Consider the following 72089-nt stretch of genomic DNA (forward strand, 5'->3'; position numbering starts at 1 on the left):
GGGTTTATGCTCTAAGTCTTGTGTTTTCACCTTAAGTTATTTTTTTATTATCAACCCGTTTTAATGTTATTTGATTAGACTTCAAAACATGAGAGCTTTTGGGCGTATAGACGATTTTTTCTTTAACATCCTCTTCTTGTATTTCTTTATATTTTTTTATGACATTTTAGCTTGCATGGAGCATGGGTCACTATAAATACTCAATTCCACCATTGTATATTCACTTTTGAGATTAATGAGAATTAAATTCTGAAACCCATACGCAAGTCCTCCTTGAAAGTCAAGGCTAGAGAATCCTAGGATCTTCCTCTAGCCACCTTCCAAGCACACTTCCTTCCTCTCATTTTTTCAATTTTTTCATTGTGCTTCCATGAGATTCTCTTTCCTCCATGATGCATTCTTCCATCCAATCAGCCAATGCTTTTGGCTTTGTCAACACTTTAGTCTACTTCCCTCGCCACACCTTCATTCACTTCTCTCACGAAGTTGAGTCACTTCAAACCAAACTTCTTTCTCATTCTCAGCCTCGAGAACTCAACGTCATTTCTCGCATCCTCTCGAGCATCATCTCTCGAGACTTCATCAGCGAACCACACCATCAGATTCATCTTCTCCTCACTATTTCATACTTTTTCACCAAACAGCATCAAGCACCTAAGGTTTCTATCATCAATTAGGTTTTCTGTCATCAACTAGATTTTCCACCGGTTCATTTGTCAATCTTCATCCTCTACTGGGTTTCTTCCTCCTTTCCACTTTTCCTTCTTTTTCACCGATTAAATCCTTCTTTCCATACATTTCCACCGATTAATCCTCCTCTCCACCATTTATTTAGAACTTCCAATTAACAAAACCTAAATCCTAGGGTTCTCGTGAGCTTTGTTCTCAATTTTTGGTTCGTTTGATTTCAGTTTCACACTTTCTTTTGTGCCTAGGGTTTTCCTTTGTTATCCTTCAATTCAGCTCTCGATCTAGAGCTATCTAATCATTTTGCTGCGTGTTACTCTTGAGGAAGCTTCAAGAAAGTCTCAGATTAAGTTTGTTTCACTACCATCTGTCTCGTTTGGTCTTTTCCTCAAAGTGTCTGTCCATCATGTGTTCTTTGTTTTGAATGTGAATATAATTAGAGCTGTCAAAACGAATAATCCGACTCAACCCAGTCCAGCCCACCACGGGTTGGTCACTTAGTGAGCCAACCCAACCTGGCTTACTTATTAGCGAGCTGAAAAAATTTGAACCCATCCCGATCCACCACGGATTGGTGGGTTAAACGGGTTGGCTCATTGACTCACTTAATTATAAGTTTTTTTAAAATAAAAAATATATATAATTTTTTTAATTCAAATCTAAATAAATTTTGCTCTAAAATAATGTTAAACTCCAAACACAATTCAAAATAAAAAATATATATCATACAATTCAAACGTCATCCAAAAACAAGCACAAGAGGCGAACAAATACGTTTTTAATATTGATAACTTTTGTATCATTTGTCCATCTATAATATTAGAGTCTTGAATAGATAAATCCGTAATATTTTTCTCTCTTGAAACATCTTTTTTTTATCCCATCTACAATATAATAAAAAAATGCTAACTAATAATATTGTAACACAAAATAATAAATAATTAAATTAAATTAGGTTGTTGGTGAGTCAATCCAGCTTACCACGGATTCAACCCAGGTGAGCCAGGTTGTAAGTGAGCCGGGTTGAAAACTGACCCGCATAAAAAAATTACATTTTTTTCAAAACCAACCCGGCTCAAACCCGTGGTGGGCCAGGTTGGCTCGCGGGTTACAACTCATTTTGACAGCACTGAATATAATGTTGGGTTGTGAAAAAAGGGATTTCTCATAACAAGGATAGGGTATATTTCGAGAATTGTAATTGGGTACCAATATTTGTTATGATTATGTAATAGTTGTATGCTTTGTGGTTGTAAAAGGGAGAGTTCTAGTCTATTTCTATTTGGAGATTTTATATATATATATATATATATATATATATATATATATATATATATATATATATGGGTTTGCTAACGTGCGTACGCCTGTTTTTCAGTTGGTACATTTTAGCAATGTGTACCAGGTTTTAGTAGAAAAAAATACCCTTATATATCATGGATTCTAAGTTTTAAGGTTAAGGATATTTTAATAATTTTTATTCTCAAAACTAAAAAAAAAAAAAGAAACCCCCAAACCCTTACTCACCTCTCTCATTTCTCTCAACACTTTCTCTATCATCTCTTTGACTCCAGCCTTTTCTCTGTCATCCCTACTGTAGCCCCAATTGAAAAAATCAGAAACATTGTCATCCCAACTGTAATCCCAATTGAACAAAATCAGAAACCCTTGTCGTTAAACAATTTGCCTTTGTAAAGAGTTGAGTCATTGACATATTCACCTTCAGGCAAAGGTTCATTCAAGATCTTCAATTTCACCATCTTCACTAACCTCTCTAATTTCATCATCTGCATATGTTGAATCATCATCTCTAAAAAAAATCCTCCAAGCCAATTACCAATTCCTTCGGATGTCATTATGCTTGTGAAAATTAGATAAAATTATATACGACAAAAATTATAAAATGAAAACTCATTATAAAATCATTTTTTTGTAAGAAATTGTTTGACAACGAGTGTTTCTGATTTTTCCAGGCCAATTACCAATTCCTTTAATGTCATTATGCTTGTGAAAATTAGATAAAACAAAATTATAAAATGAAAACGCATTATAAAATCATTTTTTGTAAGATTGTTTAATCGCCAGTGTTTCTGATTTTTTTTCAGTTGGGGTTAGCATAGGATGAAAGAGAAAATGTTGGAGTGACAAAGATGAAAGAGAAAAGGTTGAGAGGAATAAGGGGGGTGAGCAAGGGTTTGGGGTTTCTTTTTTTTTTTTTTTAGTTTTGAGAATGAAAATTATTAAAATACCCTTAACCTTAAAACTTAGAATCCATGATATATAAGGGTATTTTTGTTTACTAAAACCTGATACACATTGCTAGAATGTACCAACTGAAAAACAGGTGTACGCGTGTTAGCAAACCCATATATATATATATATATATATATATATATATATATATATATATATATATATATATATATATATATATATATATATATATATATATATATATATATATATATATATATATATATATAAATTGATAAATTACGAATTAAAAGTCGTTTTTGAGAATTTAGAACTTGTTTCTTGAATGAATTATTAGACTGTGAACTGGTGGTAATGTTATGTTTAAAATGGAACTCAGATGTGAATGTTGATATGATACTGTGAATGAATGGATTTCCTGGTTTGGGGAAATATATAGGGAATACCCTGTTTCGCTGTTAAATTTTGAGAAAAAGAATATTGGAATTGTAGTGTCATAGATATAAAATGGGTGGATGACTTGTTTGTGATTTATTCAAGTTTTGTAAGTATAGAAAGTAACTAAGGGTGTTATAGTGTTCTGGGATGATTCGGCTAAAGGGCAAAGAATGATATGTGATGGTGAACTAGTTTGGAAAAACTTGGTTTTTGAGATGGAATATTTTTTAAATTCTTTTTTGAACAACTATGAGTAGTGAATGAATTATGGGTGTGCTTGATGACTGAAGAACCATGACTTTCTTGTGATTAAATAATTTGATATAATATGGATTGGTGGAGTACGAGTAGTTTAGATGAACACTAGTATAAAGATGGCATTTAAGGTCACACGTTTAACATCTAATGAAAGAAAATCAAATGTAAAAAATGATCGGTAGATGTTTTGTAAATAAAACATCATTATAGGCGTCGACTATAGGGGTTCTCGACGTCAAATATGGTCTACACGTATGCTCCCTCAGGGTCAAACGTCAAATGGTCTGCATATAGAGTTTAGACATCGGCTACAAGTCCCCCGACGTCTAAATCAAATTAGACGTCGACTCCCCCACGGACGTAAAAAAGGTGCAAAAATACCTCTTTAAGGGCGCCAATATTAAATCTTTTTACGACTCGGGCGTTAGCTGGTGATAACGTTGTCGTTGATGCAATCAAATTAATACTACTAAACTATAGAAACTTCAATATTTCTAAGATAGTAGCCAGCAAAATAGAAATGGTAAATTTAACCCCAAGTCGTCTCCCAATGAACACAAAATTGATTCTTAACAAATTAGTTCATACAAAAACTATACAAAAGGGTTAGTAAAATAATAAAGAAGATAAAGATAAAGAAAATATTAAAGAACTAACTAAAGATAGAAAGAAAGAAGTTTATAAAGAGATTTAAAAAGATAAAAAAATTGATAAAGAAAATAGGTTGATTTCACTACTTTATCAAAATAAGATTCATCATTGGTTATCTAAAGATTATTGTTCAATTAATTATTATCTTAGATTTTAAAATTAATCAATGTAAATTCACAATTAATTTGTTGGCGTTCTCACTCTTAACCAAAGTACATTCTCAATTAAAAGCAAGAACTTTGTAGATTAATCATAGTAAATTTAACCAAAGTACATTCTCAATTAAATATTACTATGTCTAATCATGTTTATTCGTTTACCTCTTATATCAAGTAAAAAGCTAATTAACCAAAGTACATTCTTGATTAATTCTTGTTAAAGTTTTTACCACTAATCACAATACATTCTCAATTATTGGCAAAAACCTATTCAATCATATGAAAGTTTCTAACCTTAATTCTCATTTAAAATTAAAAATTCTTTGACTCATATGATTGATATGTTATGTAGATTTGACATCATGCTAAATTGCTATAATGTAAAAATCATTACTTTTACTTGATTACGAAGTAAAAGACATAGATAAAAATAAATTACAAGAATCAAAAGAACAAACAAATTTATTCATCTTGTTGAAACAATCAGTACCAATTTTTTGCGCAGCGAAGTTAAAACGTATTTGATTGTTAAAAGTGGAAAAACGTGTTCGGTCAATAAAATGGTTCCTTTAGTTTTCTCATAAAACTTTTATCGAACAATTGATGTGCTAAAAGTTTAAAGAGTGTAGGGAGTAGAAAATCAACACATAATTTTTATCCTGGTTTGAATCAAAAGATTCTACGTCCAGTCGTTAATCACTATAAATAGCGATTAACCTTTTTCACTAAAAATATTGTTGTACATATTACAAGATAATGAAATGAGCAAAGAACAGAAAACATCTTCCTTCGAAAAACGAATGGAAGAACCTTCCTTTGACAAACGAACCAGAAGAAACAACTCTGTCAACTTGAAGAAAACCACTCCGACCTTTGACACACAAACCGCGAGCTTCTCCTATTCACAAGACTTGACAATAGTAAACACTATTACTTGAGAACTTCCTCAGACAAACTGTATTCTCAAAAGGCATAGATAAAAAACCTCTAAAGCGTTTGACAAAAGTATATATAGCCTACTGGTCTGAAACTAAAGAGACATATTACAACTGCCAGTGATATATCGATTATTATAAGTGATAATCAATTATCTGCGAGACTTGGAACAGTTAGGATATTAACTCTTCAAACAATCGGCTTCAATTCTTCACCTCCTTCTACCGTTCGGCTTGAGCCCTCACTACCTTCCATCGTTCGGCTTCCTTCTTCTTCTTTCTCACAGCTTTCCATCGTTCGGCTTGAGTGCTTATTGCCTTCTGTCGTTCGGCTTCCTTCTTCTTCTTTCTCACAACTTTCCACCATTTGGTGCCCTTCTTCTTCTCTCTTACCGCGGTCCACCGTTCGATTTTTAACTGTGTTAGGCTAGTGTTCGGCCTTCATCTGTTAGTGACCGTTCAGTCCCGGTCATGCCTCCACTCAGTTTCCAAGACTAAATCCTTCCTTCCACCGCTTCACCGTCCAACCACTCGATCTCGTTCTTGCCTCGCTTGGTCTTGGTCATGCCTTCCATCGCTCGGTTCTTCTTTTATTGCTTCCAGTTATCTTCTATTATTCTTCTTTCCTCTATATACATATAGGCACTGGCTTATATCCATTGTCGGAGTATCTTTGTGATATAGGAATGCTTTTAAACTTAATACAACAAGGGTCTTCATATTCTTCACTTTGTAACATCATCAAAATCATTATCTTCAAGACACCAATTCTCCTCATTGGTAACACATCTAACCTTAGAATCCAATTAAGAAATTACAGCACAATCAACCCCAGAGGCTTAGCACTCCATGGAATATAGAAATAACATGAAAATAGAAGAAGAGAGGGTGGATGAAATTTGAATCCCTCAAGCGGTTCCTAAGCTCCCTAATGTGTTTCCCTAAGTCTCTTTATATAGAAATTGTATTGAGCTTTCTTTCATGCTTTTTTGTTATTGTTATCTTCTTTATGATAATGTAATCTCCTTCAATTATCTTCTAAATAATCCAATATCTTCAAAATATATTTGACTGTTGTGTAGATTTAAAATATTTGAGAAGATTAAAAAAGATTTGGTAAATATTATCTTTTGATATTTATTGATATAGTTAAATAAGGTAATTATTTAACAATATCAAATAAAATATCTTAAGATATATTTTTCTCAAATTATTTTAAACATAAACATCTATCAATTATTAAAGCCCTTTTAGTAAAAACAATAGAGAAAACCGCAAGATCCAATTTGTGTTGCATCTTCCCTCTTCTTGGCTTAGCCAATTTTCTTCACTTTTTGCATGATATGCTTGGATTAACTCCTTGTGATCTTGATTATTTTCTATTCTTGAATTTATCTTTAAGGTGTTATGAAAATTTAACCAATTTATTTCCACACCTCAATAAGCTCAACTTAGTTACAGTTGCACTAACACACCTCAAAATATCCAAAAAACATTTATGCAACTAAAAAACTATTTTTAACATGCTTTTGTATTACATGGTAAATAAACCCATTTATAGCGAATCCTAGTTAAAATATTCTATTAAATTACAAAAAATCAATTAAGAATCAAATATTAAAGGCTAAATGAGGACATAAATATGCATTCATTAGTTAGGAAGGTGGGTTGACGTCTTAAAGCAATTTGACATCGGCAAGGAGAGGAGCCAACGTCAAATCCCCTGTTTTTCCCCTACTTCATCTTTTTCGTTCGTGCCAGAGCGGCTACAACGGAATAGTTGGCGTGGGATAACAAACCAAGAGGGAGGGTGAATTGGTTTTTAATATGAACGTGAGCCTTTTAAAATTTCTACTCAATTTAACTTACTAAGCAAATAATAATGATAAATAAAAAGATTAAGGTTGAGAGAAATTTGCACAGATGATTTTATCCTGGTTCGAATCTTACCAATCCTACATCCAGTCGCTTATCTCAAATCAAGATAAATAGTTCATTACTCACAAAAAAATTACAAATTACAATCACAAAGAAAAAAATCATAAAAGTTTAGAAACCACCTCTCTTGATACCACAAGAGATGGACCTGCACCTCCTTTGAGTCTTCACAAAGGATGAAACACTTCCTCCAAATACTTCACGAAGGATGACTTTCTCTTCTGAACACTTCCTCAGACACACCAAGGATGAACCAGTTATTCCTCTATCGCCGCAGTAGCCCTTCTACAACTTCATTGGCAAGAGTTTCTTTAGCTAAACCAGATCACACAATTGTCAATGATTTTTGAGTTCTAGAGCATAAGGGAAGAGTTGTTGTTAAAGGAAAATGAGAGCCTACTTCGAGACTCAAGAAAAGACTCTTTCATTCTTCGTTTCCAGCCATTTAACGCTTTTAATCGATTAATATTCTTGTTAATCGATTAAAATGAGTACAACGGCTAGTTAAACGGCTAGAAAACTCCAATGGTCACCTTTAATCGATTAATCCACTGTTTAATCTATTAGCTAATCGATTAAAATGTATTTTAATCTATTAATCTAGAGACAGTTTGAGTTTTCATCTTTTACTTTGTTTAATCGATTAATACTAGTTTTAATCGATTAAAACAGTGCGATTTTGACTCTGAACATCAACTACATAGTATGAAAGTACATGGAATCAAAACCACTGAAAATCTAAGTCTTCGACATTGAACTACAATTATTACAAAAGTTTTCTGTTGCAATACAAGTCTTCATAAGATCTTTTTGAATCTTGATTTTTCTTGACTTGATTTGGACATCATCAAAACTTCATCTTCATCATTTTGTTAACAGTTCGTTCGCCGCCATAGCCAATGAAGGTAAGATTTTTCTTCACTTTGCACTATTTTAAATTAATTTGCACCGATTAAATGTTGGTTAGACCTAATATTCTTCATTTGCACCAATTAAATTTTTGTTTCATTGACTATCAAAGCATTTTATTGTGTGTGTTGCTTGTCCCCACTCCATTGCTTGTGCTCACTCCTTGGCGGCGGCATACAAAACCCTTTCCCCCTCCTCCATTTCCCTCCACTCCATTTTCAACCCTTGAAGAAAGTTAATTTTTTGGTTGATTATTGGTTAATAGTTTTTGTATATGTGATTTGTTATTGGTTATTAGTTATTAGATGGACTTAGGACCCATGGCCATCCTCTAGGAACAATTTTATTATTGTTGAATACAGTAATTAGCTTACTTTTGATAGTTTAAGTTTTGGATTCCTTTTTAGATTGTTTAATATTATAATCACTTGAAACGCATAATATATATAATTTTGTGATGTGTTGGGATCATTTTTTATATTTCAGGTGTGGTTTTATTGTAAAAACAAATTTAATTTTTAAAAAAACAAACAAATTATACATCGGTTAGTGCCAAAATCGACGTCAATTGACATCTGGTAATGCACAGTTTGACGTCTAAATGCTTCTAGTGGCCAACCAGGAATTTTGTGCTCAGCAAGGTAGGGGGAGCGCTCAACGCAAGTCAACGTTGGTCCACGTGACAATTGACGTCAATTTTGATGTCTATCCATGCATTTGACGTCCCATGAGGAGTCCGACATCAAATTGACTTCTCCTAATTAGACTTCAGGGCTAGGTTGGACGTTGAATGTTCGTACAACAGACGTCAAAGGCCTTTCTTGCAGTGGTGGAAGCTTGGGGTATATGTGTGTAATATTATTTATAATGAGTTATTAATCTGGTGTGAAATTTTGAATGAATACATTGAAATTATGATGTTAAAAGGTGAATGATTGAATGAGGTGAATGTTTGAGAAGGGTGGAGATATTAAGTGAAGTAGTTTCGTAAGTTAGGGCTTGACGCAGGCGCTGGGCGAGGGTAGCTCCATAGGCTAAAAAAGCTCTCTTGAATCCCAACGTTGATCGGTAGGTGGTGCTGCTGAGCGGTGGCTTGTTAGGCGAGGTGACAGTCTCGTTTAGCGAGACTTAGAGGTTCTTCCACTTTGTTTGACTGGATGTTATTGTTTGTGAAATGTTTATGGCCTGTGGCTATTTTCTTGAGCTTGTATTTATGGGACATATAAGAAAGGGGGTTTCAAGCTGATGAATCCCATTTAAATTATAATTGTAGTGATAATAGAATAAACTGCGTGAAGAACTATGTCAGTGTGAGTGTATTATGTTTTAACTTAGATGATACTTATGGATGATGAATGCTAAAATCATTGGATATGGTTGATATTTATGTGTAAATGAATTGGATGTGTTCGTGTTATTAAAAATAATCTTATAGTTCTTATTGTGTTCAACTGGTGGTCTTGGTTGCTGGTTTCCATACACTTAATTGTTGGTTCTTCTTATATCTATGTGAATGTAACAAGAACCCTTAGTCTGTGTGACAGTAAATCGTTTGTGTAACAATGTTGGTCAGTGTGACTATTAATAAGTCTATGTGACTGTGTTAGTATGTGTGACACATTTGTCTGTGTGACTAGAAGTTAAGGGTGTTGGTTTTAAGCAATCTTAGTATGTAAGACTTTAGACCACTGAGAGTAAGTGTTGGGTAAGTGTTATTAGTTATTGTACTTTGAGTGTATATATGTCGTATGCTTCTTTAATAGCCCACTCATATTTGTTTTTGTGCTTGTTGCAATAATTGTATGACGTCTGTGTTGTACAAGAACAGATAGAAATGTTGATGCTGATGGAATGGAATAGGAGAGTGGGTTAGCAATTGGGAGCATAAAAGACTTTTACTTTGTGAAATAAATTTTATAAGTTGGAATTGACGTTTTAATTTGAGTTATGGATATTTACATTTTCAAGTTGTAATATATTAAGCTCCTTTGAAATTTTCAACTTGTTCTTTGTGAAATTTTAGACTTTGATGTGTGTAAGTGACTTTTGGAACTGGGACGGTACACTTTGGTTAAGGAAAAATAAGATACTTAAGTTGTTCATTGAGAAATACCTCTCTTTTTTTTATAAGTCTATTCAACCAGCTTTCAACTTATTTCTTTTCAAAACATCTCTTTCAAAAATCTAAATAATTTTCATATGAAAATAATGAATAATGTAATTTCAAATGAGCTATAATTACTATCCACAACAATCACATGATTCATATGCTTATCAACAACAAATTGTCACACCTACTATTGCAGCTGATATAAGTAGGTTTACTATATGTAAACTAAATTATCTATATCCTAGATCATCCTTTTTGGAATATAAGTAACAACCATATGATCCTTATGGTTACCAGCAACATCAACAACTCTATGCTCCACCTCAACTGAGACAACACCTTTAACTAAAACTTTATATCTAATTATTCAACGTTAGAAATACTTTTAAAGATGATGGTTGAGCATAATACTAAAATGAAGAAAATGATGGAGGACATGAATCAGAGGTTGTAGAATCTGATAGCTAACATGATTTAAATCAAGATTCAAATTTTAAATTAGGCAACAACAAAATCACATCATGTTATTATGTCTATTGATAGATATGATGATGCTCACGCAGATATGTCTATTGATGGACATATAAATCTTACTAAAGGTGTTGTTGAACATGTTAATGATGAAGCAACATAGTCAACTACTTCAGGTGTAGATGTTTGCTCACAAGATAACATTATGAGGATTACTGATAATCTTATTAATCATTCTAATACATTTGATGATGCTGAAATTGAGTTGAAATCACATGCTCCACAAATCAAGTTTATTGACATGAATAAGGAAAATAAATCTTTAATGGTGATCTTTGTTGACTTGGTTGCAGAATAAAAATAAAGGTTATTACAATAGGAAAACAGGTTAGATTTAAATTCAATCAATAACATTGTTGATGAAAATTTAAAGATACATGCATGTCTATGTTCTATTTTTATCATTAATGGAAATTTTTTTATTAAAATTTAAAAATAATTTATGAAAAATAAAAATTTAATAATTAATAAATTTGTACAAGGTGAGTTGTACTTGCAGAAATTAAAGAAAAATCAAAAATTTTTGTCTCCTCTAAAAAATAAATCTATAAAAGACAATTTTTGAAATAAATTTTAGGGAGACGAATAGTAATTAGGATTTTTATTTTCTGAAATAGTAGTAATGTTTTATGTTGAATGGATTGTTAAATTGATTCAAATCTAGCCTAATGAATTCATAATTATAAATTATTAATTGAATTAATTTGAGAATTACTTTGTTGAATCTTTTGTGAAAGGGTTTTTAGCCTTGTGAGTTTTGAACCTAATTGTGGTGGATGAACCACCATGCGTCATTCCTATTTTTCTTGAGTGACTTGCCCATTTTTTGTTTATACTCTAATATTTTGATTGATTCTTTTGTTTTGCAACTTAGGTAGAGATGCACAATTTGATATGATTGAGCGTTTATTATGTTTAGCTACTTGGCCAAATAAGCTCACCTTGATATTAATCCATTGATATCCCCTTTGAGTCTTTAACTTATTTTTCTTAAAGCCTATTGCAAAACCTTGAAAAGAAAAAGACATTATTATTTATCCCTTACCGTAGGATAAAAGGAGTTAAGGAATTGTGTTAAGAATGAATGATGAATAAAGTGTGTGGGTGAGTACCTCACCCCCAAAATAATAAAAATGGAAAAAGGAAGAAAATAGAGTTTCATGAAAAAAAAAGGGTGAAAGGAAAAAAAAGAAAAGAAAAAGTAAAAGTGAAAAACAAAATGTAGAAAAAGAAAAACAATTGCTTTCTAAAGAAGAACACAAAAAATAATATATTTGATTTTCCAAAATCTTTTCTCCTTAATTATTTCTTTCCAAAGTTCTTAAGCCTCTGTATCCTAAATTTTTCCTACCTTTACCTTGAACATATTACAACCTTTAGAAAGTCATCATGATATTTGAATGCAAGTTTGCTAATATTTGAATATTAGAATCTTGCTAAGTTATGACAGTGTTTTCTTACATGAGTATTTTAAGTGAAAACAAAAGTCTAAACACTTAAGATAGCATTGGTGAGAAAATATATATTTTAACTTGAGTGATACCTTTCATACTTGATTTTCTGGTAAATTTAGAAAGATAACTCATGTGCTTAAAATAGAGTTTTTCCATTTGTACGATTCATGACAAGTTGATTTAGAAAATTGATAAGTTTCTAGTGAAGATCTCTTCCTTCGGTTTGATGTTGATATGAATATTGACCTAGAATAAAGTTTTGAAATTACTAAGTTTTGGTAAAAGTACAAAAGGATAAATGTGGAGGTGTGATGAGTGTATACTTATGTCCTCATTTAACCTTTAATCTTGGATTCTTAATTGGTTTTTTTACTTTAAAAGAATAATTTAATTAGAATTTCTTATAATTGGGTTTGTTAAGCATGAAATACTAAGAACATGTTAAAAATAGTTTTTTAGTTGCATAAATGTTTTTGGATATTTTGATGTGTGTTAATGCACCTAAAGCAATGTTGAGTTCAAGGATGTGTAGAAATAAATTGATCAAAATTTCATAATCTTAAAAATAAATTCAAAAATAACAAATAATCAAAATCACGTTATGTCAAGGCAAACATGAAGAAAAAAAAATGAACAAGTGAAAACTAATATTTACCTTCAATATAAATACCAAAATACTAATTAAACCTACTACGAAATATAAAACAACGAGATGATCTATATAAAATAGAAAAAAAGAAAAACTAAACACATGATATAATAGAAATATAAATAAAACCTAACAACAACTGAACACAAAATAATTAATCCAATAACGTGCAAAATTAAATCCATTTATCAACCCGACATGCAACGAGTTCTTATAAGTAAGGTTTCATAACATTATAGGTAATCATCAAACTTTGATTCTAATACAAGTATCATAGTGTTGCTAAACTGAATAAATACTTGAGTAAATTAATAGAGGTTTAATTTTATCTATATACGATCAAATATATATATATATATATATATATATATATATATATATATATATATATATATATATATATATATATATATATATATATTAAAAGGCAATTCTTTTCAGTGATCAATAATTAAAAAACAATAGTATTAATTGAGAGACATAAATTTATTATTGATAATCTTATCTTATATATGTTTAGTTTGATAATAATTTATTAATTCATTAGTGTAGAGAAAGTTTTCTATATGTTAGTTTCTTTTATGTTAGTTTTGGAACTGCATATATATAAGTAGTATAGAAGATTTTTACTTTTTAAGTTTGTTATACATAAAAAGTGTTATTTTTTCATTAGGTATAAGCTCATGTGATTCTTTCGTTGCAAAAATTTCACCAAGGTGTACGAGACACTCTCCCTCGTGGACGGCGCCACGATAGTCATTAAGGTTATCAACAAGTTCAAGACAAATTATTTAAAGCCTTTAAGCTAAACTACAATAAAATTAGCAAGATCTAAAACAATGGAAGAAGAAGAGAAAAACGAAAGAAAGAAGAGAAAGTAATGAAAGGGAGAAAAGAAAAAGAAGGATAACAATGTTCATGAAAGCGAGGGAAAGACTCAAGAACAACAATGAAGACAACAATACCACTGTCGCGAAATACCCAAACTCAAACACTAAACATAACATTTATTAGAGCGATAGGTTTAATATGTAAATAATGGATGAATAGGATTAATATTTAAATCATGGATGAAAAAGATTAATATTTAAATCATGGATGAAAAGATCCAATATTTAAATTGTTTACTATACAATAAATGTGCACTTTTATATATTAGTAAAGTTGTAATTCATATATTTAATGAACTCAACCATTCTTTAGTACAAAATTTGCTTTTAAACTCGCATAATATACCTCATTTCATATAAAACCGCTGTCTATCAAAACGCGGTGGCAGATTTGAAAATAAAGGAACCTTATATGCTTCGGTTGCATGCAGGACTAAAGCAAAACAACGTTACGATCTCGGTTCCAGGCAGAACCGGTGCCTAAAACCCAAGGCTTTTGGGCTGACAGCTTTTTAAAAATTGATACTACCTCGGGTGCAAAGCAGAACCGAGGCATAAAGCCTCTGCCACACCTGCAACTCACTGACACGCTTCTTCCACACGGCAAGTCATCCTTATGGCATCGGGTGCTATGTTTAATGGAAGCATATAATGCTTTATTGCCTCAGGCAAAAGTAGAACTGAGGTATAATATGCTTTCCAAACCTGTACCTTTCCCCATTTCGTTTGTGTTCTTCTCTGCCCCAAAATGAAGCTTCTTTCTTCCTCTTTCTATAGTTCACATCATTAACATTTTATTAAACATGGTTATAAGCTAACAGATACCACCAAGAAACCCTCTCAGGGACGAAGAACTCCCTCCGATCCCAATCTCATCTCTCATTCTTCCTCTGCAGTTTCGTCCACCACTATCACTCCTTGCCTCGCCACGCCGCTCCTGTGCTGCCAATGCTCCTGTGCTACCTTTACGCTCGTCACCTCTGTTTCTGTTGTTGCCCGCGCCTCGTCCTTGCGCCGTTGGTTCCCTACCGCCTGCGTCCGCCACTGCTGCCTTTGATTTAGGGTTGAACGGGGTTATGCGAAGTGAGATTGGGGGAGTTTGATTTAGGGTTTGCTGACGGTATCATTGACAGTGAAGATTGGGGGAAAGATGGTGCTTTGCCACGAAGGAAAGATGGTGCTCTGTGGTGCGAAGGAGATCGAGAGATTGGTGAAGTCGCGGTGGTTCGATGCGAAGGAGAGAAAGAGATTGGGGGAAATATTGCAGGTTGCGCGAAGGAGAGAGAGGGCTCTCGCGGTGGTTCTGTGGTGACCGGTAAAAGTGGTCCGATGGATGGAGTGTTGAAGATTGGTGGAGTCGCGGCGGCGTCCTGGTTCTCCGGTGGTTCTGTGGTGGTTCGATAATGGTTTCCTTTCTAGTATTCCCTCCTTTCTGATCTGTAGTCGCGGCGGCGTCTTGCTTTTCTAGTTTGGTTTCTTGCAGGTTGCCTTGGACATCGGCGTGATTCTGGAGAATGTTGTTGGAGAAGAAGACTTTGTGTGGTGGTTTGTGGTGGTCCGGTAAAGGTGGCACGGTTGTTGGGTGGTGGTCCGAACGGTTGTTGGGTGGTGGGGACCTTTCTCGAGAGTGAAGATACCTTGCTTACTTGGAGAACTCGAAGCTTGAGAAACAACTTTTCACAGACAAAATTAAAAAAAAATATTATAACCACTCTACTGTCTCGGTTCCTTATGAACAGATTGGAAAAAAGTAACCCTACTACCTCGGTTCCCTGTGAATCGAGGCAAAATCGTACTTCTTTTTGACTCGGTTGTGAACCGAGGACAAAAACTTATCCCTTTTACCTCGTCTGTATATGCACCGGTTCAAGAACCGCGGTCTATGAGCAAAATTAACTGATGTCGTTTCCGTTAATTGCACTAGTGAATTTAGAGATTAATAATAATCATGAAGATATATAAGTATTTTAGGATGTATTGTAGTGATTAGAAATTATAGTAAGTTTTCTCTTTTTTTAATTTGATCTCAAAATTGGGATTAAAAAATTTATTCAAAATGTATATTAGAACTTGTGTCCGTAATAACTAGATCAGTTGGTAATCTAATCAATTAGATAATTGTTTAAATTTATTAAAATCACTTAAAATCGTGAGCATATATATCTCTTTCTTTTAATTTATTAAAACAAATTTTCAATATATTGGAATCATTTAAGTTCAATAAATGTTTTTTATTCTTCTGTTTTAAAATATGTTAATTTTAAAAGCAAGTGAATTTAACAAGTTAAAACACAATATTAATCCATTAGAATATATATATATATATATATATATATATATATATATATATATATATATATATATATATATATATATATATATATATATATATATGTGTGTGTATGTATGTGTGTTTGTACAATCTATTGTTGTTGGGTAAAATTTGTACAATCACATAAATTAGCAACTCTAAGATGTGTCTGGATACTTGTCTTAAGTTGAAGGGTGTGTATTTAACCTACAGTTTGGCAACAGTTGTTGAATTTCATTCTCAATGGATGTCACATAACACATGGTCTGAGCACATGGATGTGTGTGAGCACATTCCAAAACGTAACTACAGTTTATATCTTTCTCATTTCACTAATACAAATTTCGGTTTTAAATGCGCCATATACGCTTCAGTCATGGGAAAACCGAAGCATATAAGAGTGTATATGTGGCAGAATGACCATATTCCTTCGGTTAAAATAAGAGCCGAAGCCTATACCTCTGAACAGTGCACTACATAATAGACAGTTCTGTCTGACAGCTTTTTGAGAGGGCTCTATTGCCTCGGTTCTGCCAGGCAACCGAGGCCTAAATGTATGCTACACTTGCACCTGCTACATTGCTAGGTACTTTGCCTGCTACGCCAGAGCTAAGGCATCGGTTCAGCAAGGAACCGAGGTCATTAGTCACGCATACGAGCATTTTATACTTCGGGTTTGTCTTTAACTAGTGATATATGATGATATTACCTCGTTTTTTTGAGTAACCGAGGTATAAGCTCCAATTCATATTTTAAACCAAACCTTTCATTTGCGTCGTCTTCTTCCTCTACGTATGCGTTCTTCCTCTTCGTGTCCACCACCACCACCACCACTGCCACTCCTTGGCTCGCCACGCCGCCACCGCTGTGCTGCTTGGTCTCACCGGCCTCCTTCTTATCACTGTTCGCGGAAGGCCCTGCTCGTTGTCATTTTTGGATGCGCCTCCTCCGTTCGCCGTCGCGCCATTGGTGCCCGCCGCTTTTGCCTCCGCCACTGCTGCCTCCGTCGGTGCTGCCTCCGAAGCTGTTTCAATCTTGCTACCTGCATTGAGGTTGGTTGATTGTGTTCTTGCTAATAATAATTGGTGGAGGCAGAAGCTCATATATAAATTTTATGTTTGGGTTTTTTTCATTTGGTAATGTTTGGGTAGTCTTCATTTGCTGTGTTTGATAATAAAATTGATGCCTGCTTGGAATTTTGGTAGTTTTCCTTTGTTAGTTTTTTCGGCAGTTTGTGTATTGGGGGTTTGGGAGTTGAATTAAGACATAAAGAACATAAACAATTGATAGGGAAAAACGGTGAAATCTTAATTATATATTTAGAAATGTACAGTGTAGTGATTGACACGTTGAATTGTAGCATTGTTACCTAATAAAATTTAAGCTGAGTTGTTTTTTTGAACAAACTTTGAAGGCTGGGAATTTGGGATGATTAATTGGTGTTAAGCCAAACACTTAGAGTGATTGAAAATGTATTTAGGTTTTTATTTATTTTTGAATTTAAAAAGAAGAATAAGTCTTTTAGAAGAAAGGAATTCAAAGAATGGAAGTGAAGTTAGTTAAAAAAGTAAAGACTGAGTATTTTTCAAGGAATTGATTCAAAGAGTGTAACTCAAGGTAGTTAACAAAATATAAGACATAAAAAAATAACAAGATAGATAGATTTTGAGACCAATTGACGTTATTTACTCTTGGTTGAATATATTGTTTGCTTGAATATATTGCATGTTGCATATGTAATTATTTGTTTGCTTGAATATATATTGTTGTTGTGATTTAGCCTTAGTTTCCCGTTTGAGATTCAATACAAAAATTATTTACTATCTCCAGATTTTTTGAACAAACGTACTTTTTACAAATGAAAATAGAGGAGATGGTAATAATAATTTACAAGTATTGAATCTTGAATTGTCCGGTTGGACAGTTTAAGAAGAGTAATAACTTTTCCATAGTTTATTATAACATATCAATTTTAATATACATGTCTTAAATTTCATGAAAATTTGCCGTTGTGTTTTGTATTGATCTTCGGGTGCATATTTGATTGTGATTTATAATCACTTTCATTTCGTGTAACCTGAAGACCAATGCGAAATGCTGGCAAAATTTCGTGAAATTTAAGATATGTTGTTTAAAATTGATATGTTTAATAAACTAAAAAAAGTGAATCTTCTTGAATGGGATAGGGTCACACCTTGAATACAAACACGATCAAAGTGATCATTCAAGATTATTGAAATTGTGTAAACAATTTCAGTAAACATGCATACGGATAGAGGGTGGATTAATTTACCACGCATCAGCACTGAGTACGAGAGAGGGGTAGAAGAATTTATAGAGTTTGCGCAACGTAATGCAAGTACAAGTGGTGATGATGAAGTCAAGTTCAGATGTCCCTGTGTGAACTGTTTGAATGGGAGGAAGTTGAACGCAACTGATATTAGGGAACATCTTATCTATGATGGTTTCATACGAAGTTATACAACATGGATATGGCACGGCAAATTAACAGACTTTCCAAGTGTCTCTCCAACTGAAAATGTTTATGATTCCACAAATTTGTGTCAGGTTGGCGAACTAATCCATCAAATCCACCTTACCACTCTTAACAAAAACTTTTAGAAGATAGAACTTTTAAGACTATCTCAAATAAAATCGAAGTCATACAATTCTTATAAATTATACTTTTATGTTAATAAAAATAATTAAGTTACTTTAATTGACTCTATATTTTCTAATAATGGATTTTTCTAGCTTTAACTTTTAAATTAGTTTAATTCAAATTATATATATATATATATATATATATATATATATATATATATATATATATACACACACTAGTATTTGCTTTTAAACTCGCACAATATACCTCATTTTACACCAAACCGATGTCTATCAAAAAGCAGTGACAGATTTGTAATTAAGGCGACCTTATAGGCCTTGGTTGCATACACAACCGAAGCATAACGGAGATACCACCTCGGTTGCATGCAGAACCGGTGCCTAAAACCACCTACCCGCCAGACTTTTGGGCTGACAACTTTATGAAAAGGTGATACTACCTCGGTTTCATGAAGAACCGAGGCATAAATCCTCTGAACCCGCCAGACTTTTGGGCTGACAACTTTATGAAAAGGTCATACTACCTCGGTTCCCCTCAAAACCGAGGCATAAAGCCTTTGCCACCTCTACACCGTATGACTTTTTGAAGACTTTTTGAAGCTTCAATTCGTTTTGTCCAAGAGCTACGACCTCAGATTCTTTAGACCCGGTGACAAAAGTTAATTCGGCTTCGGTTCCTTTTCTGACCGAGGCATATAGTGTTCTATTGCTTCGGGTGTTTTGGACAACTGATGTAGTATCGTTTATTAAGTTCAAAATTTTCAGCTCATTTCATTTCTTCTGGCGCTGCTTCTTCTTCTTTCTCTTCGCATGATATAAGCTTCCTTGCTTCTTCGTTGCTTCTTCGTGATGCTGCTTTGTCTTTGCCGCCACCACTGTTGTTCTCCCCAAGGGCTGCCTCCATCAGCGTCGTCGCCGCGAGTCCTTCGTTTTATTTGTGTCGCCTTCGTTGTCGCCGCTTCGCTGCAATTTTTTCAGTTTTTGGTGTTGCCTTCGTCCCTGTCGTTCTCACCTTCGTAGTCGTTGCTTTCGTCGCCCCCACTGTCATCGTCGTAGTGCTGCCCATCACGGTAAGTTTTTCAAATGTCTTTGATATTTGAGTTGGTATATTGGTTGAAACTATTCAAGTGTCTCTACTATCTGCGTTTTTCTTCATATTTTGTTTTGTGTGTGATTGTAAAGTCTTGAATTTTGTTTTGTATGTGATTGTAAAGTCTTGAAGCTGGGTTCCTGTTTCTGAACTCAAGCAGGTGACAGTGGCGTGTGTTCTAATACTAGAAAAGGTTGCAGAATTGTGTGCGTTTCTTTTTGGAGTGAACACTATTTGAATGATGAATGGGGCGATTTATGTTATGGAACCAGAAAGTTAGAAGTGTTATCGATTGTTGTGTTTGTTATTATGGATTGGATGGAAGATAGTAGGACACAAGGTTTGCAAATAATAAGGAATTAATCATGAATCAGTTTTTAAAATTATTATGGAAACATAAGTAGGTCTGTTTTCTTGTAAATTATGTAAATGTACTTATTCAAAGGAATTTTGAAATAATATGGAAAGTCATACTCAAAAGAAATGACCTTCTGGCAGATGAAGTTTTGGTTCAAAATTGTTTTGTATGAATCTAACCTAACATTAACTAAACCCTTTGCTCACAGCGTAGGAAGACTTTTATCCGTTCAGTAGGAAGAGATGACAACATTGTCGGATATAGGGTATTCAATTAGCTGGATAAATTAATCAAGTTGTTAATAATATGTAATTGGCAAAATCAATCCTCCACAGTTTAACTTTTGAACAAATTTAAGATGAGATAAGTAAGGCACTAAAATTACTTTTCAACAATATAACCCTTTATTTAATCTAAATTAAATTACTATATATGTTGTGTGTCTAATAATAGATGCATTAAAGAAAAAAGATTGGTGAACATCTTATTTGTTCTAAACATCTAGAGAGAATTAGCAAGGAATGAAGAAAAAAAGATAATTCATAAACATGACTAACAAATAATGAAATGATAAAAAAAGAAATCAAGTATGTTAATAAGTTCTTATAACTATCGGTGTATTATTCTTACTTGTTGTTTGCTTCAATATATTGTTTATTTAAATATATTGCATGTTGTATATGTAATTATTTGTTTGCTTGAATATATATTGTTGTTGACAATTAGCCTTAGTTTCCCGTTTGAGATTCAATACAAAAATTATTTATTATCTCCAGATTTTTTGAACAAACGTACTAATTTACAAATGAATAGACGAGATCGTAATACTCCTACTATATACTTCTCAATTTTAGTATTTACTTCTTATTCACGTCATAACATAAGCATTTTTTCATGTAACAGTAGACAAGTCAAGAGGGAAGTCCTACACCGAAGAAGACTCATTTATCTAAGGACGACCCTCTTGGTGCATTAGACGAGCTTGCTAACATCATTTCAAATGTGTCGATGAGTGTACACTAGGATTCTACTACATTTGGAAGAGAAGCTAAAATCTCATTGTACTTGCATCAGTAAGATATTAGGGAGCTTGTGTCGGGGAGAGAAGAAATTAATATTACACTCATTCAGCTGTGGATGATGTAAGTTTTTGAGAACTTTTTTATATAATTCTTTTTTATCAAGTTACTTGTATCATATAATTTCTTCATTTCAGGTATATGTTTGATGTTAGTAACAAGAAGGGGTTCAACGATGTATATGGGTTCATTGACCCCTCTATGACTCATGAAAGAAATAAATTTGATGATATCCAAACATACATCATGAGCTGCTTTGGAATAGGGAAGGAGATATATTTTATCCCTTATATACTTGGGTAAGTGAACTTTGTTAACTTTAAAGTTTCATTTATTAATTTTGGTATATGACAATTAAGTTATTACCAATTTCAGGCGTCATTGGCAGCTACTTATGATCTCTATACCGGAGAACACTATTGTCTAGTTTTGTTCATTTCACAAGTCTCCTCCCAGCCCTCTCAAACATGTAGTAGATTGGTAAGAACCTCAATGTTTCAACTTTCTTTGTTATATAAATGTATGCTAAAGCAATTTTTTTTAATAGTTCCCTTGCAACACATATGATGTTATCTGGGAGATCTACTACTACAGCTAAAAAGCTTGCATGGGTTGCCCTTAAGGTTTGGTATTTTAGTCCATACTTTGTTACATTTTGTTCCATTCCAATGATGTTACTTAACATTTTATAATAATGATGATATATTGTAGTGTAATAGACAAACAAAGTCATATGAATGTGGTTACTACGTTATGTTTTGGATGATGATCATTATTCATGCACATTACACCAGTGGATGGTAAACGGTAATATTTAGGTTTGAATTTTATTTTCACTATAGTTTAGATTTCATATACACTAATTGAAATCATTGTGTTTTATGCAGAGATTCAATATGACTGCTCCAATTCTAGAGAAATCACTTAAACTCGTGAGGAAAGCACTGGATAAATATGTAATTCAATTATATAATAGTATGTAGTAGATATTAGGATATAGTAAGTTCTAAGTTTATGTTTCTAAGTTGTTTTATTCTTTTGTACATTATTATTAGTTTAACTTTGTACATTGCATTGATTTATGCTTCAAAGTTGATTTATGAGTACATTGGATTCATTTATGCTTCTAAGAAGTTGATTTATGATTACATTGAATGTATTTATGTTTTAATATAATTTTCATTCAAAATATACGTTTCTGGATTATTCTAGACTATTCTGGCTGTAAAATTATATGCAGGTCTGTTTCTGCAGTTGGGAATGTAGCAGAAACATACTTGATTTAAAAAAAAAAGGAGAATATGCCTCGATTAAGGTCACAATCGAAGCAGAAAGGCTGGTGGATGAAAAAAAACAAAAAAGGACTCTACTGCCTCGGTTAAGGTTCCAACCGAGGCAGTAGAGGGGGACATACAGCCTCGGTTCAAAGGGAACGGAGGCATAAAGTCCTGCGAAAAAAAATTAAAAAATTAAAACATTTACTGCTTCGGTTAAGTTTGAACCGAGGTAAAATCCTACCCTTTTATGCCTCGGTTCATACCCGAGACAAAAAGTAGTAGAATTTTTGCCTCGCTTGGATATGCTTCGGTTCAGGAATCGCTGCCTATTAGCGAAAATAACCACTGTCATTTCCCCTGACTACACTAGTGATACCCCCTTAGGCATCGGTTCGCACTGAACCGAGGCATATAGTGTCGCCAGAGTTACGAAATTGCCACCGCATTTTTATACACTTCGAATTTTTTGAAACCGAAGCGTAATGTGCGAGTTAAAAAACTGTTTATTTACTAGTGCTACAATGAAGCGAATGTCCAGAATGTTACAAACGATTATCTCTTACCAAGATGTGACCAAGGGAACTGTAGCATGGGATCATACGAATAAGCTCCTTTAGATAGCTAATGCATCCCTTGACGAACATTCAACAACCAGGAGATGTGGGAGGAATGTACGTGGAAAACGATCATTGTCGTCTAGATAAAATTATATTTTATTATGTATTTTTTTAGGACTATATATTTCATAATTTGATTGAATGATGTTTTTATTTCATAAACTTTACTTATCATCTTTTGACATTGTTACCTATTTTTTCATTTACAAGTACTTGTAGTGCTTATGGAGAGGATACGATATTTATATGCTTGAGAGTCAAAGGATATGTACTTAATTAACAACAACCATTAGTGTCTTTTTACATATCTTGACACATAATATAAATATCCTGAGTCACCTAATTCAATATAAGATGTAGTTACGTCCATCAACTGTGCAAATGCTTGCATCCTCATAGTATAAATAGATGATCATGCTCGCGCCTCAGGATAACAATGGGTTGAGGATATGATATCCACTATGAGCAAAAGACAACCTTCTTATTGGTGAACCTGTATTATAAATATTAGAATAGTTAAGTGAATGATAAGTAATTTTAAAATAAAAGCAAAGAATAATAAAATTACCTACACAAAATAACATCCATTAATGTGTCCTTTACAAATAAAGCGATGTTGTATTATATTAGAAGGTGGTCTGGTACGTAATGGGAAGATAGTATAATTTTGATAATATGACATATGGACTAAGATCACATTATATCGATTAGCAATTGCATAGTTAATGTTTGGTATAGTTATCCACTTCTTCATGTTAGCCTATAAGAAATAAAAGAAATTGTTACTAAAGATAAATAAAAGAAATAATAAACTACATAAAAAGGGAAACATGTACCGCTAATTAGGACTGGACTAACAAAAACATCCTCAGTTATTCTAGTCGATCATAGCATTCTACTAGTCTTGCGTATTCATCACGTCATTGACTGAGTTCTTTGCACAGATCATGTATGATAAGGGGTCATGAATCTTCTCTAAGGCTATGACGCAACAATGCATCTATACCCACAATGAATATCAACCACAACATCAACAACATTGACAATGAATGGGTGACAAATAGGATGAAACTGGTCTATCATGGGAACTATCCTTCTTTGCACTGAATTTGCCTTTGATTGTAATTTATTTTTCCCATATAATGATTCATTTGTTGAATGGAAGGTGTCAACATGCTCAAAATATGATGGCTCTTGCTTTGTAGAACTTTATGTCGTTGAAGTTTAGTTTTTTGTGCATCCTTTGTCTTCACTTTATGTAATGGAAGGACCATTATGTCATTGCAAGACAAGCAATGTCAAGTAACTTCTTCTTGATTGTGACTTTACCTCCAATATCAACCTCATTGAATCATTCTTGAACCATTTTAAGTTCACGTTTAGTGGATAACTCGAGTTTGGTTTCATTTAATTCAACATTTGAGAAACTTAATCTCCTTCACATTATATGAATTTCACCCGAAGGGATCATCCTAGGTCATAGCGTGCTAATTCACAAGCAAATAGGAGATCGAACGTTCATCTCAATATGCATCCACACTTTGATGTATCCAATCCTATCTGCTGCACTCGTTCCAATTCCTCAGCAATGAGATCCAATGCATATCGAGATACACATCCAATAAGTCTTTTATATTTGATTCCTTTAAAAGGTTCACTCGTGAGCAAGAGACTTTTTTCAAAGGACGCCTTAATCTTGTTGTGTTGTAGGATAACAACATTATGAATAACATCCTAACAAGAACAAAGATCTCACATACTACTACCCAAAACTTTCTTTAGGCTCCAATGAGCAGACTCAACCCTAAAAGAAAAACATCAACAATGTAAAAAAATATTTATCAAACACAACTAAGTAAAATAACATTAAAACATAACTATTTATGGTTGTGTTCCCTAAATGCATTACTCTATTCGTCCAAGCCTTTAAAAAGTATGTATTGCATGGAATAATCCAAATATGATTGACATATTCGAAGAATAAAGGCCATGAACTGGAGGCGTACTGAAGACGATTCACATAGTCACCAAACATGGTCTGATCAACATAATTCATCACATTTTCCCATGCCTTCATCAACACATCCCAAGCCTCAACAGAATCAACTAACATTTTTCATTTTGCTTTAACATTTTTAAGGATGTGGAACCGACATAACATATCATATGACTCAGGGAATACATTTGCAATAACATTCATTAAAGCTAAGTCTCGATCACTCACAATGACTTTAGGATCGTCCTTAGATGTAAAAATAAACCTCTTAGCCTTTCCAAAGCCTAAGTAAAATTATTTTGCCTTTCACTTGACAAGAATGCAAATGCAGTTGAGAAGGTTAACCTCGTAGACGTCATGCCGACAATCCTAAGCAACGAAAGACTATATTTATTTGTTTTGTATGTTGAATCCATCATCAATACAATATTAAATGCGTTTAACAATTTTACCATATCAAGATGTGTTCAAAAGAGATCACTAACAACCTCTGATTCGTTGACAAATAGTATATAAATTATAATAGATAAAATTAAGAAAACAAATAGTATAGAAATATGATTTTTAGGACAAATCAGTTTAAAAATATAAAAAAATACATAAAAAAGCAAAATAACTTTCTTATACACGTGGGAATAAAATAAATATGAATAAAAACACAAAAAATAGTATAGAAATATATTTTCGTTATAGGACAAATCAGTTTGAAAATAAAAGAAGTGAATAGAAAAGTAAAATAGTATAAAAAAATCCCAACTTTTGAATATAGAAAAATAGTATGTAAATTAATAATGTCAAATGATAAAATCCCAACTTTTGAAACACTTTTCAAAAACAAAATTAGTATAGAAAAATATAATTAATACCTTAAATATAAGTTATTTTTTAATGAAAAATAGGTAAGAAAAAAAGTTTTAATGATGATTAAAATATGTTTAAGAACACACATTAAAATAATATGACCTTTAAGATATTGATATTTGATATGAGGATTTTAAATTTAAGAAACTAATAATACTATTTAACAATTAAAATAATAATTTATTAGATATTAAATTATAACGTTAAAATATATTTATATTTTTATGGAAAATCAATTTAAAACGAAATTAAATGGTTAAAATAGTGAAATATGAAAGGCTATTTTTCATTCAAGAAAACCATTTGTATTAGTAATAAATGTATATTATTTTTTAAATAATATTTTTTTAGGATATAAAAGTAAAATATATTTTTTAAATTTAATTTTATTAACTGATCAATAATTAAAAATCATAAAAGAATAAAATAAAAAAATATTATAAAAAAGAAATAATACTTTAAATATAAGTTACATTTTAATAATTTATTAAATGAGTAAGTAATTATAAATTATAAAAAATAAAATTAAGAATGGAAAAAATTATATAAAAATATATTTTCTATTTTTGGATAAATCAGTTTTAAAATAAAAAAGTAAAATAATTTTCTTGGACATTTGGTAGGAAAGTAAATATAAATAGAAAAATAAGTTAACAATGTGAAATGAGTAAAATTATAACTGTAAAAAAATTTATAGAAATATATTATATTATATTTAATCATATTATATTATATTATAACAAACAAACTTTTGCAGAAAAATATTAAATTTGAAAGATATTAAAAGAATTAATGAATTAAAAGAATATTTAAATCTGAAGCGCCATAATACTATCTTTATTTAGTTTATAATTATTTTTTGAACTCGTTCTTTCATGAAAGAAAATTTTATATTTATTTGGTATGAATATGAGTATGAATAATTTTTGAACTATGGTTACGTTTCTATTATCATTTCCATCGTGTCAAATTAAATGGTATGTTATTAATTATAGTTAACCAAGTAGTTTTATATCTCACATTTGAATACTTTTATGTTTTTTTATATTTTTTTTTATTATTTTTTTTCACATATAATTATTTAACTTTCAATTTCAAATGTTTAATTACATAGACTTTCATTTAGCAAATAATATAAAAAACTTATTTCTTTTTTTATTTTCTTTTATATTTAAATTTTGTTTCGTATGAAAATTTTTGTTTTTTAAATTAATTTTCATTATCTTTTAATAGTATGGTTACTTTGAAATGTGAAAAATTATTTTTAGATTTTTAAGATACTTTTTATTTTATTACAATCTTAATTATACATTTGTTTTCATTTGTACTGTTCATTTCAACATTTTTATTGTTTTTTATTTTTATAACATAAAATACTGATTTAATGATTTTTATATAATTATTTTTATTTTTTAACTTATTTTATAATTAAATTTTAATTATTATTAGTTTAATTTTGTTGTGTTGATCAATTAACATAATTTTTATTAGTGTTTAAAATAGAAAATAATTAAAATTTAGAAAAAGAAAAAGTAAAGAGACCACTATGAGATATTTAAACTTTAGATACTTGTCTTTTTAAAATTAAAAAAAAATACTTTTTAATTTTATTTAATACTATAATTTAATTTATATATAATTATAATTTCTTTTTAAATTTTTATATTAAAAACATAAAAATACATTCTTTTTTATTAAATATTTGATAATATAATATTATTTATTGTGATTTTTTATTTTTTTATAAAAATAATTAATTCAAAATATTATATCTGTCCAGTGAGGATAATTTTTTCCTCTAAAAATAGATATGGAACAATGAAGTCGCCTTCTTCCTTACTATCTGTAATTATTTCTAATTAAATAATTGGACAATAAAGTTGTTTAATCACCTCACACTCTATTCTTTCTTAATTTAATTTCCTTAGTTTCGAAAGGCAGGTGGTATGCTAGGATGACCTATGCAACTGCAGGTGGGAATCGTTGATTCAAAAGGTGGTCGGCAAAAGCAACGGCATCAGGTGCGATCGCATCTCAGCGGACACGTGGCAAGTTCTCATAAGGGCAATGTTAAATTGTTCCCCTCAAAAGTTCCAATTCTAACCCCAACCAAACCTTTCCTCAACGGAATCCACTAAACTCGCAATCTTAGTCTTCTTTAGAGAGAGAAAGACAGAGAGGCCGGAACCATTCTCCGATCGCGCCGGTGGTTCGGTTTATGGTCATCGGAGGATCACTGATCTTGTTTGGGTTTCGAATCGTCTTTGTCGGCGACCGGAGATGGTGAATTCCATGGTCGAGCGTGCCACGAGCGACATGCTCATAGGGCCCGATTGGGCCATGAACATCGAGATCTGTGACATGCTCAATCATGACCCTGGGTACGCCTCCCTGTTCCTGTTGCATCCAAAACGCACTGTTTTCTTTTTTATTTCTTTTTCTTTTTATCGTTTTTTCTTTTTTTGGGAACGAAAAATTCAAGGTTAAATTGCCTTTTCCGATCGATGCGTGAGCTAAGTTCTTGGTTAAAATTGAGCTAAGTTCTTGGTTAAAATTGAGCTAAGTTCTTGGTTAAAATTGAACTGGGATTCGGAGTGATTTGGTCTGTTTACTAATGATAACCGTTTGCCGTATGATAGTTGTTGTTTCAAAATTGGTGTGACTGAGTGTTATTGTTATATGGAGTTTTTCGTGAAACCTTTTGAATTGATCAACCAGTGATAGTTGATGGCTACTGTGGGTTCTGCTAAAGTCTTTGTGACTCGGACGATTGCGTATATGCTAGGCGACGTCTAATTTACTTGTTATCCTTTATACGAAATTAATATAAATTATAAGCTTTCTAGGATACTTTTTCCATACTCTGTAATGGTTGTAGTTAATAACATGGAAGTTGGTTCGGAAAGTGTCATTTCGTGTTACTTTGGTTTATGCAAGTTTTCATTTATACAAATTGGTCATTCGAGGGATGAACGAGTTGGCAATATGGTTGGTTAAAGGTTAAATTTGTTTACAAATCGACACTTTATGGTCTAACTGTACATCTTTAGGGATCAGAGCAACATAAAATTATCATTAACCTAACTTTATATCAATTCTTATGGTTTCATAATTTACACCTCTCTTCTTTCTTGTATGTTTTTTTTAAATTTCGAAAATTCTGACGTTCTGTATTAGAAATTAGAACGAATATCTAACAGTTTGAAGTATATTCTGAGTGATATTAATGTTTGCTCAGGGGGAGAACAAGGTGGAGTGTCTTAAACATGTGCATCTTTAGTGTTTCTGCAAGATTTGTATTTACACAGCTATGAAATGGATGATTCTTTTCTAAACTAGAATCAGAATATTTCATAATGTTTGGATCTTCTCTTTGTTATGTCTCCATATATTGAGAGCTATGTTTGGTTATGATTAACAGGCAAGCAAAGGATGTTGTGAAAGGGATAAAGAAGAAGATTGGAAGTAAAAATTCAAAAGTTCAACTTCTTGCACTAACTGTAAGCAAATATTGTTGTAATACAACCTTTTTCTCTCTGTTTAAACTCTGATGTCAGCATTGTTCCAGATTCTTACACATTTATGATCTTTGCTTCAATTGCATTTTTCAAAAATAACGGACCCAAAATTTACAATAAATGTTTATTCTTGTTGTTTGAAATGGATACTTGGTTTAAGCTATTGTTAGTTGAGAGTGCATATAAACATACTTCTGTACCATCTTGGTAAGTAGATGCCTTCAATTTGAGGCTTTGAAAATACGGGAATAATAATATCCACTCATTATCAGATAAAATGAGTTATTATATGAGAAGGAAACTTAATGTTTGTCTGGTTTTTTGAATTTAACTTTTCCATGTTGATTGATGTATAATTAGGGGAAGCTTTTGTCAACTTTTATACTGTGGAATTTGAAATAGGAAACTGTCTGATTTTTATTACTAAAGAATTCTAGTAGCATGCAGGAACTGTAGGTAAAGGTTGTTCAAAAAATGAAATGAAGAAGTTTTGAACAAAATTTATCTTCCTTATGTTGTTATCTTTTTGGGAAAGAAAGTATCAACTCACTTAAAATTTCTTCTATCCTCATTGTTGTCAATTATCCAATGATCAGATGGGTGGATGATAGATGCCCATTAGTTAGTTCAGTTTATTGGTTGAAGAAATAAGGCATATTATTATTGCCTTTACTTGAGATTAAAAACAGAGAAATATAATTTTAGAGGGACTAATGGACCCTTCTCATGTTCTACTATTTATATTGATAAAGAGTTAATACACTATGGAGATGAAAGGTCGAGAGACTGTCCTAGACTGCTAGGTATCATAAATAGAGATTATCCACACACTACTCCCTACTATAGTCCTTCCGACTTCCCTAACATAAATAGACATAATAATAATTCCAACACTTCCTCTCAATTTGAAGTCTCCTTAAGGGCTTGGTCAACACATTTGTGAGTTGGTAATTTGATCTAACAAACTCAATACATATTTCTTTCGTCAACAACTTTTCACGAACCAAATGACAATCAATTTCTATATGTTTAGTTCTATCGTGAAACACTAGATTTGATGCAATGTGGAGAGTAGCTTGATTATTGCAATACATCTTCATAGTCTGGATGTCACAGAAGTTAAGCTCTTGAAGCAATTGCTTCACCCAATTAAGTTCACATGATAGTGTTGCCATTGCCCTGTATTCAGCTTCAGATGTTGATCGGGCAACTACATTTTGTTTCTTACTTTTTGTTGAAATAAATTTTCCTTTAAGGAAAACACAATATTCAGTAGTAGACCGTCTATCAATAGGCAAATCTGTCCAATTTGCATCATAGTACCCAGAAACCTAGAGACCTGAATGCTTCCTCTATCTTCATATAACAATCCTTGCCCGAGAGTCTTTTTGAGGTACCTTAGAATGTGAATGATAACATATCGATGGCCAACTCATGGAGCCTGCATGAACTGAGTAACCACTCCAACTCTAAAAGATAGATCAAGCCTTGTAATAATGAGATAAATCAATTTTCCAACCATCCTCCTATATTTCTCTGGATCGAAGAATAATTCACCTTCTGTTGTTAATTTCTGATTTGGATCCATAGGACTGTTTATTGGTCTTCAATCAATCATACTTGTTTCTTATATTATCAAGAGCATACTTCCTTTGAGAGATTACAACTCTATCTTGTGACTAAGCTACTTAAATGCCTAAGAAGTATTTGAGACTTCCAAGATCCTTAGTTTGAAAATATCTACACAAGTACTCCTTCAGTTGAGATATTCTAGCAGTATCATTTCCATTATGACTATATCATCAACATATACTATTAAGTAGACACATTTCCCAAGAGATGTATGACAATAAAAGACTGAATGATTTGTTTCATTGTGTCTTAGACTAAATTTTGAACAATGGAGCTAAATTTTCCAATCTAAGCACTTGGTGATTGCTTGAGGCCATATAGAGAGCAATGCAATTTGCATACCATACCAGACTCTCCCTAAGCAACAAACCCATGAGGTTGCTCCATATAAACTTCTTCCTCAAGATCACCATGGAGGAAGGTGTTTTTGATATCCAATTGATGAAGCGACTAGTGATGAATTGCTGCCATCGCAAAGAAGAGACAAATAGTAGTTATCTTGGCTATGAGAGAGAAAGTGTCACAATAATTAAGGTCATAAACTTGAGTGTACCTATTTGCAAATAACCGGGCTTTGAGCTGATCAACTTCACCATTAGGGCCAACTTTAATTGCATACACCCATTGACAACCAACTGTCTTTTTACTTGGTGGAAGGGGCACGAGCTCCTAAGAATTATTGTGGTCAAGAGCTTGCATTTCTACAATCATGGCTTGTTGTCATCTAGGATGATCAAGTACTTCATTCACATTTTATGGTATAACATCTTGAACAAATGGAAAGAAGTAAAGAGTCTGTTCAAAGACTGTAACATTGACAGACATGTAGTACTTGGTTTCAGGAGAGTAACATGGATATTCTTTTTGAATTCGTGACCCTTGAGACATTTCATGAACAAATCATACTATTTATATTGATAAAGAGTTAATACAATAGGAACATGGAAGGTTAAGAGACTGTCCTAGACTGCTCGGTACCATAAATAGAGATAACCCACACCTACTCCTTACTTTAGTCCTTCCGACTTCACTAACATAAATAGACTTAATAATTATTCCAACACCTTTAAATAAAAAGGGAGGATGAGTAAGATATCACTTGAGGTAAGCTCCTCAAGCTGAAGCTAACTCAGAAGAAAATAAGTCACTTCCCTGAAATTAAAATTAAGAAAGCATACAAATTGAGATCCAACAGAAACAACTGTTGGAAAAGCATCTCATGAATGCTGAAGAAGCCGAATAGAAAAATAGCTGGAATGATCATCAGCCTGAGAGGAAATTCATGGCAACCTTCCTTTCCAAAATAACATTTTGAGGTTTCAAACTAAACTTATTGGAGACCCAGATTTTTTAAACATGAAACTAAGATTTGTAATGGCTTTTAGGATAGAGAAAAGGCTAGTGCATCTGGGACAAAGCCAGGTGAATCTAAGAGAAAGGCGATGGCATGTTGGAAAGTGACAATCATCCTAGGAATAGGGACAATAAAAGAAGTGATAATTTGAAGTTTCACTTTTTTTTTTTTTTTAGGAACTCAGTAGCAGAATGGTAATAGTGACAAAACTGGCCATGGGGGATGGTACAAATCTAACATCATGTTGAAAGAGAGAAAAATAGATGCAAGGGATGTTGAAAATTGTGTATGGACTGCACAAAAGGGTCCATTTATACAAGTCAATGACAATAAGGACATGGGATCCTGTGCCTACAAATCATATCCTAATATTATAAGTTTGATTCTAATGAGATGTTACTATAATTATAAATATCTTAAATAAGGAAATCAAATCAAAATATAAAAAAGGAATAAATCCTAAGAGAACATCTAAGATGCTCTGAAATATTCTGATATATATCAATCATTTCTCAAATTTCTAAAACATAGGATAAGGACAATTTGAATTGATAAATTTAGCTTTGATTTCTGTAGGGAGTAACTTCTCTCAAACACAATAGCAATTAATCCTTGTATGCCAAAATCTCTTATTAAACACTATAGTAGAGACAACATTAGTGACATTATCATTATCACAACATAGTTTTATCTGTTTAACTTCATTGAATTTTAACTCTTAAGAGTTGTTAAATCCACACAAGTTCACATGCGTCTAAAGCCATAATTCTATATTCTAGTTCTGCATTGGACCATACAATAACATTTTGTTTCTTGTATCTAAGACATGATATGTCCACCAATTGGTACATAGTATTTAATGGTAGAGTGCCTATCTATAGAGGAACCTACCCAACTAGCATTACTGTGTCGACAAATTTGAGTATCTCCTTTTGCTTCACAGGGAAAGCCCTGTCCTGAAGCATTTTTAATGCATCTAAGAATGTGAATTACAAAATTCCAATGATCAATGTGAGCAACCTGATAAGTTACAATCTTAACTGAAAAAGAGATATCAGGACTTCGAATTATAAGATAAATTAGTTTCCCTACTATTCTCTTTCTTCTCTCCAGATTTGAGTAGGATTCTTCTTAATGTGGCATTAGTTTTTGATTTGGTTCGATAGGAGAATAATTCTACATTTAATCATGCTTGTTTCCTCTAGAATATCCAAAGTGTCACTCCTTTGTGAGATGATATTGTCTTTCTTTGATTGAGCCAGCTCAATTGCTAGGAAGTATTTTAGATTGCCAAGATCCATCGTTTCTCTTAGAAAGTGTAGGTTTAAGCCTATTGAACTACGCAAAACTTGGTTGTAAGGTGAAATTTGCATGCACTTGTATATTATAATTTGGACATATATCTATAGTGCTGATGCAAATTATCTACCTCATGAATCTCTTATGCTCTATGATCCTACCACGTTGCAACCTGTGCAGTTCACTGCATCATTGTCCTAGGCCAACACTAGATCTTCTCAAACCTGGGTGAATCCTAATTTTCAGAATTCTAGTCAAGATACTAATGCCAACTACCTATTCCCAGTGCTGTGCTTGCTAATACCTCATCTCAAATGTTGCTCCGTCTACATGGATTCCTGACTCCGGTGCATCCTTTCTTGTAGGTGAGCCTTAATATTCATCATTTAAACCACTTTGATGGCCAGATCAGCTCTTCATTGGAAATGGTCACGGTTTGCCTGTCAATGGTCTCTGCCTCTTTCTGATTCAAATAGCCTATCTGCTATGCAACTAGAATAGTCCACCCTAATGCAAAGTCATACCTGGGATTTATTTCCGTTACCCTCTATACAATTAGCAGTAGGATGTAAGTGGGTGTTTTGGACTAAAGAAAGTGTAGATTGGTCAATAAACAAAACACACATTCGGTTAGTGGCGAAAGGGTTTCATCAGATACATGGCTTTGATTTTCATGTGATTTTTTCTCCAGTTGTTAAACTTATAATTATTAGTCTCATCCTAAATCTTACCCTCACTAATAAATGGGAATTGTTTCAGTTGGATGTGAATAATGATTTTCTTGATGAATTCTTGGATGAAGCAGTTTTATATTGGCAAACCTCCAGGATTTGAGATTGAAGACAAATCTCTTGTTTGTAAGCTCAACAAGACTCTTTATGGCCTAAAACCAAGCCACCCAGGCTGTGGTTTGACTGATTAAAATCCACTCTAATTCAGTTTGGATTTAGAGCCAGCAAATGCTATTCATCTTTGTTTATGTATATGGCTCAAGCTCATACTGTTTTTATTCTTGTCTATGTGGATTATATTATCATTAACACCATCTCATTTCAACTTATTCAGCACCTTACTGTAAAACTTAACTACACATTTTCCCTGAAACAGTTGGGTCATTTAGACTATTTTTTCGACATTAAAGTCAAGTGTCCACCTGGCAAATCCCTTCTTTTGGCTAAGAGAAAGTACATTAGAGATCTCCTTCACATAACTCGTTTTTGAATTTCATTGTATTTCGTCTCTTTATGCCTGCTGCTTACAACTGATATAAATCTGGTGGTAATTTGTTTCAATTTCCAATAGACTTGTCGATGGTTTTGCTTTTGTGTTTTTCCTTGCTTCCTTGGCCAAATGATGTAGCTTGCATTTGGTCTTGAAAGAGCCGAATTACAACATATGCTAGAAAAATATTTTTGCACCTATTTTGCTAGGAAAAAATAAAGGAAATATCTTACAATTTAATGAGTCCAAGAAATACAAAATAAAGAAACTAATGAACTATTTTTGTGAGTAAGAACATCTTTTCATGTCATGCTCTTAGCTATCCTTCTTGGGATAATGTCTTGCTGCTCTTTTTCTTTGTTTTCATTCATGCATGTATCAAAAGTAAAGTTTTTTAACACTACTTGTGTGAAATACAAACTAATTTGAGAGTACCTTGGGTACCTTTTTAAATGATGTGTGTTCAGCTAGGGTTCATTCTTGTTTGGGTACGGTTGCATGTTGACTATTCAAAAAATTCATTTGGTTTTATGTTGGTTTACTGTATTCTAGTTGTTGGAGACAATCATAAAAAACTGTGGAGATATTGTTCATATGCATGTTGCAGAGAGAGACGTGCTTCATGATATGGTAAAAATAGTGAAGAAAAAGGTATACATAATTTCTTGAACATTTTTTTTTAGTTTTATGATCTTTTTGTTTTCTTGTAAAATATGTTGATGTCATTTCTCATGCTGATTGTAGCCTGATTCTCATGTCAAAGAGAAGATATTGACTCTTATTGATACTTGGCAAGAAGCATTTGGAGGCCCGAGGGCAAGATATCCACAATATTTTGCTGCTTATCAGGAACTGTTGGTAATGTTTAGTATGAAGTGTTTAACATAGAGATTTTGTTGCCAAGTATTCCTCTTGCTATTGTGAAAATGAAGGAAAGCTGCTCAGCAGAACAATCAATATTTTAGTATTTTTTTTTTCTTTTTTGCATACACTGTTTTTATCTGCTTGCTTATATATAGTTTTTAAAATATGAGTGTGAATTGTTGCAGTCAAAATTTAACCCAAAACTTTTAGAATGTAATTGTGTTTCAATGTTAGTTTATTATATAAAGGGTTTGTTTATTTCAGCGTGCTGGGGCAGTATTCCCTCAGAGATCGGAACAATCTGCACCTGTACTCACACCTCCGCAAACACAGCCATTGGCATCATACCCTCAAAATATACGTGACTCAGATCCTCGTCAGGACACAGCTGAATCCTCTGCCGAGTCTGAGTTTCCTACTCTAAGGTATAGACCAAATTCCTTTTTCTTATGTGAAGGGAGTTTGACTTCATTCTTATATATTCATGGTCATTCAATTTTTGTATTGTTTTTAATTATGGTTGACATAATGTTATACAGTGTGTGTGTAGTCATAAGAATGATATGTGCATTGTGGTAGTTTTAATTATGGCAGAGTATTTCGTGGTTTTGAAGTCACATTTGTAGCCATATTCTCTCTTTGTTACTGGGCAATGTGCTATTTGATGGCTGTATGGGATCTTTCTCCTATGGAATTAGAAAAGTTTGGTGGTATCTGTGGAACCAATGGAAAGTGAATTTTTTTTTGCAGTTCTGATGTATTATTTGAAGCCATATTCTTTCTTGTTACTGGCCAATGTAATGTACTTTTTGATGGCTGTATGGAATCAAGAAAAGTTTAATGGTATTTGGGGAATCAATAAAATGTGAAAAAAATATGCTAAATAAGTTAGAGGACTCAAATTTAGTAAAAGTATTTGTTTCTACATTCATTAATGCCTTTCTATGTGTTATTAAATAAGCTGAATGAATTTAATTTCATTCATTTGATGTAATGAACTCATGTTTCTTTTAGTATGTACTTTAATTGGTATTTTCATATAATGATAGTGAGGGATAATCTTTGGTACAAATTCCCATATATTATGCATTATTTTGTTCTCAATGTGTAATCGATATTTCTTTTACAGTTTGACAGAAATTCAAAATGCTCGTGGCATCATGGATGTTCTTGCAGAAATGCTCAATGCCTTAGATCCTAGTAACAAAGAAGTGAGTTACACAATTCTGTTATTCAAATTATGAAAAATTAAATTCTCAGATTTAAAAGGAATAATATATTTCTTCTGTATTTCAATGATGAGGTCATTGGACCTGTAAATACATGGTCCTGTTGTTTATTTAGGAAATGTAGAGTTAATTCTAAGGAAACAAATCCTTGTAATTATGGGATTGTTTTTAAATACATAATCCTGGTTTTAATAGCAAGATACACCTGTAATAAAAAATAAAATTATAGTAAGATTAAAATAAAAAACTTCCTAAAATACATAATGAGCAGCATAGTTTTGACATAAAGGTATTAAAGTTCTTTATATTGTAATGATGGTGAAGATTATGAGTGTAGCATATTGAAAATAATACATTGATCTGGTTGAATGTGTGTTAATTATCAGATTCACTGTATTCCAATTTTTTTTCACAACTATTGTTTTTTTTCTTAGGTTTTCTTAATAACTTTGTTGAATCACTTTGATACCAAATTGATTGACTGCTTTTTGTGCTCCATCTTCATTGTTGTGGTTATGCTTTAACTGTTAATATGGTGATTGCTATTTATATGCATTATAATTATAGAAATCAGGGACAAATCTTATATAATCAACATTATCTAGATTATATATTTATGTATATATCAAAATTTTTCCGTTTATTCTTTTTTCACAATATAAATAAGCATCGGTGCTGTCTGAGAAACACATGGTTTCAGCTTAATGTCTCTCTTTCCTATAGTTTAACAAGAGGTGTTGAAAATTGTTTATGTATGGGACAAGGCAAAAGTTGGATTTCACTAGTGATAACACTGGTCACAAGAACAAAATATTTGGTAGTAATGATTGATGTTGACTGAATGAAACCTTAATTGAATTGAAGCTACAAGGATAAAAATTGAATTGGCTCATTTTTAAGTGCATAGAATGATTAATAGTTGAAAATAGGACTGATTTTATTATTCAGAATCATAAAAAATACATTCTCATATCCTCTATTTGTAACAATATAATTCTCCTAAAAAAGGGAAATAGGGAAACTAGGTAAACAAAATAAAATAAAAGATTATATATCTGTTTTCTCTAATTAGGAAGATTCTAAAGATATCTTCTCTAATTACAACATTAATGAATGGCTTGTACGGTAATACGCACCATAGCATATTACGTATTTTAACTGGCCTATAAAAACGCCTTTAGTTTAGTGTTTTGTTTCTTTAACCACCAAAGGGCATTAGCCTTACCCAATAGATGTCTTAACACTATGTAACTGTATTATTTACTATTTACTATACCTATAGATGTCTTAACACTATGTAACTGTATTATTTATTTTACTATTTACTATACCTTTAAGGATACGGAGAAAAGGTAGATTCTATAGTGGCATTTGTTTCAAGTTATGGTCCTGTATTTCCTAGAATGACATTTCTGCAAATACTATCCAAGAAAGCTATTCTTGAGTAAATTTAAAAATACAGGGATTTTTCTTTTAAGAGAATCTTTGGACTTTATTTTAGAATTCAAAATAATTAGAATAAAAGTATGAGTGAGAATCAAATGATTGTTAGGTTTGGGGCCATTAACGTTGTTGAGAAGCCATTTCCATAGTGGTGCATGTTGGTCAACCTTTTATATAAAAGAAAAGAACAGCTGAAATGAAAGTTACTTTTGTGTTTCAAGTAACTTCTCATATTCTTGTGGGAAAATAACCTCACCCCTTACAATGAGAATAAAAATGAAGTATAACAAGGTATTACTACATTCTCAGGCTTGAACCCTAATTGGGAATAATTTTCTAAAGCTTGAAAGTTATAGCAAGCATGCTAGATCTTGATTGCATCCCGCTGATCTTTCTATTGAAATGTGATGTTCTTTATTATTATTAATACTTATGTAGGGGAACTCATATATTAGGTTTTTAGGGTTTCCTGACCTTTGGTATTATGCACTACTGTATTCTATAAATACAATAGTAAGTTGTATAAGAAGTTTAAGTGAAATAAAACAACTTTTAGCTAATTCTAAGCTCCTTTGGGAGATTGTAACTCCATCTTTTGATTGCGCTACTTCAATGCCTAAAAAGTATTTAAGACTTCCAAGATCTTTGGTTTGAAAATGTCTACACAAGTACTCTTCCAATTGAGATATTTCAACAACATCATTTCTTGTAATGACAATATCATCAACATATACTATTAAGTAAACACATTTTCCAAGAGAAGAATGACAGTAAAAAATTAGATGGTTTGTTTCACTGTGTCTTAGCCCAAATTTTGAACAATGGAGCTCAATTTCCAATCTAAGTACTTGGTGATTGCTTGAGGCCATATAGAGATCGATGCAATTTGCATACCATACCAGACTCTCCCTGAGCAACAAACATAGGAGGTTGCTCCATATAAACTTCTTCCTCAAGATCACCATGTAGGAAGACATTCTTGATATCTAATTGATGAAGTGGCCAATGACGAATGGCTGCCATGGCAAAGAAGAGGCGAATACAGAAGAGAAAGTGTCACAATAATCAAGACCATAAACCTGAGTGTAACCTTTTGCAAAAAGTTAGGCTTTGAGTCGATCAATTTCACCATCAGGACTGACTTTAACTGCATACACCCATCGACAACCAACCGCCTCTTTGCCTGAGGGAAGGGGCACCAGCTCCCAAGTATTACTATGGTCAAGAGCCTACATTTTTGTAGTCATAGCTTGTTGCCATCCAAGATGATCAAGTCCTTCTTTCACATTCTTGGGTATAACAGCAGAAGATGCTGAGGATAAAAGAGAAGTCTTTGAATGGCGGTTTTAGAAGGGAACCATGTAAAAGAGTAGCAATTCTCTTAAGTGTGACCTATCCTTTTAGGTATGTGTATTGAGGACGTCCCCGACCTCCTCATCCTCCTCCTCTAGTGCCATGTCCTCTTCTTCCTCGTGTGGCAATCATGACAGATGGCTCCACTAGTTCATGCGCTACCTAAGGTTGAGGTATCGGGACACGTCATGGAGGGAACCTCATGACTAGTTAGAAGTTGATTTCTAAGATGATCAAAATCAGGATGTAGGGCACGAAGGATCAACACCATGTAAAATTTGTCTAGTTTCTTCTTGATATCCTCTAATGGGTCTGCTTCCAAAAACATCTTGAGTTCTTCACAATAGATTGGGTTTCAGCCATGAAGGACACCATATCATGGTTTGCCATTTTAAGAGATGCAAGCTTGTTTGCAGTGTCATAAACACGTTGAAAATCGTTGGCATAGATGTTTTGAGCTTTTTTCCAAAAGGAGTGACAAGTTTTGAAAGCCCTTAGAGATATAAGAAGTTTGGATTCCACTGATTGCCATAACAGGGCACACAACTGGAAATCTGTTTGTTTCCACTGATCAACTTTTTCAACAGGCAATTGGCTTCCATCTCGCTCAAGGTGGTGATAATGCCCATGGCCAAGGAACCACATTTCAATGGCAGCAGACCATGATAGATAATTTTTTCCATTTAGCTTCTCAGAGGTAATTGATGAACTTCCGGATAAGGAAAGAGTACTGCAAGACGCCATCTTTGAAGAAGAGGAATTGCACCAGCGAAGAATAAGAAAACCCTAAGGGTTTAGATGGACGAAACTGTGACGGTAGCCGGTGACTGACCGACGAGACAAAAACTAGAGCAAGATTGACCCGCTCTGATACCAAGTTGAATATAGTGAAAACTATATATAAGATTGATCTCCATTGTGTTGAATGTACACATAGGGTCCTTTATTTATAATAGAAAAAATATGAGTTAAGTCCAAAATACAAATAAGAAATAATAATAAACTAACTAAAGATAAGATAAAATATAAAATAAAGATAATATATCTAACAGGAAACCTCTTCATCCAACCAATACTGTTAGGCATCTATTACTGAGTAACTTGCTGCTCATGGTATGCCAGCTGACCAGCCTGTTGGACTCCATCCTTTCTGAATTGTTGCATAACTCATTGTTGCAGTATATTTGATTTTGACCTCGTAAACCTGTTTGCTCAAGTCTAATTACTTTTTATTTCAACATTTAATTTCAAGTGGTCATTGATTGCCAAGATATAAATTACAAAACCTACTTGACATCTAATGGATGACCTTTGTTATTAATTTCAGGGGATTAGACAGGAGGTTATTGTTGACTTGGTGGAGCAGTGTCGAACTTACAAGCAGAGGGTGGTACACCTTGTCAACTCAACTTCGTAAGTCCTGAAGTCCCTTCCCGTGATAATAGATATGACTGATATAGTATTCGTTAAATCCTTGATTCATGTTAATTGAGTCTTCAGTAAAATTTATTCTTTTTGATAAAAATTATCATTATTATTATTATTATCTTTTTCTGAACTATTTTCTAGCGATGAATCACTGCTATGCCAAGGACTGGCCCTGAATGATGATCTGCAGCGAGTACTGGCCAAGCACGAATCTATTTCTTCGGGAACTTCTGCCCAAAACCAAAATCACGCAGAAAATTCAAAACCTGCCCTTCCTGGAACACTTGTAGATATAGATGCTCCTTTGGTTGATACTGGGGATACTACCAAACAAACTAAAGAGAGGTAATCTAGTCTCTTTTTTCTTCCATTATTGCTTTGGTCATGAATGTCAGAAGCATTCATTTTGGCGTGTTACTATTAGTTTTATTGTATTAGGACTCATGCAATGAATAATAATAATTCATGGCTAATTCATCATCTAAAGAAGTGTACTTTTTCAAATAACTTCCTATTAATGTGTTCTAACAACTTGTATTATTTATACTCAGAATGATATTTTTCATGTTAGGAATAGTTTGTTGGATATATAATTTCAAATTGAGTTTTAATTGTTTGCCTTCAATAGAGTATGATGCTATTTTGGTATTCTTTATTATTTTGAATTGTTTAATTTTAGTCATTTAGATTTCCCAAAATAAGTTTGGATGTATTTTAAAATCTAGGGTATTTCACTTGGGATGTGTTGAGACTGTTAAAGATGATATCTTTATTTATGTAAATAGGGAAAGTTGGAAATATTTTACTGAAATTATATATGGATTTCTAGTTGGGGGTTACAAAATGGAGTACAAAATTTGGTTTTGGTGGACATCCAAGGGCATGCAGTTAATTAGATAACATGCTCTAGGAATCGTGTTGGATGAGAAAGAAGACAGAGATATGTGATCAAATGACTCGATTCTGCTGGTTTATATAGAGGTTGTATTAATTACACATGATTGGAGGATATTTAATTCCTCTAAATCAGCTATCAAATCATATAAAATCCTATCAAATAAAAATTACTCTAAATTTAGGCTTAATTAAGTTTTAAATCCCCAATAAATGGGTATTTTCAATTGACTATCTATTAAAACTTTACTTAAGTCTTTTATATTTTTAATTGAGTCTCTGTAGTTAGATTTTGTCGTTAATTGGGATGATGTGATTGTTACTTTGCATTGTTATTGCTTGCATGTTTTCACATAAAAAATAAAATAATGACCTATTTAAGTTTTAACTGTCATAAATTTGAGTATTTTTAATTGAGTCCCTATTAAAAAATTTCATTCTTAAGTGTCCAAAATCTATATTTCTCAATTGAGTATTTTTTGTCGATGAAAGTGATGTAACCATTTCATTTAATTTTTGTTTTAATATTTAATTGATAAAATGAAAGATGTTGTACTTTATAAAGATAATTTAGGTTCCATTATTTCAGTTTTTTATTGTCTAAGTTCGCAGTGTTCTGCATGATACTGTAAAATCAAACAGTCATGTCACCCTAACTGCAAAACCTTCAAAGTCACATTTTTGTGCTCAGTTCACTCATTACAATTGATCGATTATTGTTCATGAGGTAGTCAAAACCTTTCATTTTGGCTTCAGACCTACATTCGTTATTTGGTTCGTAAACATGTAGGATTTTCATGTTGATCTGACCCATCTGATGCTTTGGCTATACGGCTCTTATAGCTATTTACTTAAACATATATATGTGCAGACCCTCTTCTAATGTTGAAGCAGAATCCCAAACAATGAATCAGTTGCTGCTTCCTGCGCCTCCAACTTCTAATGGTTCAACAATTCCTGCTAAGGTTGACCCCAAATTGGACCTACTCAGTGGTGATGACTATAACTCTCCAAAAGCAGATGCTTCAAATGCTCTTGTTCCTGTAGGAGAACAGCCACCTGCTAGTCCTGTTTCTCAGCAGAATGCCCTTGTTCTTTTTGATATGTTTTCCAATGGAAATAATGCACCTACATCAGTCAATAGCCAGCTGCCCCAGCCAGCTAATGTTGCTAGCCAAAGTACTCCATATACTCCCCAATTTCAACAACAGCAAACAGTCATATCTCAAGGTGGATTTTACCCCAATGGAAATGTCCCAAATGCGGGTTCGCCTCAGTATGAGCAACAATCGCTGTATACACACGGTACAGGTTCTGCTTGGAATGGTCAGGTTGCACAACAGCAGCAACAACCACCTTCACCGGTTTATGGTGTGCTTCATGTTTCTTTGGATTTAAATGAATTCCTGTGACAGAAATCCTTCAGAATTACATTCTGTTTCTAGAAGATGATTTTAAATTGACTTGTTTTGGAATGTGAAAGTTGCAATATTTTAAATTGGTCTGGCAGTGATATATTGAGTTTATGCCGGGATGGGTTGAGAATGTAAATTTAAATAGGATTGTGCTCTAATAGTTTGGACTACGTTGCATAACTGACTTTTTTTCTTTGTTTAATAGGTACGCAAAGCGGTGGATCATTGCCACCCCCTCCTTGGGAAGCGCAATCAGCAGATAATGGAAGTTCAGTAGCTGGCGCTCAGTATCCATATGTGCAGAATGCTGCACATCCTCCAGGGTCTCAAACAATGGGCAATGACCAGGGTGTTGGCATGTATATGCAGCCAAATGCTAATAGCCATATGCCACGAATGAATAACCATGTTGGGAGAAATCAAATGGGCTTGCAACCTCAGCATATACAAGGTGTTGCAGGGCCCTACATGGGTATGGCTTCACATCAAATGCAGGGTGGTCCTGTGATGTATCCTCAACAGATGTACGGAACCCAATTTATGGGATACGGTTATGATCAGCAGCAACAAGGAGTTCCATATATTGAACAGCAAATGTATGGTATGTCTGTCAGAGATGACAGTGCTTTGAGAAACTCTTACCCAGTTTCTACCCCATCTTATGCTCCATCTGGGAAACCTTCCAAGCCAGAGGATAAGTTATTTGGAGACCTTGTTAACATGGCAAAGGTGAAGCCCAATCCCACCCCAGGCCGAGCTGGTAGCATGTAAAAACTACATTACCGGGTTTGCACATTTCATCCGATTGGTAACTTTTGTTCTTGTTTTTCTTTGATTTTTATTTTTATGTTTTCATATTATTATTATTATTATTATTATTATTATTATATATATATATATATATAAAGTTTTTTGGTTCTTGTTTCATATTGTTTGCTTGTCTGGGAATTAGCATTTGATAATGTACATTCGTTTTAGAGAAAATATTGAAAAGTGGGGAGAAAGGGGCAACCATAATTGGTTTTGGATTGTAATTTGTGGCAATTCTCCTTGTATTACATTCCCTTCTTGTGCTTGTAGTTATGATCTAAAGGTTCTCTCTCTTAAGCATGAATGTGGAAAAGGGATGTCCTACCTTAGAGGCTTATATCGAACATAAGAATTCTGTAGTTAGCAGGTCGTAGAAAAAGATCACGACGTCTCTTTTCTTCTGCCCTTTCGAATTGAGGGAAGAAAAAATATGATAAAAATGAAACTGAAATAAAGTTAAAAATGTTTCTTGTTTGAACAAAGTAACAACAAGTACATAAATTTTCTTAACTTAGGATAGAAAGTGGAAAATACTTTAAGTTAATTGGAAATTAATTTTAGCCTAAAACGTAAACTTTTTACATCATTATTATTTATTTATAAAAAATATTAGATTTTTAAACCAATTGAAACAAAGAATGTACCCTCCTCCACTTTTCCTTTTCAATGGGATCCTATTTCGTAGGACTCAAATTTCTATTATTTTTGTTCTGAACAGACAAAACTGGGAGACTAGTTTTGTTAGTGTTTCTAATTATTACGTAAGTGTTTGCATTGTTAAAATTGATAGGAAAAATTATTTATATTTTCGATGCACTTACGCTCTGAAAGTCAGCGTATATATGATTTGGATCTTTAATTTTAAAAAAAGGTCGTTCTAATTTCTTAAATTTTGATTTAGGGGGCAAAAGTTGGTTTGCCTTGAATTTCCAGAACTATGTCTGACTTAAAGCTGAATGGTGATATTTATTTAAAATGTACTTTGATTTTAAAGAACAAATATTAGTTTCGATTTCTTTTTTACGGATAAAAAATTGTTCTTTAATTGGTTTCCAATTCCAATGCACACACTATTGATTGATTGATTCCTACCCAATGACCTATTGTTGAGACATCTCTTAAAAAATTCTCTTATATCGTTGAATAGACAAAACAATATCTATACAAAATGATAAACGTCATTTTTATTATTGTTATTTTTCTTTTCTACTAGCTCTGTATTTTTCTTTTTTTCCATTTCTACTGTCACATAGTTCAAGCATATATTTGTCACATAGTTCAAGCATATATTTTTTAGGTTTAATACCCTTTTTGGTCCACACTTTCGTTAGATAATGTTAATTCAATCTCCATTTATAAAAGTGTTTGGAATATGTCCATAATTACTAAAATTTGTGTCTAATTTGTCCCTTCCGTTAAATATAATCAAACGGAGTTAGTACGTTGATGATCTAGCACTAATTATTAGCAACTTGTCAATGTATTGTTTTGTGAGGTGCTGACGTGTTAATAAAACATCATATCGAGGTTTTTTAAAGATAGGGTTTTTATATTTGGGGAAAAATTGATTTAGGGTTTCTACATTGCGACCGACATCAACCTCTCCCTCCTCGGCGACGCCTTTGACCTCATCGTCCGCCCCAAGACCGCCCTCGAACTGGCCTGCCCCAACACCGTCTTCTGCGTCGACATCCTCTCTGCTGCAACCCGCGACCTTCTGACCATGCTCGACTGCCCCTTCTACCCTGTTTTCTTCAAGCGTCGTGACATCTGCTTCTCTTCCGCCACCTCTGTCCCTAACCACCTCCCACTCCATCCATGCCAATGTCCCAAATCACGGAAATCTTCACCCGTCGCGGCTTCTCCGTCGAGGAGTTCGTCGCTCTAAGTGGGGCCCATACTGTGGGATTTTCCCACTACTCCGAATTCATCACCAACCTCCCGAACTCCTCTTCGTCCTACAACCCTCGTTTTTATGAACCTTTATCTAAAGCTTGCGCCGGTTATAGAACTAACCCTACCCTTTCCGTCTTCAATGACATTATCCAGAACCTTCCTAAGGGTTTGGGTGTGCTGAAATCCGATCACGGCTTGTACAATGACCCTGTTACGAGACCATTCCTAGAGGGCTTCGCCAAGGATCAAGCTAGGTTCTTTAGGGTTTTTGCCTTGACGATGCAGAAGTTGATTCTGCTCAATGTGCATATAGGAGAAATGGGGAGATCCGACGCAGGTGTGATCAGATTAATTGATTCTTTCTTCTTTTTGGAAGTTGTTGATGATTTGATGAAACAAGATTTTTTGATTTAAGATGAGAATGAGAATGAAACCTTTGTTGTGCATGAATTTGATGTTTTTGAGGTTGATTATCCATATATAGATTTCGATTGTGTGAGGTAGGGAAACGGGAGAATGAAGCAATTGTCCTTGATCTTGGATATATGAATCTGAGTTATGGTTTTTGAATGTATTATTATAAGATTTAATTAATAAAGTTTCTCATTTTGATCTGTTTTACCAGAGTTTATGTAGTTTTGAGATTGTATAAAATTGGTATGGAGTGATTGAATATGGATTTTAGGTTAAACAAAGAAGAAGAAGACAACCAAGAAGAAGAACACCAAGAAGAAGAAGATCCAATTCTATAAGAAAGTAACACTTTATAACGCACAAAACAATATATTGACACGTCAATAATTGGTGCCAGATCATCAACGTACTAACTCTGTTTGGTTGTACTTAACGGAAGGGACAAATTAGACGCGAATTTTATTAACTGTGGACATATTTCAAACACTTTTAAAAATGGGGACTGAATTGACATTATCCAACGAAAGTGGAGACCAAAGAGGGTATTAAACCTATTTTTTAATATTCATCAAACATTTTCTCTTTATTTTATTCATTTGTTCTTTCTCTTCTTTTTTTTCCTCTCTTTTCAAAATTCTCTTTTAATTTTCTTTTCATTCGTGAAACAATACTATCAACAAACAATTTGTTATATGCATTGAGTTGAAGTATTTTTAAACATTTTAGTATGAAAAAAAAAATAAAAAGTGTAAAAAAAACATACTCAATATCAAGGGTTAAAACTTTGATACCAATTCATGAGAAAACAAAAGAGAATATTCTAACATTTAGTTTTGAGAAATATAATGACATCACAATTAAAATAGATGAAAAGATAAGTAATAAGTTATGTGATTATCACAATAAGTTATCCTAGAAAAATTAAATTTAGGTTATTTTCATAAAGTGAAAACTAAATTTTCTATTAAAATTAATATATATCTTATTAATAAAATGCTCATCCTTTTATAGGATAAACCAGATCATATTTTCTAAGTTGGATCAATAAATAATATTTAATATTGTTAGAAAAGTGATGTATTGTATCTCAAACCAAGACGGGAGGTGAATTGATTTTGTCTTCAATTTTTTTTTAAAAGCTTTGCAAAATCTTTGATTTTCTTGAAATCAATAAAACAAGTATGATGAATCAACAATAAAAGAAAAAAGGATAGAGAAAGATTAACTCAAGCAATTTATATTGGTTTGATCAAGCCTACATCCAGTCTTCCTTCAACAACTTGAGCTAAAGGGATTCAACTATAATGGTAGAGTTAGAATAATATTGATATATCCCTTCTCAATGTACTTCTCACCCCAATATAGTAACAAGATGTAAATACCCTCACAATCTTACCAAAAACAGAGAACACTCCCAATTCTCTTTATACCTTAAGAGCAATCCCAACTCTTAATGAGAATAATCACAGTTCTCTCCCCCTGGAGCAGTAGCACAGGGGCACAATACTCAAATTGCAAATGTTGAAACTGATCGTCCAGGTACACTTCAATAGTGCAGAATGAATCAATACTGTTCAACCCAATTTCTTGATAGAATCTTGATGAGTAAACCCAAATTTGATCCTTGATTCTTCAAGACAGTTCTTGGACGCTCCTGTAATCAATACTCAACCAAAATGTTACTTATGAAATTGATAGTTCAAAAGATTTTATTGAAACAGTGCGCAAGACAATTATTCATCTTTCGACCAGTTATGATCTCATTGTAACCTGTAAACACAACTTTCTTAACAATGTAACATGTTAGTAACATCTTAAACATGATAAGAAAACCAGTTGTGCATCAATGCATGATCAATGAATGAAAATGAACAATTGATCATATGACAGAGTGATATGTCAGATTACTATGCACAACTTTGATCAAGAATGCCTAACTCATTTCTAATTGTATAAAATCTTTACTTTGAGAGAGGTTTTGTAAAAATGCCAGCCCATTGATGCAAAGTATCAACAAATTCATGAAGATTTCCTCAACAATGATCATCACCAATGATCAGACCATAAAGATTTCCTCCTAGACTTTTGATTTTTGAAGGCCCAAACAAATCCATATGTGATAGTTTAAGAGGTCTAGTAGTAGATATCATCTGTTTGGATTTAAAAGATGATCTAGTTTGTTTCCCTTTTTGACAAGCATCACAAAGTCTATCAGATTCAAACTTTATGTTTGGCAACCCTATTACAAGACATCTAGATTCAAGTTTATTCAAGTGAGGCATGTGAATGTGTGCAAGTCTTTTGTGCTACAACCAAGGTTCATTTTCTTTAGACAACAAGCATATCACATATTTAAAAAAAGTCTTCTTGAAATCAATCATATATATGTTGTTAAACCTTTTGCCTACCAGCACAAGTTCATTTGATGAAGCATGACAGATTAAGCAATGATTTGATTCAAATGTAACTTTTAAACCCTTATCACATAATTGGCTAATGCTAAGCAAGTTATGTTTAAGACCATCCACAAGTAAGACATTTTCAATGATGTATGAGAGGGTGTTTGTATTTTACTAATACCAACAATTTTACCCTTGTTCTTATCCCCATATGTGACGTGTCCACTTGTTTTGTGAGATAAGTTGCTAAACCTTGAAGGATCTCCAGTCATGTGTCTAGAACATCCGTTGTCTAGATACCACATGGCCTTTTTTTCACATTTTTCTTTATTGGTTTCAGCTTGTGCAGATCTGGCCATCATGCTTGAGTCTGTCTATTGTTCAGGGTTCTTGTTGACTTCACATATGCTTACATTTTCTTCTTGCAGGTCTTGCTTTCTAGATTTTTCTTGATTCCCTGCAAGATTCAAGTTAACTTTTCTTTTGCATAATAGAAATTTTGAAAAATTTTCCGAAATCAAGTCAGTTTCTTGATGTAGCAATTTCAGCATGAGGCTTCAAGGTGTTGATGTCTTTCTTCTCCTTTTGATTAATCCTTCTTGATATTCTTGTCTTGATAGATTTGTGAGGCTTGTTGATCATAGCATTCCATACATCTTTCCCTATTGAATTCAAGATACCATTATTTTCATCATCAATTACACCTTTGCTTATAGATTGAGATATGTTGGTCATCAGGAACTTTTTAATCGATTATACAAACAACCTAATCTATTAAAATTTGAATAATTTTTTAATTCCTAGCTTTGGTGCGAATTGTTATAAAAATGATGCTTTGTATCTCAAACCAAGAGGTTGGATTTTGCCTTAAAAATTGTTCTTTTCATAAGCTTTGCAAAATCTTTGATTTTCTTGAAATCAATAAAACAAGTATGATGAATCAACAATAAAAGAGAAATGATAGAGAAAGATTAACTTAAGCACTGTCTACTGGTTCGACCAAGCCTATACCCAATCTTTCTTCAACAACCTGAGTTGAAGGGTTTTCACTATAATGATAGAGTTACAAGAATACAAAGATATTTCCACTCAATGTACTTCTTACCTCACTCAAAATCACTATAGTAACAAGATGTGAATACCCTCACAATCTTACCAAAAACAGAGAACACTAAGCTATATTTACACATTGAAAGCAATCCCAACAATCACAATTCTCTCCCCCTGGCACAACAGCACATGAACACAATACTCAGATTGCAAACGTTGAAACTAATAGTCCAAGTACACTCTAGTAGTGCAGAATGAATCAGTACTGTTCAGCTCAGTTTCTTGATAGAATCCTGATGAGTAAACCCAAATTTGATCCTTGATTGTTCAAGACAGTTATTGGACGCTCCTGTAATCAATAATCAATTAAAATGTTAGTTATGAAATTAATAGTTCAAAAGATTTTGTTGAAACAGTGCACAAGATAGTTATCTATAGGATTTTTGAATCTTGACACAATTTATTCGATTACGAAAATAATGTAATTTGTTAAGTTTTTCCTTCTACTTTACCAGATTTGCCTTTGTTTAGATTTAACATATTATACAACACATGAAATCGATTAAACAATTCATACAAACCAACAATAAATTCAGATGACCGTTAGAAACGGTTAAGGCTTTAAATGAAAATGATTTTGACAAGAGAAACATATTTAACCGATTATGAAACTTATGAAATCAATTATGTTCCACACTTAAGCAAATTTTCAAATAAATTTTCATTCCAAACAGATCAATGCACTTATCAAACACATATTAGCATAACGTCATGTTTTAATCAATTATACAACTTATGTAATCGACTATTATAGAGTTGTTTGACGTTGTTATGCATACAATGATATTTGGAGAAATATAAGAGATTATATACATTGCTTAAGCGATTATTTCTATCAAAAATGAAACGTTCAATTTGTTTAACACATTAATCATTTACTAATTAAGATTTCATACATCAAGTACAAACACAATAAAAATATAAAATAATTGTTATGTCATTTGTTATACAAGAAATTATACAACTATTCTTTTGTTCATCATAAAAATACATATATATATATATATATATATATATATATATGGTAGGTATAGCTCCCCTGTCAACGAATATCATTAATATGATAGATTATTATTTCTCATTTCTAGTTAAGAAAATAAAAATTATAAAGAAAACCCAAAATGCATTGATTCATCCATATCATATCAAGGGTATTAAGTTTTTTTCTTTTCAAACTTATAAGCGTAAAGTCTAAGAATATATGTTCATACGTTTTTTTCTAAGAAAGTAGAATTGTTTTTTCATCTTATATTTATAGTTGCACGGAAATATAATCTATGTGGAACAATCTTCATCCTAATATTGAATAATTATGATATCATTTTCCTTTAATCTGGACATGCAAAATTACTAGGATGATTGTGTTGCATATTATTTTAAACATATTCTTTCCCTGTATTAGTTACATAAAGTTGTTTAATATTGTTGGATATTTATATGAAAGCAAAATTCCTAGGGAACAAGAATGAAACGGAAACTAACCGGAAAAAATATTGAAGAAAGAATAATGAAAACTTGCATTACTAAATCAGAAAACAATACAATTTATAAAACAAACAAAAAAATAACCAATCACAAACAATGTGTTCCTGAAAGTAAGACATTACATAAAATGCATGAACCAGATAACAAACATAACTGATTCCTTAAAACTAGGAAAACAATGACAATTAAAAAATAAAATAAAATAAAATTAAAAGGTGGACATGTTTCTTGAAGCATTTTTCTAACACTCTCTTTGCTTTAGGAGCTGCAACACCAATTTTTTGTCTTAGATGCTTAAACCTGTTGGCTGAAAGTGGTTTTGTAAATAAATTTGCAGGTTGATTTTCAGACTTGCAATAAATCAAATTTACAAATTTATTTTTCTACACTTTTCTTAAGAAAAACAACTTAATGTTCAAATGCTTGGTTTTTCCATAAAATACAGGATTATGAAAAATAACGATAACAGCTTGGTTATCAACAAAAATATTGGTACTTTCTTTCAGCTCTAGGCTTAGATCCATTAAAATCTTTCTTAACCATAAATCTTGATTGACAACATTTGTTGTTGCAATAAATTTCGCTTATGTAGTAGATTGAACCACAATTTCTTACTTCTTTGAGTTCCAAGAGAAAACACTTAATCTAAGAGTAAAAGAATAGCTTGAAGTACTTTTCATATCATCGATAGAACCTCCTTAATCACTATTAGAAAAACCCGTCAGCTTAAATTCTTTGCTTTATGTGAACTTAACACCAAAATCACTTGTGCCTTTGACATATTGAATTATTCTCTTGGTAGCTTTGAGATGTATTGGTTGCCCAATGCATAAATCTGGACAAAATACTTCATTTAAAATATCAAGACGTGTGGCAATAAGATACATTAAGCAACCAATCAAACTTTTAAAGTATCCTCATCAATTTTTTCAGCTCAGACTTCCTTACTTAGCTTTTCCTTTTGATTCATAGGAGTGTTTGCTTCCTTGCATCCTTCAAACCTAAACTTTTTCAAAATCTTTGGCGTATTTCTTTTGACAGATAAAGACTTTATACTCAGATTGCTTAATTTTCATTTCAAGAAAGAAAGTCATTAATCCAAATTTGTCATATCAAAAACCTTCATCATTATTTTGTTGAATTCCTTAACCATCTCTGCATTATTTCTTGTCACCAAAACATCATCAACATAAAGTGAAAGCATAAAAACATTGTTGGTCTAATGTTTAACATAAAGTGTGGTTTTAGACAAGATTTTTTTAAAACCAATGTTTCAACAAATGATCATCTATTTTGCTATATCAAGCTCGTGGAGTTTGTTTTAACCCATAAAGAGCCTTTTTAAGAAGATACACCTTGTCCTTTTCTTCCTTCTTCACAAAACCTTCAGGCTCTTCAACATAAATTTCTTCATGTAAAACACCACTTAAAAATGTTGATTTTACGTCAAGTTGATACACTTTCCAATTCATTTGAGCAGCTACAACAAGCAAAATCCTTATTATGTCCAAACGAGCAATTGGTGTGAAGGTTCCTGAGTAATCTACACCAAAGATTTGAGCATAACCTTTCACAACAAGTCTTGTCTTGTATTTTTTGATAGAACCATCGAAGTTTAATTTGGTTCTATACACCCGATTAACTCCAATCAATTTCCTATCTTGAGATCGATCAACCAACTCCCATGTTCTATTTTTTTCAATCATAGACATTTCCGTCCTTCATCGCACTCAACCAATTTTGATATTTTTTTGCTACTCCAAAATCTGCAGGTTCACAAACAGTAATATTACACCTCTCATAAATATCAGAGAGTGATCTTGTACGTCTCATAGGAGAATCATCTACCAAATCATTTTGCCAATACTCTTCTTCCTCTTCTATTCTTGAAGCAAAATATACTTAAATTGTAGGTCTGCCACAGTTTGATACTCTTTTTTTCTTTTATCCGAGGTTCATTCTTCATCTTCTAGGAAGTGGACATCTTTGCTAACAACAATGCTTTCTGTTTGTGGCTGAAAGATTTTATAGGTTTTGCTGATGATGATCTTTTATCAAGCTTGTCACGCTTACTCTGTGGAACATGAGTGAAACACAAACATCCAAATATTTTCAGAAAATGTAGAGATAAGCCTCATATGGTGTTTGATCCTTAACTGCTTTTATAAAGAGTCTGTTTTGCAAGAAATCAATTATATGAGCTTGTTCTGCCCAAAACATTTTGAGTATATTTTTTTCATGCAACATGCATCTAATCATATCTGGATGTATTTGTTTCTTCTTTCCCTTACTCCATTTTGTTCTGGAGTATAGGGTGTGGTTAACTGATGCTCAATGCTAGCTTCCTCAGAAAAAACTATTTATGTGTATTCCTTGCCATTATCAAATCTTAGAATCTGAATTTTCTTGTCACTCTGATTTTCTACTAATATTTTTGAACTTCATAAAAGCTCCAACTACTTCTAACTTGAATTTTAAGAAAAAATCCAACACATTCGTGTGAAGTCATCAATAGAGGCTACATAATATCGATTATGTGCTAATGAAGGAGTTCTTTGAGGTCCAGATATATATGTATGGACTAATTGCAGTTTATAAGTGGCTCTTTTTGCTGACTTCGGAAATGGCTTCCTATATTGCTTTCCAATAAACAAGTCTTGCATGTTGGTATTTGATCATCAAGTTCTGGAAGATCAGCTGCCATTTTCTTAGATTGCATTTTCAGCAACCTTGGGTGATGATAATGCCCAAGCTTCTTATGCCAAACTTCTATAATGTTCTCCTTGACAAGAAAGGCAACTTGCTCTTCCTCCAATGGATTTTGAGAAAAAAAATTCCCTTTCATTTTGATCTTAAAAATTTATTGACTAGCTATGTCATTAATCAAACAAAAATTGTCTTCAAAAGTGACTTTGAAGCCTCTTTTAATCAATTGGCCAACACTCATGTTTTGTTAAATTTTTGTTACAAAAAGGACATCAGAAATGAACTTTGTACCTGAGAAACTTGTTATTGCAACAATTCCCTTTCCTCTGACTGAAATATAATCACCATTGCTTATTTTGACTTTGCCTATGTTGATTGGCTTTAAATCTTTAAAAAGCTCCTTGTCATTGATCATATGATTTATGCAACCACTATCAATCAACCAACTTTCATTTTCTTTACTGCTTGCAAAACAGCTGCCCACAAATAGTTGATCTTCCTCCTCCTCCTGCTCAACAACTTTAGCTTCTTCCTCTTGTAGTTGATTTTTGCTCATGCATATGACTACTTCATGTCCCATTTGATTGCACTTTATGAATTTAGCATCTGGCCTCTTCCAACATCTGAATGGAGGGCAACCCATTTTGCTACAGTGTTGACAAGGAGGGTAATTTTTCTTTTCACTCTTTCCTTTGTTGTAATTATTTGCACTACTTTGACTGCTGGGTGGATGATGCTTCTTGTAGTTTTTTACTTGTTGGCTCTTGGCTAAAAGAGCACCTTCATTAGCATAATCTTTCCTCATGAATCTTCGTTACTCTTGGGTCTGGAAGGCATGTATCGCTTCAGCAAGAGTGATTTTAGAAATCTTCTTTACGTTCTCCAAAGAAGTAATAAATGCTTCGTACCTTTCTTACATCGTCACCAAAATTTTCTCAACAAATCTGAAATCTGCAAAATTACTTCCCAATAATTTTATCTTGTTTGTAATAACCAACAATTTGTATGAATACCCCTTGATTGTATCAAACTCTTTCATCCTCTGAAGTTTAAATTCTCTCATTAATTTAAGGACTTGCATTCTTCAAATTTTTTCATCTCCAGTATATTCTAGCTTTAGATAATTCCAAATTGCTTTTGTTGATTTGAGAGTCATGATCCTAGTAAAAATAGTTGCAGAGATGCCAACACAAAGACATGATTTTACTTTTGCTTTTCAGGTTTTCTTCTCCTTATGAATTTTTATCTAGGCCATTTCGAGATTGTTTGACAACAAAAGGATTTCATAATCTTCTTTTATGGCTTCCCAAAGATCTAAAACTTCTAGGTAAGCCTCCATTTTAAGTGCTTAAAGATCATAGTTTTATTCATCGAAAATTGAAAGAGTTGCTTAAAAAAAACTTGTTTCAAAATCCATTCTAAAGGTCCCGTAAGAAATCATAATTCTTTTAATAGGAAACAAGAATAAACAGAAATGAAATGGAAAAAATATTAAAGGAAAACAATGAAAACTTGTATTATTAAATTAGAAAACATTGTAATTTATAAAAGTTAAAAAAGAAATAACCCACTGTTCCTAGAAATAAGTCATTAAGTAAAATTTATGAATCAGATATAACAAACTTAAGTCTTCTAACAAATATATTCATTCAAATGTAATTAATAATCAATTAATGATAAATGATTGCTTTTGGATATCGGTTTTAAACATCGAAAATAACGTGCACTGAAGATTAATTTTATAAATAAAAATAATATTGACCCCGTTGTTACGTTTGCTTTCCTATATCAAATGAATTATCTATTAATATTATTAAAAAGAGCATAAGTTCGTTAATATAGTATCATCGTAATAATAAATATTTTCAATTCTTTGCTATGTTATTACTTTCAAAATTCTTAACTCATGTTTTACTCATTACATGTAACTGCATCATTATCTCCCTAATTATGTGTAATTTTTGTGACGGGATGATATTCTAAGCTTATTTTAGGAATGCCATAAGATTTATTCCTCCCTTGACTTTCTCAGGCAGTAACGATATATGTACACTGTATGTTTATGCAGACAGACTACGAAGACATACATTTTCTCAGATTCTTACACGCATTTTTCGTCTAGACCAAAAGTAAATCGAGTATAACCCCGGAAATGTCGCATTATACTTAGGAATAAATGAAATAATAGGAATAAATACGTTATAGAGGACGTTGAGCTAGCAAATACTACAGAAAAAAAAATGGATAGAATATCATCTTAGATGATTTAGCTTCTATAAAATAAAATCTGTTGAGAATCCGAGACTATCCCAGTAAAGAGATTATTATCAGGGGGATAACCTTATCGCTAGCACGCAAAAAAACTACAACAATATTCCTAAAAGGGTCAACTTTTGCATTAAAAAAATTTTCAATTCTTAAAAGAAACTGTTTCTCTTTGGACCGATGCAAGATTTCCCACTACCTGTAGGAATAGCGTAAGTTAGAGTGGGTTGAGGCGAAATTTCGGAGAACAACTTGCTCCATTAGATCCTAGAACCAACAAATAAATCTGAAATGATTACAATGTTACTGAAAGGGCCAGAAAAAACCGAAACATAGTAGGATAGAACTGCCGAGAAATTACCTATTTACCATTAAAATATTCCAGAAGGTGCCGATCAAGCTCAAAATGACGAGAAAGAAGCCCCTGCAGTTCACAATTCATATGTCCGGTTAAACTATACCAATCGGAGACAATTAATTGAACAGTGACGATAACAAGTAAATTTTATATAGTCCCAGCTCAAGTTCAATGATATGCAGAGCATTGACAATGTTTTAAAATCGTAGCATATTTTGAACCTTTTTGGTTAAATTTATGCACAATACTTTTACTTTCTCTTTTAAGTTAAAATCAATTTATGCAATTCACTTGTATAAAAGTTCTTTCATGTATCTGCATGAAACTAAGATTCATAAATTATTTCTATTTATGAGAAACACAACTTATTTTCTTCTTTTATAAAGAGATTGTGAAGTTTTTGTAAACAGAGACTGACCAGTTGGTCTTATTCAGTCACTATTCAAAATAGCATATATCCTAAATATGACAAAAACCTTGGTAATCGTAGGGTGAAAATATGTTGCTTCAAAATCCAACTCTGGAAAGCGGGCAACTTCAGCTGCATTCTCAAATAAGATATATGTAGGAAGCTGGCCCATGCTTCCTGATAATCACAAGGCATAATATAAATTCCATATTCACTAAATCACTATACAACAATAACTAGAAAAACATAATAATAGTAAAACAGAAAGAAATTAAACACTTATAGTGAAAAGGAGGAAAATAAATTCAAAAAGCTAACAATTAGAATAGGTACCACTTAGGGATATTCCAAATTTTTCAGCAGCATTAGGAAAGAGACCAAGATCAACTATTCCAAACGATAAATTTTTGCTTGAATATCTGCCAGACATGAATGTACGGAAATTGTAAAGAACTACAATCACAACAATTTTCATGGAAATTGCTGATGCGGGATGTAAATTCCTCTCAACCATATTAGTTAACTTCGTATACTTGCAGTGTAAACAATAAAGAAGTTTCCCTAATATAATTTATTGATACCGTATAGGTTTTAATGCCTTAATAGAATTCATAACAGACTGGACAGCTCCAGAATCTAACTGAAGGAAAGAGAATCAGCCATATCAAGCTTAGAAACGCCTCACGAATGGCGTGTCCATGTGTCTGACTCGTAGCATCCGATACTCATGACACGTATATGGAAAATGTCCAATTTGAAAGACTTCTTTTTTTCTCTGACATAATCTTGACATGGTTCCAATAGAATGCTAATAAAGACAAATACAATTATTTTCTAAAACCCACAAACTTGAAAACTTAATGCATAATATGATTATAGAAATAAGGTTTAAGGTTTTGGTAGGTCCCTTTTTTCGTCCAGAATCTCAAATAAGTCCCCTACTTATTCAGTGTCTCAATTAGGTCCTAATTTTTGAAAAATTGAAACAAATAGAGGCTTGTCGTCAAATTGGACAAATACCGTTTAAGAGACCCTTACGTGGCATGCTGACAGTAATTTCACCTAAGCTAAATCTTCTCGTCTGGGCTAGATATGCACAAGAACATTTTAACTTAAGTTAAAACTAAGTTGCCTAGGCGAGATTTAGGCTAAAACTTGGGGTGCCCACCGGAACATTTTCGTTTACGCGAAACTTTGCTCGCTTAGGTGACAATGTCCTGCAACTAAGGTTGAGCCATTGGAGCTTTTTCGCTTAGGCAAAACTTAGGTTGCCTGAGCGAATCCTTTTAAAATTGTTGCCTCGTCAATCTAGCTTAAGCGAAAATGTTTAGCTTAAGCGAGACCACGCGACCCTGTGTTAAAACTCAGAAAAGGAAGGACTGATTCATAACCACTTTCTTTCGAACATAATGCTTTCTTTCCTCAAATTATAGGGCGCGAGGTATGAAGAGATAAAACACTGGTACTTTATCACAGAAATAAAAGTGTTTTTGCTTCACAGGAATATGATCCCTTCTTGATTAGGATTCCTACTTTTTGATATACCATTAACATCATTGTTGGTATTGAGGTAAGGTAACTCATTTTCATGGATTACACAACAGAGTATACTTTGATGAAATTCGACCCTGAAACAGCTACCAATAGAGCCAAACAGTAGACTGAATATAACACACTTCATTCATTCAAGATAGTCAAATACATTGCTATTTGAGTTTTCATTCACAAACTCACTTTAACATCATCTATTGCATCCTAACAAAACGAATATATTAGCAAAACTTGTGTTTCAGTTTTCTGCATATCTCGCCCAGGCGAAAAGGTCTAGCTTAGGCGAAAAGGTTTAGCTTAGGCGAAAATACTATCAGCATGTCACGTAAGGGCCTCTTAAACGGTGTTTGTCCAATTTGACGGCAAGCCTCTATTTGTTTCAATTTTTTAAAAATAAGGACCCAATTGAGACACCGAATAACTAAGGGACCTATTTGAGATTCTGGACGAAGAAACGGATCTACCGAAACATTAAACCTAGAAATAAAGAACAAATTTTATATCATCACCACTTTTCAATTTTTGGATATTGGATAGACAGATTATATTCATTTTTGTAATAGGTGACAATATGTTAGATTATTATATTTGTCTAACCTTGTTTATAGATGATTTTGAGTATATAAATATTGGTTGTTAAATTAAATAATTCATAATGATCTAATATATAGATTTGTGCCCCCAATGTCCTACATTTTGGAAACTACACGTGTTGAAGTGTATGTGTCTACATCGTTATCAGTGCTACACCGAAGTCATTTTAGGGATTATTTAGTCATATAATTAGAGACCTAGCTGATATGGGATTTCAAAACTAGTTCATTTGATTTTAGTTTTCCCAATCCAAACAATGAAAGAAATATAAGATTACTTTGCGTTTAATGGTAAAATCTCTAAAACAACACAAATGAGTGTTTAGTTTGATTATTTTGTATTTTAATTTTCAATTTAAACAAAACTAAAATTTAAAGTGATTGTTTAGATTGTGTTGAATATAGTGAAAAACTATGTATGTATCAGGCTTATTATTAATAAAGATAAGATATATATCTAACACTTCCCCTCAAGCTGGTACATACAAATCGTATGTATCAGGCTTATTACTAATATAATTAACAAAGACTTTGTTATCTGCTTTTGCACTTGAGTGACACCAAATTGTTAATTATTTGTCAAGACGACATAAAAAACGAAATATCAACCCAAAAGACTCTCCTGAGCAACAAATATGGGAGGTTGCTCCATAAAATCTCTTCTTGCAAATTGTCATCGAGAAATGCATTGTTGACATTTAATGGATAAAGAGGTCATTGTTGAAGAGTCATCACGGCTATAAAGTCATCTTTGCCACAGAAGAAAAAACATATATGGACGGGTCAAACACAATGGTGACAGAAGGAAGTTCAGAAGAGACAACAACGAAAGAAGTCATTGATGAACAGGAGAAAGAAACCCTAAAAATCTATGATTCTCCAATCAAGCACCTGAAAGAGGAGACGGAATGTGCGACCACACACGACAAACCTTAAAGAGGAAAAAGAGCGACCTCGACGCTCTGAATCGCTGCCTGAGAGGAGACGACACGTGTCACACGCACGATGGAAAAAGGAGCAGATCCACAACTTCAAAAGGCGTTGAAAGGGCGTAGGAGCTCTGATGAAGGCGTCATTGACAACACAGTGGTCGCCTGGCCAAGACAATCAAAATCGTGTGATCGCTGGTCAAAACTCTAACTCCGGTAATGGTTGCAATGGACAACGGTGCCGCCACCATCAGTAGACGGAGCTACTACCGACAGCGGCGAGTGTAAAGACATAGGCAACATAAATTTTTCCTAAAAAGAACCTTAGGCTCTAGATACCAGTTAAGAAGTGGATTTTAAACTTAATTCAACCCCACAAAATCAGCTTGTAGGGTGAGGTTTGCGCCCACATACATCCTATAAACTTGGCCTTATCTCTAGTTGATGTGGAACTTCCAACATACTCCCTCACGCCGAGGTATATACATTTCAAGCATGGGACTGGACATTAATGGGTGGTCCGATAAAGGCCCAATAGCAAGTGGAACAATATGTCCAACAACACAAATCTCACTAAGATAGGCTCTAACAATGCTTCTGATATCATGTTAAGAACTGCACTTTAACCCTAACTCAACCCACATCGATTAGAGATAAGGCCAATTTAGAGTATATATGTGGGTGTAGACCTCACTCTACAAGTCGGTGATTTTATGGGGTTGAGTGAGTTAGGCTTAAAGTCCACTTCTTAACCATTTGAATGAAGGTGCTAATAAAAGGGGTCAAATTTGAAAACCAAGTATTCATTTCCAACAATTATTAAAACAGGAAAGTGTGGTCGCAACTTTATATTGTAATAAAAAACTAACCAAAACTTTTCCTTCATTTGGGCATTATAAAGAAAATAGAACACACAAAAAAGATAACTCAAATAAAAAAGACTCGATATTTAGACAGCTTCTAAATCTATTATAGGCACAAAAGTTACTCATAATAGGTAAGAATACAACAATATGAAGTTTTCAGTATTTTCCCTTTTTACTTGAAGAAAAATAGTTCAAGACAAAAGTCAAAGAGAAAACATACGTAATGGAGAGCTCAGGAAAATGCTGACTTGAGCGAATGCAAGCAGGTGAATATGAAGCACGAAATTCCACCTGCCAACTCACAGAAAGAAAGAAGAGTGGATAAAACCAAAGGAAAAATGAAAGAGAACTAAAACATAAACAATGATACGACCAAACCCTTATGGAATAAATATTCAGTTACATGTGAATCTTCAGGTATTCAATGTTTGTTGAATTACTCTTTTACCAGCAAATGCAATATAAGTGTTTGGTTCAACAATAATAATATCCCCCATCATGTCAACTAGCTGTCACTCCACTAGTAGTAGATGTAAGTATCAATAAATGAAATAATTGTTTGATAATAATATGGTGCAGAAGAAATGTTAGCCATTTGCACACTAGTTGACCAATAAATTACAAAAGAGGGAAAAATCAGAAATAAATTCTTCTCACCAACTACATTTCAACCCCATCAATTCCCCCAAGCAATACTCCGGAAAAAAAAAACAAACAGAAAATGGGTAAAAAAAGAACGTACATTACATAAATATAGCTATTGAACCACACTCTGTTTTCCAGAGGTCATTATCATTGTGCATTGACTGTATTCACTAAACTAACAGCATATTTCCGTAAGATGCACAAAGCAATTTCATTGAACTGAAGATACGCACCAGCCACAATCTTGTAGTTGTCCCCTCTGTCAACAGGCTTTCCAACTGCAATGGGGTTAGCTTGCTGGACGTACCTGATAAGAATTAATCACAGAGAAACAGAATTGAATCATATGATCTATGACTATGATAAAATAACAAATTCTTGTATTTCTTAGGATACTTTCCACTGATAAGATGCTTAATATAACAAAATCGTACAGGCAAATCAGTCAAATCCAACCAACCGTACCTAGTCCTTGGAATAGAGGTTGTTGTGTTAACATATGTATCACTGCAACACAGAAAATAATCAGAAGCACGCATCTACAAAATGGAGTGTAGCATCACAAGTTGTAATTGTAAGTTACTTTCAGTAGTTATCTAACGCACATCTAAAATTTCCTTTTGATCTAACTCCATGAGAGTTAAATATGCAGTTTTTAATATACTTTTCTTATTTAAAAAATCACCAATAAAAAACATTTTTAAAATCACAAAAAATGGTGAAAAGAATATATAAGATATTTTTTAAAAATAACAAAAAATAATAGTGTGATGGTTCATGATGCCTTTCATAGATAAAATTATATTGCAAGATATTAAACATGGTGTGAATAAAAGGCATCTGTGCTTAACTAACACAGAATAAGATGAAACTACCCACCTAAAAATACAAGAATATACCATACGGCTAAGTGGCGATCCATCGTAATGGCTAGGACAAAAAGACAAATCTGGAAATAACAAAATAAGATAGGTTTGAGAACTTCCATATAGACACAAACAAATTAAATCACAGGAAGTACGCAGCAGCAAGAAAGTGATTTAACACATCATTTTTTTTTCACAACAGAAACTGTGTAGTTGCCAATAAAAAAACAAGCAGGAAGATCGTAATTATGCATGCTCCATAGTTTAATAGCCATCTAACCTAGTTAGACTTAAGATGTCACTTTAGGGTATGAACAATTTAATTTCAAATAAAATAAAAAGGTCTGAACCCTATCTTACTGATAATAAAAAGGGGCAAGTGAAGAAGTGATTTATGAATCAAAGAAGGCAGCTGTAAAAGTCCTACAAATTCATCAATTGTGATTACCTTGCCAAGGAAAAGTGCATCGGCTATAAAGGCTTCCCAGTTGTCTTCTTTTACTCCCTGTAACAAAAAAAGTAGACTTGAATACAACGCACACATAAGTTCTCGAAGGTTAAAAGCAGCAGTGCCTGAAACAACAGTTGATCGATCGATCCTAGACACCCAAATCAACAAAATAATCAAAAAAATCAGAGTGCCTTAACAACACAAGATATCTATAACGGAGAATCTCACTAACACATGAGACAAAACTAGAAGCTTCATGATTTGGGAATGCAGAAAGATTACACTTCAGCTTTGCGCCATTCACACTTAAACCGCAAAACCCTTCTCATTATTAATGCCAACCGACTTACCACAATTACATAAATTCCATCCATAATTCATGGCATTGTTGGATATTAAAACAGTTATTAACGTATCCATGAACTAGCCACATGACATTTCCAGTAGCATTGTGATGGTATACTTAACAGAATGTTTTTTGGTAAAATAAATTAATAAATAACTTGACCCGACCAAGAGTTGAATTTTATAACCTGCAATTCACATTTTTTATGCCCAATTTTTAGAGTTAACAGTTACCATTCACACTATCGACTAATAAATTTTAGGCAAATGTAAACGCGGAATGAAAATTCGAGGTGAAATTCGATCTGATTTCAACAGCGCGTACCTTGATGACAACCAATATCGCGAACACAAGCAACGTTTGTATTTCCTGAGAGAGGAGAACAAGTAAAGTAAGTAATCTGTAAGGAAATCCGTGCAAGAGAGAAAAAGAGAGAATTTTACGCGACGAAGGAGATGTTGGATGAGATGAGGTGCAAGAACTTCGGAAGCGGAGCTGCGAATGATGAAATATGAGAAGAAAGTTAAGAAATGGAAAAGGTAATAAGGTTCTGAAACCAAGCGATTCAGCCATTGGAACCCCGGAACTGCATTATTGCCACTTTCATTTGCCATTTGCTTCTTTCTTAACTGGTTCGTATGGATCTGGAATTTCCCTCCCACCCGATTTCGATCCATTCTACAGCTATGCTCATGACATATTCAAGTATATCAGTATTACTTTGCAAATTGTGGATTTTCTGGTTACCATTGAAGGGTTGGTAAAGAAAATACCCTGTTACCATCATTATAAATATTCACATTTCTTTTACATTATTCAATCCATATATTTTATATTATTCACACTTCTTCTCTGTCTAGCTTTGTGTGTAAAATATATAATTTTTAAAAACAAAAGTTAAATTGAGAAGTTGTATCAATACCTTTTTTTATATTTTTTTGAAAAAATATTATAATTATTATATTTGTATAAATAAATTTAAGATATGTATATTTAACTATTATAATTATGAAGATTAAAAAAATGTCTCTTGGAACAAGTAACATGATCTCTGATATTCGAATATTTTAATATTAAAAATTTAAAATATAAATAAAAATTTTATAAAACGAGTTTTATTATTTCAAGTCATATAATCTTTCTAAACACTGATTTTTTTAGAGTTCTTTCTTTTCTCTAAGTCTTTTAATTGTTGGATTATCTATTTGAAGATCAGAAAGTGCCTAAGTGATCACTATAACAAGGTCTTCAAGTTTACATGATATGTTGTTATAAAAGAGTAAGTTAGTTTATGTTCTTTTCTTGAGTTTTCATCTTTTCTCATGCATATGAGTAGTTCTTCACTACGTGTGTCATATGAGTCATGTATTAGGTTATTTGTTGATTAGAGGTTCTAAAGGAGTATCCTGATCATGATTTTGTGGTTTGTAGATGCATATAGAGTTCTTTCCTTAGTAGAAGAGGTTTTAGGTTCTATATAGTTGTTTGAGCTTTTAACAGATAAGGGAAACTAAATATCATTATCTTAAGTTTTGATTAAATTTGAATTGTGTGTTCATGTTTGAAGGCTATTAATGATTTGATAATGTTGTTTCAATCGTTTTGTTATTGTGAAAATTTGTTTGAGACTTATGATCCAATGTAATTTGACATGTTGGAAATTGGTCTAGAATTGGTGGTATGACATGTGAAATTTTGTTGTGATTGATTATCGAATGAACTTGATGTTAGTTTGAGTTTATGTAATTTACGACCTAGTTAGCTATTTGTGTTGCTGAATTTTGCTTTATTGGTATGCTGAATTATTGTTTGGACTTTGGTTGAATTGGTTTGATATGATGGACTGAGTCGTTGGCCAATTGAGCAAATTGGTATTCAATCTAATTTTTAAACATGTTTTCGACTTAAACATAGTGTCAAGAATACCAATTTGGTCATTTGGATGGGTAAAGTGCAATCAAATCATGTTTTGAAGTTTCTGGTGTGGCATTTTTGGGCATTGAGTGTTGGCAAGTCAGAAAGCCTTTAAACTCTAAGGTGTTGAGCAGCACTTTTGGGCACTAAGCAACACTTTTGGCATTGAGCGACGGTTTTGGATGTTGAGCGTCATTTCTTCCCTATAGGTCTAGAACCTTTTCTCTTTAATTTGTTGGTTGAGAGCTTTCTTGCACTAGGCGAGAGAAATTATGAGAGCTCTAGCATTGAGTGCTAGAACTAGTGCTATGCACTACTTATTGCTAGGAGTTTTGTGTTGAGTGTCAGTTCGAGTGCTTGTGTGGTTTTATATGTTTCGTTTTCTATTCTTTGTTGTTTGAAGTGGTTTATTATGGACTCTATGTATGTCTGTTATGAATTGGAAATGCTTCGTGGGTTTAATAACATGATCATATGTATGTTTATATGAATGATGTTGTTTCTATGGATGGAGAAAATGATTTGAGATGTTGTTGAGAGAATTTCAAAGAGAAATTATGTTATGTGGTAAAGTAGTGTATGCATTGACATATAGGGGGCTCAATAAGGAGATATCCTAAACTCTAATAACTATTCACACGCAAATAGAGTATAATGAGTTATGTGGTGAGGGTGGCAAGAGGTCCTAGTCTATAGACACTACTTAGGTCGTAGGTGCAAAGGAGACTAACATTGTGGGTAGTAAGGTGATAACCTCTTTGTTTATGACTCTGCAAAGCATAAATACTACTACAAGTATACGCCTATAGTGAGACCCAATGTCAAAGGCATGTATCCAAATAACTGTGTCTAGTGTGAGCGATGTATAAGTATATGATTTCTTGTATTTAATCCATGATTAGATTTCATTTAATGTAATTTAATTATATATGAATCTTTTTTGGTATGTTAACTTATTGTTGCTCCTTTGTTATCTATCTGTTTATTTCTTGTTTTACGATAATCATCTTAATGGTGTGAGCAAACAGAGATGTTTCAGTTGATTCAGTGCAGGACAAGAGAGATGTCACAACATAGATAGGTTCTATTATGTCATGTATAAGCCTGCTTCTTTTGTAAATTCTAGTTTCCAGTTAGTGTGTATATAATTTGCTATACATGCATACTTTGTGAATAACTATATTTATATTTTTATCTGAGGTGCTTATTGGTTATTATTTGTTTTACTTTTATTTAATAGTTTTGTACTTTTAATAAAAGAGATGTTACAACCATTATATATAATGTATAAACGTGATATAGAAATAAAGTTTAATAATGTAAAAAAAGTTAAATAATTATATTATTATATGATAATATATAATAAAATATTTTTATACGTAGACTTTTGCATATTCAGATGTATAGTAATAGTTATATTGGTGGATGATCATGGACTTGAAAAATTGTTTTATATAGTGTTTTGATAAATAAATAACTGAAAGGAATATTTATTGTGATTAAAAGTTAAAAGTAAAATATTAATTTTTTCATTATATTTTAAAAAATAATTAAGTTTTGAATAATTAAAGAATTTTTAATAATAATTTTAAAGTATTTAAACAAATATAATTTTTGATAAATATATATACCGCAAAGTTCGTAAGAAATCTCTTAAATAAATAACAATAATTTAGTATGGGAAGATTCTTGTTTTGTAAAACTAAAGTGCAACCGGAGGTTTTAAGATAAAAGTATTTAGGGAAATGTAAATAATAAATGCACATATATTTTTATATTGGTTCACTCCAACTTTAGTTTCCTCTATCCACAAAAGGTTCCACTATAATCTTCAATAATATTACAATTGAGTATTCTCACTACTCTTGGTATCCCTAGGAATTCCTAGTATCCACCGGTACGTTGCTTAATTAAGTTTCACCCACTCCTGGTTGTGTAAGTTTCACCCACTCCTGGTTGTGTAGTATTCTTTACCACTCTTGATATCCCTAGTCAGCGAATAACCTTATGTTACCCTAAACTAGTTGAGTATTCGCACAACTCCTGGTATCCCTAGTCAGCAAATAACCTTTCGTTACCCTATACTAGTTGAGTATTCACATCACTCCTGGTACTAGACAATCTTGGTATCCTCTGATACGCTGTCTAAATTTCCTTAGCTCCTTAGAGTTTCAACAATAAGTGTTTTAATTCTTTTCAGAATTGTAATCAACAATTGCTTACAAGTCGTTTAGACTATTACTCACACAAAGATTATATATATACAATAAGTACAATCTAGAGACTCACTTAATGTTTCTCTCTTTTATCTTTTTCTCTCTTCTTACAATAGTAAGCAAAAATTACAATAAAGCTCGAGAGTGTTGCTTAACTATTCTTTCTTTTCTCTTACTCAAATATTTTCTTTTTCTTGAGCTTTTTTGAGTTTCTCTTTTAAATAGGGGTGGGCAAACTGCACTATTTGCACTGCACTATAAATCTATTACAATTAACTATAAAATAGTTTAAAAAAACTGAACTGCACTAGAAAATAGTTCAAAAAAACTGAACTAAACTACTTTTTAGTTCAGTTAACTACAAAACAATTCAGTTAACTACAATGCACCTTTTTCTAATAAATAAATGTAGTTTTGCACTAGTACAACTGTCAATGGCTAATCATGTTAAAAGAATTAGTTCAATTTGATTTTTTTTTAATAATTACAAACAAATAAATTAATATTCAATAACATCATAGCATTTAAAAAAATTAAATTATAAATCTATATAATTAGAATTAGTAAATAATTATAATAAAAAATTTAAAAAAATTAATGAAATATTATTGGTACTATTTTATCATATTATTAAAATTAAATTAATAACTATAATTATTTATCATTACTATTTATTATTAATTTAAAAATATAAAATGTCTAAAATTTGATTCTCATATTAAATATAGTTTAATTTAATAATATAAATTTGTTTATATATTATTTTATATAGATTAAAAACTTAATCTCTAAAAAATATTTCTGTTTATCTCTCTTTTGCGTTATTCGAAATATTTTTATTTTGACAATTATCTAGTTTAATATAAAAACTCTCATCTTTCTTCTCTTCTCACCTTTTTCTGAATTCTCATATATATATATATATATAATATTATATTTTATAATTATTTACATAAGTACTTTTATCTTTTTATTTTTACAATTATAGTTAATTTTATTAAGTTATAAAAATAATTACCAGTTTTTGAAATATAATTACAATATAATAAAATTTAGTTTTTTTTAAAATAGATAATTATTTTAGTATAAATTTAATAATATCATTTTATTTTAATAATTATTATAATAATAGTTAACTTTTTAAGAGACTTGAAAAAGAACATTTATTTATTTATTTATCTATATATATATATATATATCTAAGTGACGTAAAAAAAATTGTCTCATATTGTCACAGAAAACAAAATTAATAAAATCTAAATTATATATATATATATATATATATATATATATATATATATATATATACCCGTGCCTTTATTTTTTATGTTTGTGTTGTTGGAAATAGAAGAAGAGCAAAACAATTAAACAAGCAAAAGTAAAATAAAGTACATAGTTTGAAGTAGTTAACTAAACTGTTAATAAAAGAAGTTCAGATTTTTTGAACTGAACTACAAATAAGTATAATTCAGTTTTTATAAAAAGTAGTTTAGTTTTTATAGTACAAAATAGTATAGATAATCCATAGTTTAGTATAATTTAGTTAATCATGCCCAGCCCTACTTTTAAATGCTTATTGTAAGATGAATATTTTCATTGTAAGCTTTTCTTTGTGTTATCCTCTTAATTCTTCCTTGGAGTGATCTTCTATTTAAAGGCTCTTTGAAAAGATATCGGTTAGACTGAGCTCTTGGCCTTGAATCTTGTGTCTTTTCTTTCTTGCAAAGTAGTCGTTGGTTAAAGTCAACTTGTCAAAGAAAACATGCTTGTTTAGTACTTTGCTTGAAGTAGGTTGTACTTTCTTTTAGACACTTCTTCTTATGAAGAGAACATTTCGTGAATGTCTCTTTTATCTCTAACGTCCACTTCTGATTTCAAATAAAGTATTGGATGTGTGTAGTAGGATATCTACAAAGAGTAGAGTAGATTGTGCATGCAACAGATATGTCTTATCTCTTATTAGTTTTGTTGTTTTTGAAAGTTAAACATTTAATAACATTTATTGTTTGTTCAGAACAACAAAGTGATTTTTCAATTTTTTACGGTTAAGGTAGCATTTATCAATAAATCTTTTTCTAAGATACCAAGCGTTGAGTTGGAAGTTCATCGTTGGATGAAGTAACGATTTTGACTTATGGTATCGTCTAGGCTGATGTATGCCTTTTGGAATATTGTCTTATAGGGCTTGAGCATTTAACATGTTTCTTTCTTTCTTAATCCTTTTGAGGCTTATAGAGGGTTTGGTCAGAGACATTATCTTGATACATTTTCGCTTCTTGAGAGTTTAACTGAATACCCTTGGATACAGATAACTTACGTGTTTAGCATAACTCTCTTTCAACGCTTTGACTTGTGAGTCGTTTAGCGTTGCGTTTAGAAGCTTTTATCTTACTTGTTTTTCTATGTGTTTGCCTAAGGCTTTTCTATATTGATGGATGATTTGGAAGTCTTGTGCCTAACATTGGTGTTTCTATCTATTTAATTCTTATCTCGTTAAATGTTATTTGATTAAACTTCAAAACATGAGAGTGTTTGATTGTGTAGACGATTTTGTCTTAACAAATATATAATTTTTTTAATGTGATTTGTTATGTCTATTCATTATATTACACCATTCATTTATTTTTTTATATGTACTTTAATAATAACAAATTAATGTATTAAAATATGCTATTTAGAAAAAATTTCGCTGTAAAATTACAAGTATATATTTATTGATATATGTTTATCTATGTAACAAAGAAAAACAAACTAAAAGTAATCTTTTAATACTTACAAATAATAATACCGCGAATTCCCAACTTAACTTATCCTCAAACTCAAACATTAGCCTTATTTAACTCCAGACCAAAACATTAATCTAAAACTATCAAAAGTAGGTTTTTTTAAACATCAAATAGAAATATTAAACTTCACAATTATGATAAAATATTTATAAAAGTACACAACTAAAATAAAAAAACTAAACATAGATTATCCAACATGATATATATATTGGAGTTCTAGTTTTGACCGACAATCACACGATTTTGATTGTCTTGGCCAAGCGATCGTTGTATTGTCAACGTCGTCTTCATCGGAGCTCCTACTCATTCTCAACACCTTTTGAAGTTGTGGATCTGCTCCCTTTTCTATCGTGTGTGGTGGTACATCTCATATTCTCTCAAATAATGATTCAAAGCGTTGAGGTCACTCTTTTTCCTCTTTTAGGTTCGTCGTGCGTGGTCACACGTCCTGTCTCCTCTCAAGCCATTATTCAGAGTGTCGATGTCACTCTTTTTCCTCTTTCAAGTGCCTTGATTGGAGAATCTTGGATTTTTGAGGTTTCTCTCTCCTATTTATCAATGACTTCTTCCGTTGTTGTCTCTTCTGACCTTCATTCTATCATCATTGCATTTAACTTGTCCATATATGCTTTTTCTCCTGTGGTAGAGATGACTTTTGTTAGTTTATTTATAGTCGTGGTGGCTCTTTAACAATGACATTTTTATCCACTAGATGTCAACAATGCATTCCTCGACGATAATTTGTAAGAAGATATTTATATGAATCAACCTCATAGATTTTTTTCTTAGGGGAGTCTTTTGGGTTGATATTTCGTCTTTTATGTCGTCTTCACATATTATTAACAATTTGGTGTCACTCTAGTGTAGACGGAGATATTTTCACTAAGTTTTTATTGATTATATCAGTAACAAGCTTGACACATATGATTTGTATGCACTGGCTTAAGAGGGAGTGTTAGATATATTATCTTTATCTTTTATCTGTTATAACTTCTTATTTATATTTTGGGCTTAGCCCATATTTTTTCTATTATAAATACAACACTTATATTCAGCACATGGGAGATTAATCTCATACATAGTTTTGAGTATATTAATTAATCACTAAACAATGTAGTCTATCTATCTTCTTCTTCTTAAGTTGCGTCACATAGGTTTTGAAGAAAATAGTTATGTTGAAACTGGTTTTGGTTGTTTAGCAACTCCAACTCTTTTGAATACCTTTCATATGATGAGTTTGATATTGAAGGATGCCTTAAATGCACTTCATGTAATAAAAAAAATGTTATTTCCTTCTTTACGTGACATTTTAATAATTAGATGTACTTATCTTTTCTTTGACAATGTGTCTTTCCTTGAATTTGTTTAAAGTGTAATGTGATACGAAC

The 72089-nt window shown here is 32.3% G+C and overlaps 2 protein-coding genes and 1 pseudogene across 6 annotated transcripts; 2 read left to right on the forward strand and 1 right to left on the reverse strand.

Moving 5' to 3' along the window:
* Positions 1-27996: 27996 nt before the first annotated feature.
* On the forward strand, positions 27997-44613 carry LOC108338217 (TOM1-like protein 9). Of its 3 annotated transcripts, XM_052880113.1 has the most exons (11): positions 27997-28417; positions 29458-29536; positions 34205-34288; positions 35613-35711; positions 35805-35918; positions 36189-36349; positions 37054-37135; positions 41277-41362; positions 41519-41722; positions 43143-43642; positions 43892-44613. In XM_052880113.1, the coding sequence occupies exons 1-11, from the start codon at positions 28317-28319 to the stop codon at positions 44455-44457; spliced, it is 2076 nt and encodes a 691-aa protein (XP_052736073.1). In that variant the 5' UTR covers positions 27997-28316; the 3' UTR covers positions 44458-44613. The 3 variants fall into 3 exon arrangements, with proteins under 3 accessions (XP_052736073.1, XP_052736074.1, XP_017430462.1); XM_017574973.2 differs by lacking the exon at positions 34205-34288 and having other exon boundaries at positions 28000-28417; XM_052880114.1 differs by lacking the exons at positions 34205-34288; positions 35613-35711 and having other exon boundaries at positions 27999-28417.
* A 182-nt stretch (positions 44614-44795) lies between these two features.
* Positions 44796-47301, forward strand: LOC108336949 (peroxidase 63-like; annotated as a pseudogene).
* A 9446-nt stretch (positions 47302-56747) lies between these two features.
* On the reverse strand, positions 56748-64554 carry LOC108336282 (uncharacterized). Of its 3 annotated transcripts, none has more exons than XM_052880800.1 (11): positions 64229-64554; positions 64110-64154; positions 63437-63493; positions 63002-63071; positions 62588-62629; positions 62356-62429; positions 61698-61768; positions 57872-57957; positions 57606-57715; positions 57141-57195; positions 56748-57057 (listed from the first exon to the last, which is right to left on the reverse strand). In XM_052880800.1, exons 1-11 carry the CDS (start codon positions 64460-64462, stop codon positions 57032-57034), a joined length of 870 nt encoding a protein of 289 aa, XP_052736760.1. In that variant the 5' UTR covers positions 64463-64554; the 3' UTR covers positions 56748-57031. The 3 variants fall into 3 exon arrangements, with proteins under 3 accessions (XP_052736760.1, XP_017428162.1, XP_017428161.1); XM_017572673.2 differs by having other exon boundaries at positions 57133-57195; XM_017572672.2 differs by having other exon boundaries at positions 56953-57038; positions 57133-57195.
* Positions 64555-72089: the final 7535 nt, after the last annotated feature.

This window comes from Vigna angularis, chromosome 7 (assembly GCF_016808095.1).
Source record: "Vigna angularis cultivar LongXiaoDou No.4 chromosome 7, ASM1680809v1, whole genome shotgun sequence".
Lineage (NCBI taxonomy): Eukaryota > Viridiplantae > Streptophyta > Magnoliopsida > Fabales > Fabaceae > Vigna > Vigna angularis.

Bases quoted from the DNA above. Each gene is read 5' to 3' on its own strand.
- LOC108336282 (XM_052880800.1), bottom strand. From the start codon at position 64,462: ATGGATCGAAATCGGGTGGGAGGGAAATTCCAGATCCATACGAACCAG. The intron at 64,155-64,228 runs GTAAAATTCTCT...CTCCTCTCTCAG, and splicing joins TCCAACATCTCCTTCGTCGC to GAAATACAAACGTTGCTTGT. The intron at 61,769-62,355 runs GTGCGTATCTTC...GTGAGTTGGCAG, and splicing joins CAACTACAAGATTGTGGCTG to GTGGAATTTCGTGCTTCATA.
- LOC108338217 (XM_052880113.1), top strand. From the start codon at position 28,317: ATGGTGAATTCCATGGTCGAGCGTGCCACGAGCGACATGCTCATAGGG. The intron at 35,919-36,188 runs GTAATGTTTAGT...TGTTTATTTCAG, and splicing joins CTGCTTATCAGGAACTGTTG to CGTGCTGGGGCAGTATTCCC. The intron at 37,136-41,276 runs GTGAGTTACACA...TATTAATTTCAG, and splicing joins TAGATCCTAGTAACAAAGAA to GGGATTAGACAGGAGGTTAT.